The sequence below is a fragment of the Triticum urartu genome, chromosome 1A, assembly GCF_056163025.1.
Source record: "Triticum urartu cultivar PI428250 chromosome 1A, HENAU_Tu73, whole genome shotgun sequence".
Lineage (NCBI taxonomy): Eukaryota > Viridiplantae > Streptophyta > Magnoliopsida > Poales > Poaceae > Triticum > Triticum urartu.
In genome coordinates, this window is record NC_141873.1 from 543,578,834 (window position 1) to 543,648,694 (window position 69,861).

The 69,861-nt window shown below is 46.9% G+C and overlaps 4 protein-coding genes, 1 long non-coding RNA gene and 3 pseudogenes across 8 annotated transcripts in view; 4 read left to right on the forward strand and 4 right to left on the reverse strand.

Moving 5' to 3' along the window:
- Positions 1 to 14,575: 14,575 nt before the first annotated feature.
- LOC147992434 (uncharacterized) lies at positions 14,576 to 16,971 on the forward strand (annotated as a pseudogene).
- A 1,432-nt stretch (positions 16,972 to 18,403) lies between these two features.
- On the reverse strand, positions 18,404 to 19,620 carry LOC147992435 (uncharacterized; annotated as a pseudogene).
- A 2,140-nt stretch (positions 19,621 to 21,760) lies between these two features.
- Positions 21,761 to 27,203, forward strand: LOC125533183 (putative disease resistance protein RGA4). Its single transcript, XM_087540485.1, has 4 exons — positions 21,761 to 22,210; positions 23,606 to 25,255; positions 25,355 to 25,611; positions 25,684 to 27,203. The coding sequence occupies exons 1-4, from the start codon at positions 21,780 to 21,782 to the stop codon at positions 26,640 to 26,642; spliced, it is 3,297 nt and encodes a 1,098-aa protein (XP_087396611.1). The 5' UTR covers positions 21,761 to 21,779; the 3' UTR covers positions 26,643 to 27,203.
- An 817-nt stretch (positions 27,204 to 28,020) lies between these two features.
- Positions 28,021 to 29,459, reverse strand: LOC147992436 (uncharacterized). Its single transcript, XR_015615342.1, has 3 exons — positions 29,258 to 29,459; positions 29,086 to 29,170; positions 28,021 to 28,754 (listed from the first exon to the last, which is right to left on the reverse strand). It is a non-coding gene; the product is annotated as an uncharacterized LOC147992436 (long non-coding RNA).
- Positions 29,460 to 34,892: 5,433 nt separating this feature from the next.
- On the forward strand, positions 34,893 to 36,492 carry LOC125539762 (homeobox-leucine zipper protein HOX7-like). The gene is made up of 4 exons (XM_048703273.2): positions 34,893 to 35,196; positions 35,347 to 35,591; positions 35,676 to 35,755; positions 35,859 to 36,492. The coding sequence occupies exons 1-4, from the start codon at positions 34,944 to 34,946 to the stop codon at positions 36,199 to 36,201; spliced, it is 921 nt and encodes a 306-aa protein (XP_048559230.1). The 5' UTR covers positions 34,893 to 34,943; the 3' UTR covers positions 36,202 to 36,492.
- Positions 36,493 to 39,832: 3,340 nt separating this feature from the next.
- Positions 39,833 to 42,493, reverse strand: LOC125527579 (lipid phosphate phosphatase 2-like). 2 transcript variants are annotated; one of them, XM_048692099.2, is made up of 8 exons: positions 41,968 to 42,493; positions 41,529 to 41,839; positions 41,328 to 41,415; positions 41,098 to 41,207; positions 40,923 to 41,016; positions 40,616 to 40,804; positions 40,455 to 40,514; positions 39,833 to 40,238 (listed from the first exon to the last, which is right to left on the reverse strand). In XM_048692099.2, the coding sequence occupies exons 2-8, from the start codon at positions 41,772 to 41,774 to the stop codon at positions 40,051 to 40,053; spliced, it is 975 nt and encodes a 324-aa protein (XP_048548056.1). In that variant the 5' UTR covers positions 41,775 to 41,839; positions 41,968 to 42,493; the 3' UTR covers positions 39,833 to 40,050. The 2 variants fall into 2 exon arrangements, with proteins under 2 accessions (XP_048548056.1, XP_087386372.1); XM_087530246.1 differs by lacking the exon at positions 41,968 to 42,493 and having other exon boundaries at positions 41,529 to 41,867.
- An 11,806-nt stretch (positions 42,494 to 54,299) lies between these two features.
- Positions 54,300 to 56,863, forward strand: LOC125533081 (uncharacterized; annotated as a pseudogene).
- An 11,398-nt stretch (positions 56,864 to 68,261) lies between these two features.
- The window catches only part of LOC125527599 (phospholipase D alpha 1-like), a 3,049-nt gene continuing 1,449 nt past the window's right edge, over positions 68,262 to 69,861 (reverse strand). For all 3 annotated transcript variants that reach the window (XM_048692125.2, XM_048692121.2, XM_048692118.2), the window contains exons 3-4: positions 69,012 to 69,861; positions 68,262 to 68,935 (exon numbers count right to left, since the gene is read on the reverse strand). The exon at positions 69,012 to 69,861 is cut by the window's right edge. In XM_048692125.2, coding sequence (XP_048548082.1) covers positions 68,496 to 68,935; positions 69,012 to 69,861 — 1,290 coding nt within the window. In that variant the 3' untranslated portion in view covers positions 68,262 to 68,495. The remainder of the gene's footprint in view (positions 68,936 to 69,011) is intronic.

Consider the following 69,861-nt stretch of genomic DNA (forward strand, 5'->3'; position numbering starts at 1 on the left):
AAATAGTTAGTTATATAGCATTGTTAGAAATGTTATAGAAATGTTAGAATTGTTAGAAATTTTTTCTGTTTTTTAGTTATAGAAAATAGTTATAAAAAAGTTAGAATTGTTAGAAATTTTTCTGTTTTTTAGTTATAGAAATAGTTATAAAAAAGTTAGAAATTTTTCTTTTTTTTAGTTATAGAAATATTAGAAATGTTATACAAATGTTAGTTATATATATAGAAATGTTATAATTTTTTTTCTTCTGTTTTTTAGTTATAGAAATATTAGAAATGTTATAGAAATGTTAGTTATATAGAAATGTTAGAAATTTTAGTTATCAAAATCCAATCATTAAAAAAATGTTAATTTTTGCGGGCATATAGCTAGTATTTGTTCTCGACGATGCCCGGCCCGCATCCTCGCCGTCGACCCGTCCGCGACGACGTCCGGCTGACCCATGTCCGGGACTGGGCTCCGCCGGGCTGGCACTGGGAGGTGCTGCCTGGAGGGGCACGCCGCTTGATGAGGAACCCGGCCCCAGTCGTCGACCCTGATCTCGTTTGGTGGCGTTCGCGTGGGCCAGTTTCGGTGCGGAGGGAGCCGGCCCCGCCGGAGGTGGTACGTCGCCGTGTCAGGGAGGAGGACGAGCACGTCCATCGCTACATGGTTGCGTTAGAGGGCGGCAGGTTCTCCAATACCTAGCAGTTTCTTCAAGGATCTCACTTCAGCTATGATCCTGTGAGGGTTCCTTCTCTTTGGGTGTCCACCGCCCGCGCCGCATGATCCGACGATGTATTCGAGATTATATATTATTCGAGACAATGTATTCGAGATTATATCTATTATTCAAGATGATGTATTCGAGATTATATATTATTCGAGACGACGTATTCGAGATTATATTCGATGATGCTTATTATGTACTATGATTGATTCAGTTTTTCCTTATTAATTGATTGCATCCATGCATTGTAATTTGAATATATTTCTTTTAGATTAGTTAAACAAAACCTATGGCGGACAATACCGGCAGAGAGGGAGAAGAGGCCATGTTCAATATCATACGCAATCCTCGCGGGCCAGATGATGATCAGAATGAAGAAGATTATGACGGCTCCGAATATCTAAACAACACCGGGGAGGGTGATATGATATTCGATCGCGACGACCGAATTGATGAAGTCATGAACTATGAACATGATGAAGAAAATGTTGATCTTGAAACAACAAAGACCGGCGAGGTATATATATTTATATAAGCAGGCATCTGGTGATCATCACATGTTTTAAATGACTTGAAGATATATTAACGAATTGATCTTTCTTCTTTCAGCCATCCGGGTCGAGCAAATCTTCAGGCAACAGGACGAAACGAGGCCCAAACAAAAAGTTGAAGGAGGGCGTAAAGTACAATATCGAGGCAATCAAACCTAATGGCGAACCATTAGCGCCTAAGAAGATTGCGGACAAGTTCATTCGTCAGTGCGGAGTTCTTGTGAAGGACCAACTCCCGATCTCCCTTCAAGAATGGAGAGAGCCAGCAAAGCCACGTCCAGGAGTTACTTTTGTCGACGACAGACAAAAACATTTGCTTTGGGAAACGCTCATGGAACATTTCACCCTACCAGATCATTTCACAAATGCAGATGTGGAGAAAGTCAAGGACGCTGCTCTTAGGAAGATGGCGGTTGCATTCAAGAACCACAAGATTCATGAATGGGCCAAGTACGTCAAGGGAGGAAGGAAGACTCCAGTATTCGAGGGAACACTAGAGAAGCAAAGTGCTCATTGGGACGATTTCGTGAAATTCAAGGATTCAGAATTATCTAAGGAACGGTCCAGAATAAACAAGGCCAATGCCGCAAAAAGGATAAGTTCCATAAGCTGGGGCCAGGTGGCTATGCGGTGGGAATGCCTAAGTGGGATAAGTCTGAGAAAGAGATGCTGGATGCATGTGTCACTCCAGAAACATTGAGCTGGCCCCCCAGGTGCAGGACTTGGTTCTATGCGCATGGAGGGGAGTTGGACCCGAAGACATGCAAAGTTTCGAAGAAGGCATGTATGGACGGAGCCGAAGATAAGCTACTTGTTGCAATAGAAGAGGCTCGATCGGGGTTGTTAGAGCCCAACAGAGAGAACGACGAGCTTACGCGTGCCCTGGGAAATCATGAACACCCGGGAAGAACACGAGGCATGGGCGCTATTCCGTGGTATGAGGGGTTTTCGGACTGGAACGCCGACTATAGAACCCGTGCGAGAAAGAAGATTGCGGAGGAGAAGAAGAGGAAGATGGAGGAGGAGCAGAGGAAGCTAGACTATGAACGCCTTCAAGGCCTAGAATCAGCGCATGCAGACTTGGCAATCAAATTCCAGCGGCAGCAGGAGCAGATCGACTCACTTAGCCAGCAAAGGGGGTCTCAGCAGCTAGCGGATGATCCACCAATGGATAGCACCGTCCCATCCATGCCGAGAAGCAGCGTGGGTTCCGCCCCGGGCAACGCATTGCTGGATAGCTACCTAGTGGATGACATCATGGAGAACACTAACTGCGAGCTACACTTCAAAATGAAGAACATATCCATGAAGGTGGCGGACGCCCTTGCTTTTACAAATCGCCCCGAGGCAACCTTCCATTGCAACCCGACTCCAGCGGGCTATGCTCGTGTCTTGGTTGATGAGGTGGTGGACCAATATTCGGGGCTAGAGCTTGACATTCCTGGAGGTGACGATGAGCACACACTAGGAGAGGCCAACCATCGTATCATCCTATCGAGAAAGGATTGCATCATCTTTCGAAGGCCACTGACACCACGTCATCCGACTCCTCGTCGAAGTCCGCCACCGAGTCAGCAGACTCCCACTCCTCCAAGTCCACCAACGCGTCAGGCCACTCCTTCTCCAAGTCCGGCACAGCTTCAGGCCACTCCTCCTCCAAGTCCGGCAAAGCGTCAGGCCACTCCTCCTCCAAGTCCGGCACAGCTTCAGGCCACTCCTCCTCCAAGTCCGGCACAGCTTCAGGCCACTCCTCCTCCTCCAACTCAGCCACGTCAGCCGTCTTCGCCGCCTCAGCAATCACGGAAGAGAGCCGCCTCAGCTATGGTGCGTAGCGGTACAAGTCGAGGTAGGACTGCAGGTACAGGCGGAGGCAAGCGATTTCAATATGGTCCAAGCCTCGCGCCTCTTCCGCAGAGGCCTTACGACAAATCCGAGGAGGAAAACGTAGCCATATCGAAGGCCGAGGTGGAAGCCCATTTTGCACCGAAACCGCCACCGCCGCCAAGGGAGAAAGTTCCTGTGGAAAAGATTGACCACTTCATTCGTATGGCTAGACCACCAGCTCCCAAGCCTGTTGACACAGACTATGAGCGCCACCTCAGGAAGTTAAATCGAGCACGTCTACGGAAAGAGGCGAGCTCGAGCTCGAGCAAATCAGCTGGCAAAAGGAGCGGTAAAACCGTTCCCCAGCTGGGAGAACAGGCGGCGCAATCAATCCCCCCGCTTGTTGTGCCAACAACACATGAGAGTAGGCGCGCCCAATATTATTGTGGGCAAACCGTTAACGTTCCCGGGGTGGGCGATGTGGTAATAACCGAGGAGCATATTGCGTAGGCTGAATCGATCGGGATCACTGTTGGACAACTCCTCGATATCGAGCCCATGTCTCCGACTAGAGAGGAGGAAATAAAACGGAAATATGCCCGGGGCCAACCTTTGGTCGAGCCAGAGGAGGTCAATAAGCTCCCAACGAGAATGTATGAATTGCATCAATGGTACATGGACATTACCAAGATTTCCAATCGAGAGTCCCTCATGGTGAATGTCAACAAGGAGCATTACTACCATGAGAAAGCTGTGACCGTTGAGTATTCAGAACTATTTCAGCTATACAATAAAGACACACTCGACAAATCTATCATCAGTTGCTATTGTCTGTAAGTGATTTCTTTCTGTAATTTAAGTTTCAAGCTAGCTGTAGTGATCATTTTGATCAATCATTACCTGTAATTATCCTCACTATATTCTTTTCTGTGGTATTATGTAGGATGAAGATTTATGAAATCAAAAAAGGTGGACGCTATGGCATTGGGTTCGTTGACCCAAATACCATTAATGAATACACATGGAAAATAGATCCATATCACGAAAAAAGTGTAGAGGAAAGCATGCTACAGTTCTTCAAGGAACTCAAATATAATGAAGATATACTACTTCCTTACAACTTCCAGTGAGTCACACTGTCTTGTACTACAAATTCTGTTTTTCCCTACTAGCTATAGCTACATGTTTTTGCTTACATATGCCCGCTTAATTAAGACATGCAAACGTGTGTGCATGCAGATTTCACTGGATCGTGTTAATCATTAAAGTTGATGAAGGAACAGTTGAAGTACTAGACTCACTACTTAAGAAAGCAAGTGACTACACCATCGTGAAGGGGATAGTCAATAGGTAATTTCAATCATTATTAACTATATCTTGGCCTATTTAATTAGTTCGTCATTTCCTGATAACAACTATTTAATAACCCATTTATTCATTTTCTTTGTCGGCGGGCAGGGCTTGGGCAAAGTTCATCAGGGTCACTCCAGGCCCATGGAAACAAAATCTAAAATGGTATCGACCCAAGGTAAGTAATTAAGTAGTACTAGCTAGCTGCCATCTCTTTAATTATCATGCTTGATTAATTATTATCTGATCAAATTCCATTCTCGTAAAGACCCTGAAGCAGGCGCCGGGGAATGATCGATGTGCATACTACGTTTGCGAGAACATTCGCATGATGGCGTCCGAAAGGAGCAAATCTCAAAGACAAGAGTGGGTACGATATCGATTGTCAGAACACTATTCACAATTTTTACACCATTATCGATATCTAGTCACACAACTAATACACATGAATATTGATCTCCTTCTTAACAGTTCAAAGAGGTGTGGGACAAGCTCCTAGCACAGGACCGCATAGAAACAATTCAAGAGGAAATAGCGGGATTTTTGCTCGACCAGGTCATAGATCCCAAAGGAGAATACTATTACCCGCTACCGCCCCCATGAACCACTTCCAATTGTTATCGTGCTCCGAAGGCACCAATTAGCTAGGCTAATGCCACTGGCTCCGAAGGCACCAATTAGGAGAAATTGTATATATATATATATACATGTGTGTATATATGTGTGAATTAATTAATGGTGGTTGTGAGACATTCGATGATATATATATATATTGTGATCGGTTCTACTAGAAATTCTATTTATATATATGCATAACGTGTACAATATGTAGTATTGTAAAATACCAGCAAACGAAAAATAATTAAATGGAAAACGCAAAATTAAATGAAAAAGAAATCATAAACCCAACCCCCCCCCCCCAACATTTTAATACCGGTTGGTGACACCAACCGGTACTAAAGGGCTCCCTGCCCCCGAAGCTGGCTCGTGCCACGTGGTTGCCTTTTAGCACCGTTTCGTGCTGAACCGGTACTAAAGGGGGGGGGCTTTAGTGCCTACATTTTAGCGCCGGTTACCAAACTGGCACTAAAGGGCCCTATGAACCTGTGCTATTGCCCGGTTCTGCACTAGTGTGACTGGAGACGTGTCTCGGTCATGTCTACATTGTTCTCGAACCTGTAGGGTCCGCACGCTTAACGTTACGATGACAGTTTCATTATGAGTTTATATATTTTGATGTACCGAAGATTGTTCGGAGTCCCGGATGTGATCACGGACATGACGAGGAGTCTCGAAATGGTTGAGACATAAAGATTGATATATTGGACGGCTATATTCGGACACCGGAAGTGTTCCGGAGAAGTTTCGGATAAAATCAGAGTACCGGGGGGTTACCGGAACCCCCCAAGGGTTAATGGGCCTCATGGGCCCAAAGTGGAGAAGAGGAGGGGCGGCCAGGGCAGGCCGCGCGCCCCCACCCCCTCTAGTCCGAATTGGACAAGGAGGGGGGGCGGCGCCCCCCCTTTCCTTCATCTCCTCTCTCCCTTCCTTCCCCCTCTCCTAGTTGGACAAGGAAAGGGAGGGAGTCCTACTCCCGGTAGGAGTAGGACTCCTCCCTGACGCGCCTCCTCCTGGTCGGCCGCCCCTCCCCCTTGCTCCTTTATATACGGGGGCAGGGGGGCACCTCTAGACACAGAAGTTGATCTTCGTGATCGTTCTCTTAGCCGTGTGCGGTGCCCCCCTCCACCATAATCCTCGATAGTATTGTAGCGGTGCTTAGGCGAAGCCCTACGATGGTAGAACATCAAGATCGTCACCACGCCGTCGTGCTGACGGAACTCTTCCCCGACACTTTGCTGGATCGGAGTCCGGGGATCGTCATCGAGCTGAACGTGTGCTAGAACTCGGAGGTGCCGTAGTTTCGGTGCTTGATCGGTCGGGCCGTGAGGACGTACGACTACATCAACCGCGTTGTCATAACGCTTCCGCTGTCGGTCTACGAGGGTACGTAGACAACACTCTCCCCTCTCGTTGCTATGCATCACCATGATCTTGCGTGTGCGTAGGAAATTTTTCGAAATTACTACGTTCCCCAACACAAGATACGTAATGAGATATGCCAATTTTCTGAAAGAATGAGTTTAATTTCTCATACTCTCCACACCAGTCGGATTGGAGAGCAAGAATTTTACAACCAAATTGGCGCTCAACAAGAGCTTGAAAGTTGAGAAAAACTTGAAACACATCGGATCGCTTCTTAAGAAGATAAATCCAGGAAAATTTGCTATAGTCGTCAATGAAACTCACATAATACGTGTGTCTACCAACAGAGGAGGGGGCAGGCCTCCACACATCAGAGAAAACAAGTTGCAAAGGCTTGGTAGAAATGCTGGCAGAAACTGGATAGGGTAATTGATGGCTTTTAGCCTTTTGACATGAATCACAAATTGTTTCAACATCACGCTCTCCAACATATGGGAGCTTATTTTTCCTAAGCAAACGCTCAACTAAAGAAAAAGATGCATGTCCTAGACGATCGTGCCATCGTGTTGAAGACACTTTGGTGGCACTAAAAACTTGTTTAATGAGTCTTCTAATCTTCGGGATCAAAGGGTAAAGCCCACGAACACATCTACCTCGATAGACCACCTTCTTCGTTGCCTGATCCTTGATCAAAAAGAAGTAAGGGTGAAACTCAAGAAAGACATGATTGTCAATAGCAATGCGATGGACTGAAAGAAGACTTTTTGAAGCACTAGGGACATGCAAAAAAATTCTAAGATGGATATTCCGATGAGGGGTTTTAACAATTGAGTGACAAATGTGACTAATTTGCATACCTTCTTCACTTGCCGTGTGGATGTGATCTTTGCCATGGTATTTCTCGCGCATGGTCACCTTCTCCAGCTCACCGGTGATGTGGTTCGTGGCGCTGCTGTCGACGTACCTGTTGGTGTCGACGTCGTAGGAGCCATCAGCAGCTCCGGCCACCTTCTCATTCTGAGATGAGTCATCTTCATCTTCCTCGAAGCGATACCAGCAGTCTTTTGCCGAGTGACCCGGCTTGCCACAGATTTGGCACCTGATCGTGTCAGGACGCGATCTGTTGTTGGAGCTGCTATTGCGCCGACCTCTGTTGTTGGAGGAGGAAGGCCGGCCGCCGCGTGTGTTGTTGTTGGCACTGCTGCTGTTGCCGCTGCTGGTGCCCCTGCCCTTGCCGTTCCATGGTGGCCCACGATAACGAGAGCCCCCGCCTCGGCCACGGGTGGCAATGTTGGCAGATGACTTGAATCCGCCTCCCACGCCTTGGAAAAGAGCCACCCTCTGATCAAAGTTGCTCATATGCCCGAACAACTCGTCGAGGGTGACCGGAGTGGTCCTGGCGTCGAGAGCATACACGAGCGGCTAGTACTCCATGTCAAGCGCACTGAGGATATAAGAGATGAGCTCATCATCCTTGTTGGTGAGTCCCCGCATATGTGCGAAGAAGGTAGCCACCGACTGCGTCCCCTTTTGCGCGTTGGTGAGGGCAGCACGGATGTTGTTGATGCGGGACAGCGACGTCGATGAGAACATGCTCGCCAATGCCGTCCAGAGCTCTCGTGCATGCACGATGGAGATCACCTGTACTAGCACTTCTTTTGATAGGTTATTCAGAAGATACCCAAGTACCTGGTGGTCCTCTCGGAACCAGACGGCATGGAGAGGATTGGGGATGGTTTCCTCCTTTCCATCCTTGTCCTTGTGACGACGAACTCGGCTAGCTCCGCCATGCTTCCATCAACGTACCCGAAGACTCCAGCTCCTCTCAACCGCGGCGTGATCTGGGTGCGCCATAGGACGTAGTTGGTGCTGGTGAGGCGCTCAGTGATCTGGCCGACGAGAGGGGAGGAAGCGGCGGCGGATGAGGCCATGGCAGGAGGCTGCGGTGGAGAGGAGGGCTAGATGGGAAGAGTCAGACTCTGTATACCATGTGGAGGAACGTCGTACCCATCCAGGGCGACGGCTATGTGTTTATATAGCCAAGGCGCGACTCCTGGTATAGCGTACAAGATCGTTCAGATTACAAGAGACTTGGAGAGAAAGAGATAGAAGTAGATAAGAGGAGATTACAACCATATGGAAACTAACTAGAGATCCTAGTCTATCTTCAGTTTGGACTCCTCCATTGATAGTTATCTCCATCACCTGAACGCTGTCACGTAGACTTGAGGAGGTGCAACATATTTCATTCAACATTGTTGAGCACTAGTAAGATTGCATGTGCAATGAATGTATCGACTGGTGCGCAAAAAAAGCAGTCTGATTATGGAAAATACTGATGTGTACAAATAATCATTAAGCGAGATAATCATTTATTTGCAAATTGCTTGCAAGCAGAAGCACAGTATTACCTTGTAAAAATGCAATCATTGTAGATATATCACGGCAAAGTATAACTTGTACATTTTAAAGCACAGTATGTAATCATTATACCATGGATAGCATAAGGATGACAAAATCACTAAATTTTACTCCCTCTATTTCTAAATATAAGTCTTTTTAGAGTTTCAAATGGACTACCACGTACGGATGTATATAGACATATTTTAGAGTGTAGGTTCACTTATTTTGCTCTATATGTAGTCACTTGTTAAAATCTCTAGAAAGACCTATATTTAGGAACGGAGGGAGTACACTTTTATTACAACAAATCAGGAGCCATGAATACTAGTGATAGCAGAGGACATAGTGTAATAAATTGAAGCAACTTGTGCCACCATTTTTCACTGTCCCATATGTTGAATCACGCTGATCAAGGACATAGTGTTGGGCTATTGGCTCTCATCTCCATGGGTACAACATACACTAGTGCAGAACCAGGCAATAGCACCGGTTCGTAAGGGGCTTTAGTGCCGGTTCGGTAACCGGCACTAAATTGTAGGCACTAAAGTCCCCCCCCCTTTAGTACCGGTTCAGCACGAAGCGGTGCTAAAGGGCAAACACGTGGCACGAGCCAGCTCCGTGGGCGCGTAGGACATTAGTACCGGTTGGTAACACCAACCGGTACTAAATGTTTTGGTGTGTTTTGGTTTTATTTTTTATTTTTACTTTAATTTTGTGTTTTCAATTTAATTTAGTGATTGTTTTACATTATAATGAGTTGTTAAATCATTAGGTGATTAGTTTGACTGGATGTGCGTGTGGATCCTAGCTAAGTCATCAAGTATATGTCATATCCATATTATATATACTTGATCACCTACTTAAGTGATCGAGGTAATATGGATATGGCATGCATATACTTGATCACTTAGCTAGAATCCATCCAGTTGAAACTAATATGCAATTTATTTCATAAATGATATAATAACTCATCATCATCATCATCATATTAATTAATATAAAAACTTTTGCATCATATATATCATCACCAACGGTTTTTCATAGCAAAGATATCATCGAGTTCAACATGTTAATGATATTATAAGCGTTCATAACACCACAAAAGCAAATCACTCTTTGAGATTAAGTTCAGGACGAAGAACACGGACATGAGAGGACAAGTACTAAGAGCATGAACTAGCTAATTAATCACTCCTGCTGCTCTCTCTCAGGTAAAATAGCATAGAACATGTATAGCTTTGCTGATTCATCATATTGGAGCATGCAGATGAACCTGTCTCCTAATTATGGGTTGCGCTTCTGATTGCTGCCCCCTAGTACTTCTCTGTGATCGTTCACAATTTTGCTCCAGTCTTTTACTATTAAGCATTCCTCGCTATTAGAAATTCTGAATGCACTAAAGTGCATTGTAGAATACCTTGGCCGTAAGCTAACAATATTCATGGTACCTTTAGTCTCGATCCAATCAGGCACAACAATCATCGGGAGTCCCTGTTGAAGAACATCGTATAGTAACATACTTAGCAATGAAGTTTAGCTTGAAAAAATAATGTATGCAAAACATGCACTGAGGAGAAATAGTAGAAATCTTACCATCTTTCCTAAATATATGTGACCGTAGTTCAGTACGAACACTATTGGTCGCACGTTTTGAGTACTAACATTTCTAAGTGCAGGAAAGAAATTTGTCTTGACAGCATCAAGATTCTCAAGCCATGAAACATAATGACTTGTCTCCTCGCAGTTTAGTTTAGCCCCGGGACAGTGGACGATCCTGTCTACCAAGCGCCGGACATGTTTGCTTGATTGGAAGTAAGCTGTCAATATAAATTGAGATCTATTAATTATTCAACTGGTTCAAATAATCTCATATCGAAGACATAAATATGGTTGAGAAACTCACATAATGGTAGAACTGGAGGCGTCTGCACATCGACCCAGATGTCTCTATTACCTTCAATATCATCTTCCGGACGAATATCAAAGGTGATAACCATATCAGGCTCAAATGCATAAGCCTTGCATAGTGCTTGCCAAGTTTTGCATTCAAAATAGGTGTATATGTCTGCATTGTATAATTTGACGTTGAAGGTATAACCATGCTCGTTCTTCAAGTAAACTCTTTTTACCTCCATAGTTTCGTTAGGACTGAAACCTATCTTATCCAAGACAAAAATTCTTGCATGGCAGGGGATACGCTAGTAGAATAGCGAAAAATTAAAATTAAAAGGTAAAGCAAATGAAGCATAAGTCATGCTTAATTACGAAAAAAGACTTGTCGTTGTGACTTACTGTATCCACTTCGAAGTTCTCATCCAGCTTGATGCTGAAGCGTCTATCATCAACTAGAAAATTTCTGCCGCACAGGCCGCGCTGGTCTTCGCAGTATTCGCACATAATGAAATCGTGTTTGTCGTCAGACGACATTCCTATGTTCATAGGTGAAACATTAAACACTTATTAGTTCTATTAATTCAACTAATTCTGTTAATTCAACTAGTTCAACTAATTAATTGAACTAATTCAACTAAGCACTTACGAAGAATATACCTAATTAATTGAACTAATTCAACTAACTAGTTCAACTAATTAATTCAACTAAACTAGTTCTATTAATTTTCTTACTAAAAATAAGGTAGCTAGTTCTATATAATAAAATGTTAATTAGATAATGAAATCTCATATAACTAAATTAAATATATATCTAACATATAATTTATATCTAATATCTAACATATATGTTCATATATAGGTGAAACATTAAACACTTACTAGTAATATTAATTCAACTAAATAAACTAGTTCTATTAATTCAACTAAGCATTTACTAAAAATAAACATTAAACACTTACTAGTAACATTTTGATTAGATCATCAAACACTTACTAAAAATAAACTTGTCCTATTAATTCAACTAGTTCAAATCTCATATATATACCTAATTAATATCTAGCTATACTAATTCAACTAGTTCAACTTGTTCTAATTCATGTAAAATATATTTGACATTAATATTTAACATCTTTTCCATATAATTCATCTAACATTAACATTCTAACATTATTATCTACGTAATTTATCTAACATTAATCTAAACAACAGAAAAATAGAAAATAAGTAAAAACAATGTGTGTGTGTGGTGTGGTGTCTCTGTGTGTGTGTGTGTACGACCGGGGGGCGGCGACGTATGGGCGGCGGCGGGGGCCGACGGGGACGGGCGCGGCGGGCGAGAGGCGGCGGCGACGTACGGGCGCGGCGGGCGAGAGGCGGCGACGACGTACGAGCGCGGCGGGGGCGACGGGCCGGGCGGTGACGGCGACGACGGGTGGCGGGGGCGACGGCGGTGACGGCGACGACGGGTGGCGTGGGTGACGGCGGTGACGGCGACGACGGGCGGGGGGGGGGGGGGGCGGCGAGGGCGGCGCGCGATGGGGCGACGGGCGCGGCGAAGAATTGGATCGAGAAGAACTACTGGTGGTCGATGAAACTGATTTTTTCGTAGGTTCCATATATATAGGAGGGGTCTTTAGTGCCGGTTGGAGCCACCAACCGGTACTAAAGACCAATTTTCGCCAGGCCAAGGGGCGGGAAACGGCCCCTTTAGTACCGGTTCGTGCCACCAACCGGTACTAAAGGTTGTGCGCTGCCACCGGCGGTGCACAATGTTTAGTCCCACCTCGCCGAGCGAAGGGCAGCCGCACTGGTTTATAAACCCAGCCGCGGCTGCTCCTTCGAGCTTCTCTATATAGCAGGCTTCTGGGCCTAATTAACTAGGCGCGCTGCCCTATGAGCCTGCTGGCCCTTCTCGGCCTGCATTTGCACACCCTAAGTCTGGCAGGCCCACTTGGCAGCTCGCCAACAAATTTTTTATATAGTTTTTTCTTTTCTGCATTATTTATTTTCTTCTATTTATTTTTTAGTAGTTTTTATATAGTTTTTTTCTTTTCTGCATTATTTATTTTCTTCTATTTATTTTTGAGTAATTTTTTTGTATAGTTTTTTTATTTTCTGCATTATTTCTTTTCTTCTATTTATTTTCTTCTATTTCCAGTTTGTACACGAAGTGCGTCCAGTTTTTGCCGTGACCCTCTCTACTCTTTCGCACATGCTATGCGGGTGAAATGATGATACCAGGCCAATGGGCGGGAAACGGCCCCTTTAGTACCGGTTCGTGCCACGAACCGGTACTAAAGACCACCCCTTTAGTACCGGTTGGAGCCACCAACCGGTACTAATGGTTGTGCGCTGCCACCGGCGGTGGACAATGTTTAGTCCCACCTTGCCGAGCGAAGGGCAGCCGCACTGGTTTATAAACCCAGCCGCGGCTGCTCCTTCGAGTTTCTCTATATAGCAGACTTCTGGGCCTAATTAACTAGGGCGCCCTGCCCTGTGAGCCTGCTGGCCCTTCTTGGCCTGCATTTGCACACCCTAGGTCTGGCAGGCCCACTGGGCAGGGCGCCAACAAATTTTTTATATAGTTTTCTCTTTTCTGCATTATTTATTTTCTTCTATTTATTTTTGAGTAATTTTTTATATAGTTTTTTTTCTTTTCTGCATTATTTATTTTCTTCTATTTATTTTTGAGTAATTTTTTTGTATAGTTTTTTTTCTTTTCTGCATTATTTCTTTTCTTCTATTTATTTTCTTCTATTTCCAGTTTGTACACGAAATGCGTCCAGTTTTTGCCGTGACCCTCTGTACTCTTTCACACATGCTATGCGGGTGAAATGATGATACCATGCCAAGTTTCAACATTTTCAGAATTCATTTTGTAGTGATTTTCAATTTCACGGTCATTTAGCTCTCTAAACAATTAGGTAAATGACCGAAAAACAACAAATGATGTCAGAACATGTTGGAAATTGATGACGTCGCTTTGAATGCTGCATACTGAACACAAAAGAAGTCCGGAGTTCAAATAAGTTTAAAAAACATTGAAGTGGCCGTGTAACAGATGAGTTCTCGTCCGAAACCCTGATACTTCGAAAGAGTTTGTCCAGTTTGTACACGAAGTGCATCCAGTTTTTGCCGTGACCCTCTCTACTCTTTCGCGCATGCTATGCAGGTGATATGATGATACCATGCCAAGTTTCAACATTTTCAGGATTCATTTTGTAGTGATTTTCAATTTCACGGTCATTTAGCTCTCTAAACAATTAGGTAAATGACCGAAAAACAACAAATGATGTCAGAACATGTTGGAAATTGATGACGTCGCTTTGAATGCTGCATACTGAACACAAAAGAAGTCCGGAGTTCAAATAAGTTATTAAAAATAAAAAAGAGATGCAATGCTGGTTAATTTGCTTCAAGCCTTTCGGAATAGTGTAGACTGCACTGCACATAGCTCAGTGCAATCTATGCTATTCCGCAAGGCTTGAAGCTAATCAACATGCAGGTCAGCATGGCAACTCTTCATCATTGTCTGTGCACTCACGGCTTATAAACCGCTCATACTGCCTCTCTCTTGGCGAGGTGGGACTAAAAATCAGTTTACTAAAAAACTCTAGTACCGGTTCATGGCATGAACCGGTACTAAAGGTCTTCGTGGGGACCCCAGCCTGACCATAGCCTGACACAGCCTCATTAGTACCGGTTCTTGGCATGAACCGGTACTAAAGGTTGCCCACGAACCGGTACTAATGATGCCCGCCCGCCTAGCCGTTGGAACCGGCACTAATGGTCACGTTAGTGCCAGCTCAAATTCAAACCGACACTAATGTGCTTCACATTTGACCCTTTTTCTACTAGTGATATGGGAGGGCGGGCGGATCACCCGGCAGTACTGACTGATGGCGACCCGAGGCATCTGTTGCTCCTTGATTCTCAGTTTCTGGGTCAAGATTGTGATGATGGAACTCATGAGGCCACAGCCCTGAAGCAGAACAGGTAACATTTCACTTCAGTTATACTGTGGCCTCTGTTCGGAAATACAGTGACGAGGTTTTAATTTGAACTAAAACCACGTCACTTATTTCCCAACAGAGTTTGCTAAAAGGACTTCATTTGTACCACCTGACACCAGCAGAACAAAGAGCAATGGTATTATGTACTCCTGAATTACACTATGTATCACCTGAATTGCTAGTAACACCTGACACCGTTCATCCTGAATTAAATTATGTATCATTGTATCATGTATGCACTAGCAATTCAGGACCAACTACCGTATTGGCTAGCAGGATGTGGGAAGAACTGCAGGTAGCAGAACGAATCAGCCACCAGCCCACACGATCGACAGTCTGTCAGCGCAATCTTCAGGAGATACAACTACTGTACTTGTCTTTTCGAAAAAAAACTATTGTACTTGTTGTTGGATAATCAGGAACTGTATTGACAGGAGGGCCAAAGGCCAGTACATATACATGTGTAGGGTAAAGTGCAAGAGACCCCTTATACAATGGGGATAAACCGAAAAGGGCTATACACATCTAACACCCCCCCTCAAACTCATGGTGGATCAACAACACTGAGTTTGGAGAGAAGAAAACTATGTTGCGATCGCGTCTGAGCCTTTGAGAAGAAGTCCGCCAATTGTAACTCAGAGGGCACATAGTGAAGAGCGAGAGTCTGATCCTGCACAGCAGCACACACAAAGTGGGCATCCACACCGATGTGCTTGGTGAGCTTATGCTTCACCGGGTCACACGCAATGCTGATAGCACCAGTAATATCTGACAATAAGGCAGTCGAGGTGGTAGCAGACACACCGAAATCCTCAAGTAGCCACCGTAACCAGATCACCTCAGTCGTTAGCATAGCCATGGCTCGCAACTCAGCCTCTGTACTCGAGCGAGAAACTGCAGTCTGTTTCTTTGTCTTCCAGGCAACAAGAGAGCCACCAAGGAAGACACAATAAGCAGACAGCGAGCGTCGATCAGAGGGATCACTAGCCCAGGTAGCATCAGAGTAGGCCTGGAGCTCAAGAGAGCTGGAGCTGGGAAAGAAAAGGCGCTGAGAAATTGTGCCACGAAGATATCGTAGAACACGGAGGAGATGACTATAGTGGACAGAGGTGGGGGCTGAAACAAACTGACTCAGAATGTGGACAGGATAGGAGATGTCAGGACGCGTAACAGCAAGATAGACAAGACTGCCAACAAGGTGACGATAGCGAGTGGGATTAGGGAGAGGGTCACCATCAGAGGCACGAAGCTGAACATTGAGCTCCATGGGAGTCACAACTGTGCGCTCATCACCGAGAGCAGCGCGAGCAAGAAGATCCTGAATGTATTTTTCTTGGGAGATGTAGAAGCCATCAGAGGTCGGGGAGATCTCAATCCCAAGAAAATAGTGAAGTGGACCAAGATCAGTCATGAGAAACTGGTCGCGAAGGCGAGCCTTAACAAAGGCAATGTAATCAGAGTCGTCACCAGTGATGATCATGTCATCAACATAGAGAAGGAGAAGAGTCCGACCACGAGGAGACGTGTGAACAAACAACGCGGGATCATGATCACTGGGCAAGAAACCAGCGGCAATCACCACAGAGGTGAAGCGCTCAAACCAGGCGCGAGGGGCCTGTTTGAGACCATATAGGGAGCGACAAAGTCTACAGACCATACCATCAGGAGCATAGTACCCCGGTGGTGGCTGCATATAAACCTCCTCACGCAACTCGCCATTGAGGAAGGCGTTCTGAACATCAAGTTGAGAGATAGACCACTGACGAACAGAAGCCACAGCAAGAAGAGTGCAGACAGTGGTCATGTGGGCCACAGGAGCGAATGTCTCATCATAATCGCGCCCCTGCTCCTGCTGAAAACCACGGGCCACAAGACGAGCTTTGTAGCGCTCAAGAGAACCATCGGAGCGAGTCTTAATCTTGTAGACCCACTTGCAGGTGATGGGACGGACACCGGAAGGAAGGGGAACTAGATCCCATGTGCCCGAGCGCTCAAGAGCAGCAAGCTCTTCGGCCATCGCAAGCTGCCATTCAGGCTGAGTCATGGCAGTCCGATAGGAAGTGGGCTCAGCAATAACAGAGAGACCGTACCGATCAGGGGAGTAGCGATCAGGCGGGGGGCGAGGCCGAATACGAAGGTTGTGAACCGGGGGAGGGGTGAGTGGAGGTGCACCAGAGGGGGAAGGTGCATCAGAAGAAACATCCTCGGTACGAGGGCGGCGAGTATAGTGGAGAGGAAAAGGTGAGAGAGGGCGACAGACTAGAGAGGATGGGGAAGAGGTGGAGGAGGACGATGGAGAAGATGGTGTCGGCGGTGAATGAGAGTGAATGAGAGGTGTCGAAGGGAGAGGTGAAACAGGTGGCACATAGCAGGGTGTATCGGGAAGGAGAAGAAAAGAAATGTCATCCACAGAGAAGCTCGAAGAAGAAGAGCGTGGGTAGTAAGAACGAGACTCGTCAAAAGTCACATCACGCGAGATGCGCAAGCGACGGCCAATGGGATCCCAACAACGATAGCCCTTGTGCTCATCACTGTAGCCAAGAAAAAGACACTCAATCGACTGAGCAGTCAGTTTGGTACGTTCTCGCGGGGCAAGAAGGACATAGCACACACATCCAAACATACGGAGAAATGAGTAGTCAGGAGAGCGACCAGTGAGACACTCCATAGGAATACCACCCTGCAGAGCAGTCGAGGGCTGGATGTTGATGAGATAGGTGGATGCAGAAACAGCCTCAGCCCAAAAGTGGGGTGGAAGAGAAGCAGCAATTATCATCGCACGAGCTGTCTCAAGCAGATGGCGATGCTTGCGTTCGGCAACGCCATTCTAAGCATGAGCACCAGGACAGGAGAACTGGGCAAGAGTGCCCTGTTTCGCGAGAAAACCACGCAACAGCTGGGAGATATACTCTCCAGCAGAGTCAGCACGAAAAGTACGGATAGGCGTGGAAAACTGGGTATGAACCATGGCAGCAAAACGTTTGTATATAGAGAGAACCTCGCTACGAGATTTCATAAAGTAGAGCCAAGTGTAGCGAGAGAAATCATCAATAAACAAGACATAGTAGCGATGACCACCTTTCGAATCAAAGGGAGCGGGACCCCAGACATCAGAATGAAGTAAGTCAAAAGGGCGCTGAGATACCGACTCACTGGTAGGATAAGGTAACTGAGTCTGTTTGCCAAGTATACAACCATTACAATGTAAAGAAACATCTCCGGATATAGACCCTAAGAGGCCCTGACGCACTAATGATGACAAGCGAGAGCCACATATGTGACCAAGACGATGATGCCACTGCTGGAAGGACGCAGACGAAGAGGCAGCAAGAGCATGAGAGCTGGCAGAAGTGGTGGCAGCGGAAGGAACACATAGCCAGTCAACCTCCCAAAGGCCCTCTGACTCACGGCGCCGAGGGCCAGCACCAACCAAAGCCTTGGTGCGACGGTCCTGAATGGAGCAAGAGTCGGTATCAAGAATGACACGACAACCAGAATCAGTAAGTTGGGCAGTGGAAAAAAGATTCATGGTAAGGCGAGGAACATGTGAAACACTAGGAACAGAAAAGGATGGAGTGGAAAGAATACCACGACTAGTAACAGAAAGAGGTGTGCCATCGGCGGTAAGAATATTAACAGGCGAATCAAGAGGTTGGAGAGAAGACAGGACAGAAGAATCAGAAGACATATGAAAAGAAGCTCCAGAATCCAGAACCCACGAAGATGTACCTGACTGTGTAGATGCCTGCGGTGATGGGGAGGTAGATGCAGTCACAGCAGCAGCGGAACCAGTCGCCGAGGAGCCAGAGGAAGCAAGTAGACGCTTGAGGCGTACAATATCCTGGTCAGTGAGTGACGGAGTCGAGGAAGACGCTGGAGTCCCACTGGAAGAGGAACGCCTCTGGTCTCGCTTCTTCTGGCGACAGTCAGACTCTGGGTGTCCTGACCAAGAGCAGTAACCACAGAAGGTGTCTCGGCGCGACGTACCCTTCTCAGCATAAGAAGGGTGACTCACCCCCCCCCCTGAAGGAGTAGGCAGGAGCGGTGGAGCAGTGAGGCGAGCAGATGACACAGGAGCTCGGGCAGCCAAGACGGAATGAACCACAAGTAACCCAGCAGAGCGAAGGCGGGTCTCCTCAGCATGAAGCTCACCAAGTACCTCCGAGATAGGAACACTACCGCGAGCAAGCAGGTGAGCACGTCGAGGCTCGAACTCAGAGCGGAGACGAGATAAGAACTCATGAACCCTCTGAAACTCCAAATCGGACCGTGTAGTTTGACAGCAACGGCAAGTTCCGCAAACAACTGTCCGAAGAGAGTCAAGCTGACGCCAGATGGCAGAGCACTGTGAATAGAACTCATCAACAGAGGAATCACCTTGCTGAAGTGCGTGCTCCTGACGCACCACAGATAGGTAGAGAGCATCATCGGATGGCTGATAGCGCTGACAGAGATAAGACCACATCGCTGCAATTGTGCCAAGGCCCATGAACTCCGAAGCAAACTGAGGGAGGACACTCGCAGTGAGAACAGCAGCAGCACGAGCATCATCATTGCACCACTGAGTATAAGCAGACAGATCATCGCGGTACACAGAAAGAGCATCGGAATAAGCTGATACCTGCTGGTCATAAGCATCAACGGCATCATCATCGAGAGCCTTGGCTACATCCCGGTCAGCCTGAGAAGCATCAGCAGCAAGTACCGGTGGCACCGGTGGGATGGGGGCCACTGGCGCAACAGGGCATGGCGGAGAAGGAACCTCACCAGAGAGAACACCCCACAGAAGAAGACCACGCATATGGATGCGCATAAAGCCCACAAACTCAGCATAGTTGGTGCCATCGAAGATCACCGAACACCTAGGAACAGCGACATAGCCCGAAGAAGACATAGCGAGTATTGTCTTTTCTTTCTCTCTTTTTTTTGTCAACGGATGCAGACTCGATCTGGATCGAGAGGGGCGGGCAGGAGCGCTCGAGACAACGCTAGGCAGAGGCGGAGGATCGATCTGGCGCTAGGCAGAGGCGGAGGATCGATCTGGATCGATCCAAACCAGATCGAGTGCCTCGAACGGCACAGCACCTGCAGCTTCAGCGGGACAGCGCCCGCGGCTGGACAGGGCGACCAGCGCCGAGCGGGACAGCGGCCGCAGAACTGGGCTGGCCGAGCGCGACGGCGGCCGGACGGGGCTGGCCAGACGCGGCAGCGGCCACAACAGCCGGTCGGGGCGACTGGACAAGATGGCGCCGGACGGAGCAGCAGCCAAGCCGGGCGGCTGCCGGACGAATCGACCGGGCAAGACAGCGGCCGGACGGGACAGCACCTGGAGGAGCAGCAAAGCGGGGCTGGAAAGACAACGGCCAGACGGCCGGAGACGAGCATGCTAGGAACGAGGGGCACGGAGTTGCGTCGTGCGGAAGGAAGGGGCTAGCCTGACATCTGATACCATGTTGGATAATCAGCAACTATATTGACAGGAGGGCCAAAGGCAGTACATATACATGTGTAAGATAAAGTGCAAGAGACCCCTTATACAATGGGGATAAACCGAAAAGGGCTATACACATCTAACACTTGTAACAGCTGGTTCTGATGGCACCGGGAACTTGCCGAGGATCCCACTAACTAGCGATGTTATCAGTTAGTTATCTTCACACTTAATAGCAAGACACTGTTGGAAGTGCAAACTCCGTCGTAGATTTAACTAAATGAATGAAAGCCTGTATGTGATGACCTCCAATAATGCAGTGGCTTTGAGGTGTGTCCTGGACGTCTGAAGAATTCTTGTAGCCAAACAAATACTGGTGTCTAGGCTTCTGCAGCATATGCATCTCGCCGCGTGGATTGGTCATCTGTGTTCTTGGGTGCAGCCAAATCGGTGGCCTTCGTTTCACCTTGCTAAGCATTCGATCCCCTTGGCCTCGATCATCGAAAGGTGACGTTTTTGCCCATTTCTGTTGCTACTGGAGTGGCATCCTCTACTTCTTTTGCCACTCTTACTGGTGTTCTATCCATGAACCACTCTTGTAGCACCTGTGAGGTTTCAGTAACTAAAGAAAACAGTTTGTCAGTACTCAGCTTGCTGTGTATTCAATTCATTTGTCTTAGTGACCGTGTCCAGCTTGGAAAAAAACTAGGATATGCAACAAGGAGCAGCTAGCATCACAAACTTAAGATACGATGATATCTACTCCCTCCATTCCTAAATATAAGTCTTTGTAGAGATTTCACTGTGAACAACATACGGATGTATATAGATGCATTTTAGAGTGTAGATTCATTCATTTTGCTCTGTATGTAGTCACTTGTTGAATCTATACAAATACTTATATTTAGGAATTGAGGGATCATATATGTATGTCACCTCATTGTTGCCGCAGGCGGACAAAGTTGTGAGGCCGGCCGTGACCATGGTTGGTTTCTCCGCCTAGAATTGGCTTTTTCCAAAACATTGTTATTGTTAGGCTCCGTCTCCCTCACACCCATCCAAGATTTCTCTCCTCTTTCTAGTTCCTGCTGCTGCGCATTTGACGCTGAATCGCTCTTCGACGGCAAGCAGCACGGGTCGAGGTGAGCCTTGAACCTTGCTTTCTTCTACGACTTCATTTCTCTATCCTCGTTCCCCGTAACCTTCTGTATTTTCCCATGTTTTGTTCAACATAGAACCCAGCCCACTATTTTAGCTCTAAAGTTGAAGAAAAGATATCACTTGCATAAATCATAATTAAAATGAGTTTCATGTGTGAATGAATCTCACTTGAATATTCCGTTGTATGTTTTACGTACGTGATTTCTGGTCAGGGGTTAACACTTAACAGTTGCAAAGAAGTATTTAAAATTTATCAACTAATTCTCATTTCATGACATTTCTCTAACTTATCAGTTGAAACTAACTTCATGGGATTTTTTTATGGAAACATATTTGAGAAAATAATCACTACAATAGTTGGTTTGTTGTATACAAATAGTCAGCTTGTTATATAATCTGACTAGAACAATTACTTCCTCAATGCTAATTGCATCGACCGCTTGCTCGCAGAACGGATATAGATGTCTATTCCAGCCAGCATGAGCTTATCCGCTGTTGGGGTCGTTGGTGCCGTCAACGAATGTGTCACTTTGTTTCAATGGGCCAAATCTGCCATTCCCTCTCTTTACTCCCGATGGAGTGGCTCACAGGAGCAGATTCTCCAGGACCATGTGTTGCAGTTGGAGAGTGGCCTACAACGCCTCAGGGACACCCTTCCTGCAATGTACGACCTCGTTAATAAAGCAGAGTGGAGAAGCCACGAACCTGTTGTGGCCAAGCTCCTTCCTAATCTCAAGGATGCAGTAGCTGAGGCCGAGGATCTTCTTGATGAATTTGGATGGTACGAGAAGAAGGTACAAGTGGAGGGCAATGCAAGCCAATCTTCTTTCATTGACTTCTTTCATACCGTCGTACAAGGCAGCTTCAACAAACTGAATGATGTACAATTGAGGTTGAAGGACGAGAGCTAGGTCAAGCTCGATCAAGATTAAAAAAAACGCCCCGCGTCGCCTAGCCCTGGGCGACTCGGGCGCGACCGTTCTCGTAGCGCCGCCGCCGCTCCTTTCTCGTCTCGCCGCCGCGCCGCCGCTGGAGGACGCCTCCTGGCGAAGCCCGCGCGGCCGACGGCGGCGGCGGGGCGCCTTCCCGCGGCGGCCTCCGGTCTGTAGGGCGGCAGCTCCGGGCGGCACGTCGGCGTGCGTCGGGACTCGTCCGGGATCCCGACGACCGGTGGCTGTTCTCGGTGTCCTCACGTGGGGCGCAGCAGCGATCACCGGCGGCATGGCAGCGAGGCTGTGTCGGGGCGTGAGGCATGTGCGACGTGATGATCAGATCTGATTGCTTGTGTGGCGGCTGGGCTGCTACTTGGCATTGGGCCTGACCACGTCTCGGTGGAGTTAGGCCAAGAAACTATGGGTGCTGCTGCCATGCGTGATGCAGCGCCATGGTTCTTGGCTGCCGGACAATTCTGCTTTCCGTGCTTCAGATCCGGCCATGTCGGCTCCTAGGTCGATGGCTTGGACAAAACTCTCTTCGGCGAGGTGGCAATCAACGATGATGATGATGTGCTGCACCGTACGTGTTGGTCCATAGTGATCACTCTGGCTTTGTGTGGCGTCTATCTACGGATTGCGAAGACCACCGAAAGATCTTCGCGAGGATTTCTCCTTTCTGATCTGGTGGTTGCCTTTGACCGTGAGATGCAATATATGGACGACGGCTTGACGCAGAGGGTAAGGTTGTGCAGTGGCGGAGGTCGGCTTTCTAGCCCAGCACATGCAGCTGCTTGGATTGTGGAAAAGTGGTGACGACAACATATGATTGACTCAAATGGTGGTGCTTCTCAAGTACCTGGTCTTGAGCTCCGGGGTGAAAACCTAGGTCTGGCACAAGTTGGTCATACATGGCAAGGGCGATGCTTTGTGTCGTTACCTTGTTGAAGGCATTGCTCGGATTTGCTCAGACTGGTTCTTCAGGGTGAAAACTTAGAATCTGACCTTTGATGGCTGGATCCGATGACGGTGCCGTAGAGCGTCGCTCCCTTCATGAAGGCGTTGCTGTTGAAGAACCTCATTGTCATTATGGTGTCATGAGATGGTTGGTGCGGATACAGTTGTTGTTGTATTTTGTCGATCGCAGATTTGTTCGATTTGTTTTTTTTCTCGTTTAGGCATAGCTTTGGTCTTATATGACTTTGCTATTTGCCAGCGGGTTTTCCTGTGTGTGTTGGTGTTGGCTGTGTGCATCTTAGCTATGCAGAGGCCGGGTGTGTGCTCACTGTGTTTGTATTTACTTGATGCTTCGTTTTGAGTCAATAAAATCCATCCTTTGTCGAAAAACAATTGAGGTTGAACCATCTTTCAAGTCAGCTAGAAAATATGGGGCTTCGTGGAGTTACACGATGCTTTGACAAATTAGTCAGGCCAGAGACCACATCCTTGCCAAATGAAACAAAAATATTTGGTCGTGACAAGGAACTAAAGCAGCTATTGGGATTTCTCAATGTACCTACAATTTCAAAACGCAAGAGAGCAACTAAAACTAGTTCAATCAATGCATCAGCAAGCAACCATGTTAGTAATGAATCAAGAGCATTGGATCTTCCTGTTTTGCCAATTGTTGGAATTGGTGGTGTTGGAAAGACTACATTGGCCCAACATATTTGTAGCCATCAACAAGTGAAATCTCACTTTGAACTGATAATTTGGATTTGTGTTTTAGATGACTTTGATGTGAAGAGGTTAACTAAAGAAGTAATACAATCATGTACTGGAAATGAGGCAACCAGTGATAATTTGGATTCTCTTCAGCGTGCTCTCTCTAACCATGTGAACAACAAAAGGTTATTGATAGTTCTTGATGACACGTGGGATGATGCCTTGAAGGAAAATGGGCAGTGTTGGAAGAGGTTTTGTGCACCTTTTAGAAGTGCCCTAGATGGAAGTACAATGTTGGTCACCACTAGATGTCCAAATGTTTCCCAGGGGGTACGCACAATGGAGCCGATTATAGTTGAAGGTCTGAAGGACGACATCTTTTGGAATTTCTTCAAATTGTGTGCGTTTGGATCAGAGGGTTCTAACAGTGATCCTGAGTTAGAGCACATTGGTAAATGTATACTTCCTAAGCTGAAGGGTTCACCTTTGGCCGCAAAAACTCTAGGGCGCATGTTAAGCATGGACCTTCAAGCATCGCATTGGAATTCCATACGTGAGAGTGAACTGTGGGAGTTGAAACAAGAGGAGACTGACATTTTGCCTGCACTTCGGTTGAGCTACATGTATTTACCGTTCTATTTGAAGCAATGCTTTGCATTTTGTGCTGTGTACCCCAAAGATTACAAATTTGATAAGACACTCTTAGTTGAAATTTGGGCGGCAGAAGGCCTTGTGGATCCTCAAGGTGGTATTCCGATTCAAGATATTGGTTATCAGTATTTTGAAGACCTTGTCACACGATCCTTCTTCCAAAAAATCAGCAGTAGATATGTCATTCATGACTTGCTACATGATATGGCACAAATGGTTTCAAAGCAGGATTGTTGCATCTTAAGAAATAAGAGTGACTTGGATAAGGTTCCCCAAAATGTCCGTCATCTCTATGTACTCCCTAGCAGTGAGTTTGATGATTCCAGCTTGTTGAGGCTATGCAAGTACACAAAGTTGCGTACCATAATTTGCAAGAAGGATTTAAAGAAGAAAGCAGGCTTTGTAATGAGCAAATGGTGTACTAAACTTCCGCGTATGCGCGTCATTTCTTGTGTCTCCACAGATGAGTTACCAGATAATATTGGCAACTGGAAGCATCTTCGGTACATTGAGATCGTCAAAGCTCGTCCTTTGAAGAAAATTCCTTCAACATTTTGTTGGCTTTATCATTTGCGGATTTTATATGCCAAGAATTGCAGGCTAGAGAGCTTGCCCGATGGCTTTATTAAGTTGATTAGTTTACGGAAGTTCGAATCAGTTGGATTAACATATTATGATGGGCGTCGTATGTGTCTTGGTCACACCAATAAGTGCAGAGAATTTACGTTACTAAAGAATCTGAACCGGTTTCGTGGGCACTTGCAGCTTATTGATGTTCGCGTGCTAAGTAAGGATCATGCCGCAGAAGCAGACCTGAAGAATAAGAAATATCTTCATGGGTTGAAACTGGATATGGGGAAGCCTGAGGATCATGCCATATATTACCATGGGCTTTATATCCCCAACAATGATATAGAAGTGGTTGAAGTTCTGCAGCCTCCTCTCAGTCTGAAGTCTCTCGTCCTAAAATATTATGACAGTATCTCGCTCCCAAGTTGGTTTCAACCAAAAAACCTGACAAGCTTAAAATCACTTACTTTTGAATGTTGTTTTCAACTTGGGAGCATATCACCTCCCTTTATCTCACGTGGAATAAACATAAATGCGATACCTGCAGTTGCTATATTCTTGTGCCTGGAAGAGGTAACCATTGATGGGTGCGACAATATATCAAGCATCGAGCATTTTCTGCATCCCGATTATGTACCAGCCATCAAGAAAATAAGAATTAAAAAGTGCAACATGTTAGCATCAGTAGCAACTGAGAAGTTTGGGGATTTTCATTTCCTTGAAGAACTGGAGGTGCACCATTGTCCAAAATTCTGCTCCCAAAGATTGGTATCGTCGTCCCTTAAGAAACTCGGCCTGCATAGTTCTGGTCTCTTTTGGACTATTGACTGCTGCTCCCTCACCTACTTTCATTTGGAATGGGAGTTTGTCACATCCATTGATCTAGAAATGTGGAGTCTTCCATCTCTACGGGAGTTAATCATTAGATGCAAAGCTCTTGCATCTATTGGAGGCAGCCTTACAGCATTCTCATCCCTTAGGATCCTAACAGTTATATACTGTGATAAATTGTCCACGCTTGATGACCTCCTAACACAAGAATATCTACCTGCTATTGAGGAAATTAACATCAGACATTGTCACGAGTTACTTTCTCTTCCAGCTGAAAGGTTTGGGAGTTTTTCTAATCTAAAACATATGGAGGTTTTACAGTGCCCAAGTCTCAGCTGGCAACAAGGATTAGCACTGCCATCATCTCTTCAAAGGCTCAGCTTAATGCGATGTGGGGATGCCTCTCCATATGTTCTTAACTGCCTACGGAACCTCACCTCCCTTGTCTCACTGAACATGGGTGGATGCACCGGTATAACATCCATTCCAAGTGACATTTGGCTCGGTAATCTTGCATCACTTGAGAAATTGGTGATCAAGGATTGTCCAAACCTAGTTTCAATTGGTGGAGCAAAGGCAGTTGCAAAAATAAAGACTGTGGAGATATCCATGTGCCCGAAGTTAAAGGAAGCGGAGCAGATCAACAAAATATCCCGCCTAAGGTATTTTTTCTAACACTCATTTGCTGTCCAGCTTTACTTCCCTTTTGTTCAAAGTTCCCAATAGTCCCAGTTTGCTTTTACTGACTATGTTTTGTTCTTCAAGAGACTGGAGGCACCGAAGAGAAATAGCTAAATTAATTGGAAAATGAGGACAACAAGATTTCGTGCCTCTGTCTCATCGTCTATCTATCTGCCCATGGCTGATTTATACCGTTTTGCAGTTGCATACCATCAACAATTTCCCATATTTGTACTGATAACTATCAGTTCCCAGTTTGCACCATCGTAGCAAACTCGTTGTAATCTATGAAGCGACAGAGAATCGCCGTACATCTGTAGGACATGATGTATCCGTATGCATTTGTGTTTTGGTTCATCTTAACTCTGGGAAATGTTTACCTGCCTCCATGAGTGCTGCATCTGCCCGTTTGTGATCTTTCCCCTTCTGTAGTTTTTCTTCTTAGCTCTGTGGTTTGTGCTTGTGTTGTCTTTCTTCTTTGGTTTCCCCTTTCTCTCTGGTTCTGGCTTGTAAGAAGACATGAGTCATCTGTCTCAACATTTTCTCCTGTTATGAATTGGCGCCCGCTTTGGTCGGGTCCAAGGAAAATAAGATTGATTTAACTACTCTGAACAATGAACACGTAGGCAAATAGTTTCTAGTTTCAGAAGTAAAGAAACATTAGCTAGTTTGCCATAGCATTTTGCAGGTCTAGATTTCGATGCCTCTGATGATTATTCCTAACTGCAACAAAGTTAAACTAAATGCCCTTTCTTAGGTTTGATGACTGGTGGAAGGCTGCACTATCAGCCACTTCGAAAAGGAATTATTTCAGGTACAGTATATGCATGTGATGCTGATTGTTGGTGCTAATGCTGCTTGGGTGACTTAAGAACCTGAACTAGAGAAGCCTCCTTGGGTCTGTGAAGCGAGGAAGAACAATTTGGCTTGCTGGGTTCAGACTTCAGAGACTAGTAGCCTCTTGTGTTTGTTTCCTTGCATGTTCGTGCCGTTGCAAATTCAAACATTGTCATCCTTGCCTCCACCACCCCACGTCCAGCATCCTTGCCAAGAACGCATCGGCCGCCGTACAGCTCCGGCAACAAGAAGTCACATGCGGCCACTGCCCGTCTGTCCCCTCGGCCCTCCAGCACCACCTGCAGGAAAAGGAGCAGGGGCGTCCTGCAGGCAGAAGAGGCCATCTTCATCATCTCCTCTTGGTGCCAACCAGCAGATTCAGGTGGGAGGAGGAACAGCTCGAGGGAAACAGCAGTAGCCACTGGCGGTGGTGGTGGGGAATCAATAGAATTTGTCAGTGTATGAGCAATCATATAAGATGATAAGCATATGCTCTTCCTATCTCATCTTCTTTGATGAAAGCCTTTTCTCTCCCTGACAGGAATTCTTCTCTTCAACTATCACAAGAATGATATACGTATATACCAACCAACGTTTGCTAGTTGCTGCATACGTATTATATTTGATCGGACTTGGGAAAAGAACACAAAATTGAGCTGGCTACTACATAACATCCAAACAACTAACAGTGGAAATATTTTGTTTACGCAGATAGACCGAGTCTCAAAGCACAGGACTACTTGATTGATGCCACATAAAACATATATGCTCGCTACGCTCACCTCGAGATCTGCATCCTCGCATGTATTCCCGGCTGCATTTCACTTTTTGTTGTTGTAAACACACCTGGCGTTACGCATTAATTTCCAGTAGGTGCCGTCATGTTCTTCTTGGTCCAGATGAACTCTTGACGGTTCAGGCCGGTTCACACCCGGCTGGATTTTCCATCGGCATTTGGCAATGCCCCAAAAATATGCCCCGGCAATAGAATCCCATTCCAAAACTAGCATGTTGCTGCAGCATCAACAACTCAAATGGTTCTTTACAAGTATATCAGGAACTTGCTTGCAGTCAAGCAGGAAGCCAGTAGCTCTTTGTATCGTCTCTTGGAACCTGCAGATGAGCAAGTCAAGCTCACATCTGTTCTACTACACTAGCGTCCTTCAAAGCACCGCTGGATATAAGCTCTGTCAATGCTATTTCATCGGCTCGGCCGATCTCACATGGCACATTGGCCTTTGCTTTATATCCTCAGCCACGATGTACTACCTGAGAGAAACAAGATAAGCCGTCAGATTCACAAAGAAATGGAGATTGATGTGACGATGAATTCTTTAAATTCACAGGCAGTCAACATGATCTTCCGTAGAATCATCGTACAACTAAACTGCAATCTGTATATAGCAAGGTTTGACAAGTCAGTGATGCTGGGATTTCAATAGCAAGGTTATTTTAAGGGTTCTCTGACTTTATTTAAATCATATATCGCCACTATTGCAAGAAAAATTGTACCTCTCTTGAGGGAAAGAACAGTACATGCTCCACTAGGACTGATGATAAATACATAGAGGAAAGCTAAATACATGTTACGAATAATCACCTCAGCAAGCTCACTTTTCGTCAACAACTCATGTAGTTGTTTTAAAGGGTCCCTTCTTGTGAATTTTTATCAGCATACTCTCCTTCTGAACAAAAAAAGAGCACATGGGTTTTCAGAACTAGCTTTTGTGCAAAATTTTGGAGTGGTTTCGGTTTTATTGTATTTCACTTACAATAGACAGAGTGAAACCTTGGCAAGTGGCAATAACTTGCATCGAGCAAAACAGAAGACACTGCTGCACCCACCCATCAAGTTTAACTACAGGGTGAACTAGCAGTGCATCCATCTACAAAAACGCAAGTGCATCCAAATAGATTCCCAGTGAATCCCCTTTATTGCCTCATGCCTTTGCTACGTGTGGGTTAGGTCATAACCTGCAATGAATAAAATAGATAGCATGATTTTATAATGTGCGAAATATCAACAGCCAAGCATGGCCAAATAGTTGATCCAACACCTGCCGTTACCTCTGGATTCAATAAAATAAATAAGGCTGAGACAACTAGCATTAAGCATTAGAAGGAAAATAAAACTGAAGGACAGCAAATACAGCACTAATCTTCAACATAAAATAAATAAGGCTGAGACAACAAAGCTATTTTCTGAATACCATGTTCAGATTCTGAATCCAATTGTTTCACTGCAGGATAACCATAATTGCTAATATTTGAACTTGCAGGATAACCGCTATATGTTCAGGAAAAATACAGGGTTATGTATGCATCACTTGGAAGTGGATTGCTTAGCTTCTCCTGCTTGTAAAGTGGAAGCATTTTATGCTTTGTGCTACATGCAGCTTTCCTTTTACATGTCCATGACTGGCTATTGGCCCATAACCAAATTTATCATGTTTTCTCTGCCCAAAGGGTGTTGCCACTTTGCTTGTTTGATTAGAATATTGAAATGCATTGTGATTAATTAATGGTTCATTGCACGGCAGGGCATTTCAACGGAACATGAACCAGAGACTAGCAGTTTTCACACACTGATTACTGTCAGATGGCCAAGCTATTGCTCAAGTGGTTCCAAGATAAAATTCATGAAGCCTCGCTTTTCTAGCTTATCATCCCCGTAGTTTCCACATGTAACCCCCTCAACACATTTTTTCAATCGGTGCTTCAAAGCCATTCTTCTAACAGCCTTGGAACCGCCCTCTGCTAATGGCATTAAAAGAAAAGAAGATCAAAGAAGTAGATTCAAGATACAGTACACCCTGACCCTACTCTATTGCTACTTGATGATAGTTGTGCAGAGAAAAAACTCCTATAAATCGGCGCAGAACGTTGTAAATCGATGATGTGGGACCAAAAGCGATCCAGCACAGCTGGTCTTACCCGTAGCAGAGCTGGCCTGCGTCCCGTCCCGCTCCGGCGCGCATCCCCTCGCTGCTGCACGAGTCTCTGGCGTGAGGAACGACGGCGACGAGACGAAGCGCGACCCCCACGCCCTCCTCCTCCTCTCACGGTGGCCGCCGGTGGTGCTCTTCTCCGCTGCTCACTGAACTCGAACGGATCCCACGCACTCCGCGCGTGATTCTCGACATTCTTTTACCGTGGATTGATCGAATCTTGCTGGCGGAAGGACGCAGGTACTCGCCGTCACCGGGCTGGTGAGCCGGGATCTACGTCGAGAAGAATGCCTACGACCTGCATCACGTCACACTAAGCACGCAGGTTATTCCTGCACTGCAACTAGCGTTCTGCCGCAGCCTGCAGGCTACAACCGCGTCAGTTTATTCAGATCATTGCTCTGCTCGCTTCTCAGTTCTGAAAGATGGAAAATTACCGCATCGATATGGTGGGAATTATTGTTGCGTTAGCTAGATTCTTGCACTAGGTAGGTAAGTGGAGAGGAGAAACAATATGTTCTTTAGCGGATGCAAACCTGTTCATGCTTGAATTGGACCAAGAGTTTATGTTCTTTAGTGGAGAGGAGAAACATGTCTCGTTTGGGGGACGCAGCTTTGGGCTAGCTAGTACTGTCAGTGCTTGCTCTGCGCTTGCCATTATACTGGCGGCAGGAAAGAACATGAGTATGCATATCAAAGTGCTGCGGAGTGAGGCGCGTTGGTGGTCGACGCGCTGATTGATGTGTACTGTAAGTGTCCCAGGCTCTCACTCTGCTTTGGAGATATTTATCGGTAGCTGAATAAAAGCTCTGGATGGTTCCACTTCTGCGCTTTATCAGGACTTCTGCCAATATTCTCAAAGGAGACATGTTTATTTTCTTTGACCCATTCTTCAATGGGTCTGTGCAGCTGGAACAGAATTAACATGTCATATATGAATATGATTCTACCCCCCAGCAATTTCAGACTGATTTCCCTTTTTAACTGCTCTGTAAAGCGGATTACAAAGGTTTTTGGCGGGTAGGCTTCAGGATCTAATCACTTTGCTGGTGGCTACTGATCAATCTGGTTTCATCATCTTTGTCGAAAAAGCCTGGTTTCATCAAGAAAAGATCCATAGCCGACAACCTCCTGTGTGCGATGGACCTTATACAAACTTGCAGGAAAAGACAGAAGAAAGCCTTGGTCCTCAAACTTGACTTCACCAAAGTGTTTGACGCCGTATCATGGGAGGCTTTATTTGCCATCCTGAGAACATGAGGATCTTATAAGCAGGTGGGTTTTGTGGATGATTTCTCTGCTAACGACTTCCAAAACTGTTGTTCTTTTAAATGGGGTCTCGGGCAACTGGATTGACATTCACAGTCTCTTTTCATTTGTAGCGGAGGCAAGTTTAAAGAGGAGCTACGGTGGATTTTGCATAGTTCGAAGAGAAAGAGATGGAACAGTTTTTAGAACTGGGTAAAAAAAATCCATTAAGGGCCTTGTTTCCATTTTCATGTATCCTGAGCTAGTCAGTGGAGCTTTCTGCTTGTTTTTTCGTTGTTTACCTCTTTGGGGCTAGCTCAGACCCCTGTTGTAGGTTTTATTCTGCTTCTTTCTTTTCCTTGTACATTTATATTTGAAAAACAATAAAAATACACACAGCAAAGTCGTGTTGTTTCCGGTCAAAAAAACTTATGGAGGTTTATTGTTTTCATTTGTTCACTGTATTTTATGAATTTTTAATAACTTTTCATACTTCCCGGTAGCTGTACGTTGCTCCAATACATAGTAAAATATCACAGGATAGATGTCACAACCTTTCTCCTAATGATTCATTGAATGATCCTTTTCTTACCGACAAATTGTTGTAACTGGGAGGCTTGTTTCATAATATAACTGCAGAAGGTTTCTAGCACACAACGATGTGCCATCGAATCATTTATATTCTGATCCGTAGCTGTTTTCATACCCCAAATGCAGTTTTATAACACTTCGCTATCAGAAATTTACTTAGCAACACCAAAATATTATCAGGAACTTCTCAACAAAAAATTTAAAACCTAAAGATCCATTGACGTGCCCGGATTTTGAAAAGTAAGTACTGTTCCAGGGTTTAGTGTTGTTGCTTCAGTCCACGAACCACGATTCCTTAAAAAGCAAGCTATTGGTTAGCGAGTTATAGATGATATATTAGTTGACTTCTGTTGTCAGAGAATATTTTAAATTAGTTAACCATAACAAGGATTTATGAAAGCTTATATTCCACAAAGACATTATTTTGCATAAAACTCATCCGCCCTTTCAACTGAGTCAAAGTGTTCCCCAAAATCAAACAGTCATATCGTGTCTATCTGCAAAGAAATCTAATCAGTTTTGTAATTAAATATTCTGTGAGAACAAAAGGGTGACCTCAGCTCATTCACTTTTCCTGTACATTATTAGTTTCAAATCTACAAGTTGTCAAGAGGCAGTTTGCCCTTTGTATATATGTACCTTTGGCCATGCCGAACAGCCTTCCCTGTACTTTATCTGCCCAAATATATATTCAAACAATATTTTACACATATTACTGGTCTAGTTGTCAAACTAGATTATGGCTGAAATTTTAGTGAAAGCAATGTGTAGGTGTATGTTAAGGTCTGAAAGTGAAAGTCCTCAACTTTTCTGTTGCAACTACGACAAAGGACAAAGAACCGTTCTTTGTCTCTATAATCTCTGATCCTTGTCACTGGAGACGGGCACGCCCATGGATAAGAAATGAGAGTTCATGTGCATAGGGGCTGCTTGATCAGCATGATCCAGAATCTTGTCCGACTGGAGTCAAAACTGGAAGATTCGAGCCCACGACCCCGCGCTCAATATAATACTTATGCATGGGGGCAAATTCAATGGGGCTCATCACTCTTATACTGTCTGAACGAGTGGTCATGTTAGAGCTTCATAGTTCATACTGATGAAACTTGCCCAAGGCTTGTAGCCATTTTGATTAGACACTTCAGATCAAAATAAGAAGCTCAGATGGAAATGGTTGCGCTTCCACACAAAACCCTGCTGGCAAGGTCTCCCTTTGCAGATTAATGAGATTGAAAGGGATGCAGCTTCTGATCTTCACCTTGGAAGCAGTTCTACACCTGTGCCTCTGCAGCTCCCCGTCTGCTGCAATCTGTACCTGTCAAGTTCAGAGGGAAAAAAGGATGGTCGCAGAATTCTAGGTAAATGATTCACCTGCAAGGTGTAATCTGCCACACAATATAGAAGATCAACAAGGACTGCAAACACAACTTCTTCTTGTGGGGGATCACCAGAGCATCTTGTCTCATCGCCCTCGGGTTGTAGGCGGTTGGAGTTTGCTTGTATCCTGTACTAACTTGTGTGTTCTCCTGCATATCCGTGGAAAAAGATATTTTCCAAGTCTCTCATCCAACCTTAGCCACTCTAGAAATGTTGACAACTGCTACACGATCTGTCATCCAACCGTAGCCACTCTAGAAATGTAGACATCTGCTACACAATTGGACTTGCTACCTAGTGTAGTGGTTCTTACAACTTCTGAAAAAGTGGTTTGTTACATGTTATCCACACATTAGACTCCAGATAGTCACATCATGGCTACTTATTTGTGGAGTATCTAGACCACCTCAGCTTGAAGATGATCGCAGCTCAGATTTTGACATATGGACATCACGATACCAACTACTCCTATTTCCATAGGCAGCCGTAGCAGTCAGTGTGATAAATTCAGTGAGCATTCTGCCTTGCTATACGGGTTTTGTTACAGTAAGAATTGTCTCTTACCGATAAGCTTATCATTTCTTAAGGAGAGATAACTTTCCAAGCAATCTTGTGACAAAGCATATTCTATGTTATTTTTGCAAAGCACAATTATTGATCAAATTAATGATAATCCTCTATTAGTTGAATAAATTGTTTGGCTTTCAACCATGCCTTTTCTTGGAAGGGCAAAACCGGTAATTTTGTTAAGAAAAGACAAAGTGTGTTCTAGATACTAGTTGCATAAATTATTTGGTTTTCAACCATGCCTTTTCTTGGAAGGACAAGAATGGTTGTTTCCTTGAGAAAAGAAAACGTCTTATATCTTCCTAATGTGTGGGAGAAATGCAAATGTCATAATAGCTCGTAATAATGCTTCTCTGAGAATCTCTTATTTTTTTAATGTCAAAGTGATAGTTTTGTGGACCTCGGTTGAAATATGAATCTCCAGTTAACCCTCTCCATAAGAGTAGTTTCAAAGTTCAAATAGATTGCACACTTAGCCTAGCATTATAAATAATATTTTTTTAAATTATTGGAATAGAAGGAAACATGATATAATATTGGAGGTTGATGGGACAAGCAATAGATAACAATCCAATCCAAACGTGTTCTCTGATACTTAACATGTTTGAGTTTATTTTATCAAACCCGATGATTACTTGCTTGATTGGCCGACCACTACTATATATGTGGTACTTGCTATTTGTTCCCTCTTTGCCTCATCACTCCAAGACCCCTCCCTTTCCTTGACATGGAGCTTGAGCTTAGTCTAGGCGATCTTCCAGCTCCAGTGAAGGCCAGCACCATGCCTGCGTCGGCGACATGCCAAGGAGAAGACCACGACGACCTTGCGCTAGGGCTACGAGTAACGGCTACCCAAAGAGCTGACCAAGATAACCAGAGGATAAGCATAGAAACTGCGGAGGGAGAAGAAGATAGCGACGAAGCATGCCGCGAACTGCCTGTCAGAGCAAGCCCTTTTCGCCAAGCCTCTTCACAAACAGGTGAGTTGAAGAGAATCCTGCGGAACAAGCTGTTGAATTGATCGGTTTTCGGTTCCCATCCCAGTAGGTCTATCCATATGTTGCTATGTGCTCGTAGCTTCTGTGTCTGTAAAAGTCTTTGTATGCTGATGAGTCTTTTTATCTGTACAGCGAGTGCGAATTCACGCGGGTTTGATGTGAACGCTGCTGTTCCGGTGGATGGCAGAGCATCGATAGCGAGGTCTTTGCCACCGCCGTCCATGCATATGGAGGTTCCTGTGGCACAGGGAGTTGATGAGGAAGGTTCAGAGGACGAAGACAATGGAGGTGGAAGGGTGAGGAAGAAACTGAGGCTGTCCAAGGAACAGTCTGCGTTTCTAGAGGGTAGCTTCAAAGAGCACAGCACGCTAACCCTGGTATGCACCTTCTGCCTGCATATTTTCTTAATCGATCAAAATAAGTGGATGATATAGCTGGATATTCATTCGGCATATATACAGGAACAGAAGAGCTGTTTAGCCAACCGGCTGAGCCTTCGACCGCGCCAAGTTGAGGTCTGGTTCCAAAACAGAAGAGCCAGGTATGTAACAAAATTTATATAGCAGTAATTTATATACCATTTTTTGATGTCACCATTTTCCAAAACAGAAGAGCGAGGAAATCTAACACCATGTTTATCACAGGACGAAGCTGAAGCAGACGGAGGCGGACTGCGAGCGCCTGAAGCGCTGCTGCGACGCGCTGGCACGGGAGAACCGTAAGCTCCAGCGGGAGGTGGCGGAGCTGCGCGCCTCCCGTGCCCCGTACCCGCTCTACAATCTGAATCACCACCTGTCTGGGTTCAGCACGGTGCTCCCAGCGGGCTCATCATGTGACGCCACCACCCGTTCCACCGTCTCCGCCGCGTCATCTCCGGGACTGTCGCCGATGTCCACCTTGTTTCCCGGCAGGCCTCACTTTGGCCCCTTCACCGTCGTCAGCCACCCGGTGCCCCCCCTACGCCGCCAGCCGTCAGCGACATTGTGACGTGGCTGGCTTAGCCTGGCCGGCCCGTTCATGTTGCCTTAGTTATGTAAATAGTCTCTTTTTTTTGTCACCAGTGATGTACACATGTATGCATCATACTTTGTAAACTCTATATAGTTTAGCCAGTTTTATAACGGTAGATGAGCTCGCTTATAGTAGGTGTGGAATTTGCTATTACGTGGCTGACTTTGGAAAGTTGATTTGGCTTTGTAAAATATGATCAATGATGTGGTTTGTAGAGGTGTCATCCTGGCAATTGTCAGGAGACCTCTAATTTCCATTTGTGTACCAGTCACAGTGTAGCACATGCCATTTCATGGTTAAACATTAACTGTGACCCAATGACTCTGCATGCTGGCTGAAAATGACAATGAAATTGGTGATGCTGACCTCTGCAAATTACAATCATTGAGGCTGTATCACTGTCACTACGTATGCGTATGTGTAGGAGAATTTGCCAGTTATGAAACTTCTCTTGGTGGTTGCGTGATTGCCGGCAAAAAGAAACAAACGAGAGGGAGCATGCAACGTGTAGCAACACTGGCCAAATAATCAAACTGCTGTATGGAATTCTGGGTTCCCGCCGGACGCCGTCAGCATCAAGTTGAATATGCGCTGCACAACTGTCACCTAAGTGTACACTACGTTAGAATTATGTCGATTATCTATATAGGGATATAGTTTGGACTCGGAATATGCAGAGGGTTAGGTGTTTAGTTCGAACATATGAAAGTCAGGACTATTAATGAAGTGCACCGTCGCATGGCCAAAAGAGACTAAACGAAGCTGTTGGCTAGACAGGAGATCACGAAGGGGATGGTCCGGGCGACTGTGCCAAGGGTATCCGGACAGGCCATGGGGCATTGAGATGTGTCTGATGGCCACGGCCAACTTGTCGTCGATTCGTATTATGTGATTTAGTTCATGGAAGGAGCACCCATAGTCATGCTCCTAGGGAATGTATTGATATTGGTTAACATACACGTATCATCTCCCTGTTCTTAGAAAAAACATATCATCTCTCTCATCTACTTTTAGTAATGATCTATTTGCATCTTTTGTAACACACTTTTCAATGTCAAGCATTGTAAGATAAGATAAGCTTGGCGATTACGCACGTCGAGACAAGGGGAGAGACACAGGAAGTTGACAGGGCCAGGTCTGGCTTACACCTGTTGAAGTGGACGACCAGCTACAACACTAGAGTAGCATATATTCGCACTCGAAGCTTTGATTGGGTGCTCACATGCCGACGACCACGGCGACACGTGTGCGCGCTCGCTGTCGCAAATGATCCATCCAACGTCGACGCAAACACTTACGCGATCTGAAATCTGAACATCCAATCAATGAATAGTAGATGTTCTGCAGAAAATTATTGAAGACTTTGCTTCTAGAGGTTTGCCACAACACCCTATTCTGAATAGCATGCCTTGTCCGGTGCTCCAGCCTGATTGTATTGAAAGGAGAATCTTTTCTTGAAGGGTATTGAAAGGAGAATTTAACGAAGCCAGGCTTCTGAAGGAGGTTTTGGATGCTTTTGCAAACACCAGGGGGCTGCCCATCAATATTGATGATACTGATATAGTTGCCATATCTAAGTGTCTACAGATCAAATAAACAATTCTGAGTTTCAAGAGATCAAGTAAAAACAATTCTACCCATAAGCAACGATGATGCTGTGGTTAGCTTTACATAAATAGACATGTGACGTCTTTTAGATCTACTAAATCACCATTGTCTTCATCTTCCTGGCCCACATCCTTCACTTGCAGTTTGTTCTTATGGATATTTAGGAATGATAGGTGTTGCATCAAATTGTAGCTTTCAGAAAACATCAAAGCAATCCAAAACCTCCTTGAAACTGAGATAGATATGGGGAATCATGTAATACATAACCAGATGGAGTCTCGAGGAGCCTATGTAACATTCTCCGTGGCAGGGCTAAACCAGAAATATTTTTCTTGAGTTTGCCACTAAGCAAGGCTGAACCATATAAAGTTGTCCTTTCTCTAGCTCGAGGTCAGACCCTCCTTTGTATCCCATGGAAACCTACAGCCATTCATGTCTGGTATGTCTCCATAATCGAGCAAAAATTCATGTCTGGGTTATGCTTTGGTTTCCAGTTTGTTGTTGCTTTGAACTGATAGTAGTTACGCCCTCTGTTCCAGTTTGATTTAAACTTTCAAAACGTCTTATATTTAGGAATGGAGGTTGTACTACTTGAGAAATTGTTTTTCTGTACTGTAATACTCAGAGGGGTTATTTCAGTCTTATAGCTCTGAACTAATGCTACTCTAGCAATTATTGCTCTCCTGCTACCTCAGTACTCCCTCCGTCTCATAATGTAAGATGTTTTTTCGACACTCCATTAGTACTCACATATAAGATTCATTGGCCTGAATTAGTTAATTGGTTATTGTTTATTGTTCATACAATTGATTGCTCTGAATTGTTATTGTTTTATGACCTTGTAAAGGTGCCGTTCCAAGCTCCATTAAATGTTGAATGTTCACAAATAAACCAACAGTTACAGTTTTATTTTGCTTCGAAAGCGGGCTAGCCTATTTGCAGCGGTCCAAAATAAATAAGTAGACCAATACGCCAAAATGTTACAAACAGATTTGGTCCTTGAATCTGTCTATCATCATCCTATTTGCAATGCACCTGTTTGTGGTAAAACCTGTAGGTAGCCGTACTGCCATGATTTTGTCCAAAATTGTCATGAATATATTGGTCATCATTTTATGATATATGGAGAATGATGTTCTCTGATTTGCAAAGTTAAATTCTACAGAAGGACACATTCATACTATAGAATATTAGTTAAGCTTTAGCATATGGATGTCATTCTTTTTGTACCATATGTGTATATCAAATTTGAATGCGATTTGTTTACTAGTAAGTAGCTGTTGCCCGCATTTCACATTTCCTTCAGAAAAAAGAGGAGGAAATGACCAGCTGAGAATCACAAATCTGGGACCTCGGACACTACAGTGTTTCATATATCAGGCAGTATATTTAGAATGGTGAAAAACTTTGAGTTGTTCATCAGATGAATCATTAGTTGAAAAATCAGATAGGTTTTCATTTATGGTTTTGCAATTTCTGGTTGCACACACCTTCCATTGATTTATTTAATCTTTTCGCTTACATTCGAGGCTTTTTACAGTAATGCCTTCAGACCATATACAAATATCCCTGCCGCTGTTTTTCTTTTTCATTCGCCAAATGCTCAAATATGTGTACATGTATCGTTTGTCATACTTTTGACCACCTTAGCTCAAACATGTGGACCCCGCCAGTCATAATAGGTTGTCAAAACACGGCAGCGATCAGACCATGCCCCTAAATCAGTCGGGTTTTTTGTTAAATTCCACAATAGCAGTGGCTATGTGATGTTTTTTCAGGGTGGCTATGTGTTGTATTTGCCACAAAAATGCTTTTTATGTACTCATCGCATCCCCTCAATTGGTTGCATAAGCTTTTTCGAAAAGATATGAGCACTAGTTAACTCCCTCTTCGTTCCCTTTTGGGGCAGCTAGTCAATTCCTAACATGTTAGGTTATGTACAAAATACTTATTTTATTTTGATGCAAGTGATAGCAAAAGTATATACTGCATTTGCATGAACAGAAAATGCACTTGTTTAGGACTAGATCAATGGATTGATTCTGAAAACTCAAGGACTAGATCTACTTCGGTCCGACCACGAACCAAATCGCGCAATTTTATTTGTCTTTACAAGAAACATATACAGAACAAGAGTTCTACTAGTACCTACCTACCTACAAGCTGATGTCTCTGATGGTGCGTGCCTGCCCCCATCCCCATGGTGGTCGTATTCAGTTACCAAGCTCTGCCGCTGCCAGCCTCCATGTTATCCAACGCTCGGCCATTGGTTCTCATCTCCATGGAGGTAACATATTGTACCACGGACAGATCATGCGGCAGCACCGACTGATGGGCATCTGTTGTTCCTTGGTTCTCAGTTTCCGGGTTAGGATTGTGATGTTGGAATGCATGAGGCCACAGCCCTGAAACAGAACAGGTAACATTTCACTTCAGTTATACTGTAGTTGTGAAAAGGGGCTTCATTTCTGTGCATCTGACAATGGCGGAACAAAGAGCAGTGGCATTGTGTATGCACTAACAATCCAGAACAAATGTACTCATGTGGATGTGGTGGTTGCTTTATATATAAAGCGAGGAGAAAACCTATTTCGTTAATCCAGAGTAAATTATAAATGTACCGTGTTTGCTAGCCGGATGCGGGAAGAACTGCAGATAGCAGAACGAAGCAACAACCAGCCCTGCAGAGATACACCCACATGATCAGCAGTCTGTCAGTGCGATCTTCAAGAGATGGAGACACTACTGAACTTATAACGGCTCTGATGGAGTTGGAACGTACCAAGGATTCCACCGGCAAACACGTCCTGCCAGTGGTGCCAGTAGTCTGCGACCCGCGACACGCCGACCATGGCAGCGAAGAGCAGCGGCAGGATCACGATGCAGAGCTTGGCAATGTGTCCGCCCCGGTCAAACACCCTGATCTTGCCGGCAAGGTACCACGACAGGAAGCCCAGCCCGGCAAAGGACCCTGCATTCCATACCAGATGAACATGAGAAATGATCTAGAAAGATAACCAGTTCATGCTACAGTGCAACTCAAACAAGTTCAGATGGTCTTCAGAATTGCAGATGGTGGCCAAGCTTACATGAGGTGTGGCCACTGGGGAAGCTCTTGTGCCCTTCTTTGATGACTTTCGCGTCTCCGTGGCATATGACTTGTCGAGTGACCGCCTCGTAGTTCTGAAATGGCAACTGGATTCAGCATGGCAGATGTTGAAGAAATGGAAAGCTCTGACGAAGCAATTGCGGAAGAGAGCTCACCGGCACCCCGTCAGGAAAGCATCGATAGTAGAAGTTGGGGCGGGGTCGGCCGACGCCGTCCTTGATCGCGTCGGTGAGGACGCCGGTGATGAGCACGGAGAACAGCAGGCCTGCAAATTTCACCACACATCTTTCAGAGCTGATGACAAGAGCAGTGTTCTGAATGAACTGACGCAGTTGCAGTCTGCTGCAGCACAACAATTAATGGTAGCACTGCAAGGATAACCTGCCTAGTATGGCGTGATGCAGGTCGTAGGCATTCTTCTTCTTGACATAGATGGTGGCGAAGATGAGCATCGGCAGGATGACGGCGTATATCTGCAACCATCCACCGGAGCCGACGACGAGCAAGGTTCGTCAGCGGAGGAAAAAGAACAAATTTTGCAGAGATAAGGAAGATATGGTAGGTGGGGGTGGATGGGGGTACCTACCGGGACGGCCCAGACGGGGATGGTGTTGGGCTTCATGGGGTAGCGGAGGTCGTCCATCATGAACTCGGCGACGAAGCGGTGGAAGGGCGTGATGAGGTTGAGCACGACCTCGATGGCGGCGAGGAGGAGCAGCACGATCCAGTCGTACATGTGCCGCCGCGCCATCTTGGCCCCGTGGGTCCTCAGGTACGGGGGCGGCACCCCCAGCTGGATGGGCGCCGCCGCCGCCGGTCCCGGTGGCGGCATCTTGGTCTCCGGCGCGGGCAGGAGGGGGGATTCGATAGATTCGCCGGGAGGATCCTCTTGCGAGCCTGCGGGTTCCATCCGGGGTTAGCGGGGAGGACGGGGAATTCGTGGACAGGGCATGTGCGGGGAGGGAGGGAGACAGACGGAGACCGCAAGTGCGTAGATGACAGGTGCAGTGACGACAGGTACTCACGGGAGGGCGAACGAAGAGCGGAGATTCCTCCTGCCGGAGCCGGCGGTCCGGAGTCAACGGCGGCGTCAGGGACGAGCAGAGCACCACCACCACCGCCTCCTCCTCCTTCCCTGCAGGGACAGCGGCCGCGAGCTTGACGGCGGCGAGCCGCGCGGTCTCTGTTTCTTGCTTGCCTCGGCGCCTCTGTTTCTTGGATTCTTTGCGTTTCTCCGCCCTCTGGGGCTCCGGTCCGGTGCGGCGGCTCCCGATGTCGAACGCCCGCCGCCGATTTCTGCGTATCTGTTTCTCGAATTGATCTCGATGGATGATGCTTCCTCGCGTCTTCCGCGTGTGCTTTTCTCGCCTGAGAATGAGAGGATGGCCAACTGGGAGCGGCTGGCACGGGGGAGGTGTGCTAGGCTAGGCTAGGCTAGGGCGGCTGGCCCATCCATGGAGACTGGACTGGTTCGGGTTGTTGGAATCGAGCGCGTCGTGGGCTGACTTGCCGCTGCTCGTGAGCTGTGACGACGACGATTTCGGTGGTGGTTCGCCGGCCAGGCGCGACCCGTCAACGTAAGCAAACAATATCTTCTGCGGGAGATAAAATCATAAAAATGCTTTCGTTATCTGAGATTTATTATGCGTCGACAGACACTTCATCTTCAAGGCCAAGTCAGCTTCAGAAACTTCGCCGGTGAGCAATCAAGTAGAGGGTCGACACGCCGTCGAGAGGAAACAAGAGAATATCAAATTTCAAGTGAGCGCAGACAACATTCATACGTGCGAAACGGTTAACCCACTGCGTTTTGACATGTTTAGGGCATATGTACAATGATTGATAAAATAGTCTTATCTTAAGTTTTGCATGTAAATTAGAAATAACAAAAAAATATGTCTACAATGGGTCATCTCTTAGTCTTATCTTTAATAATTAGTTGTTCCTAAAAATATGATGAGACAAATTGTGCTAAGAGATCATATCTTGTCTTCTTTTAAATAAGATAAGACAAGTCTTCTCTTATAATTTCTCTCTCCTCCATCTCATCATTTATCCTACGTGGCACTCTTAAGATAGAATCATTGTACATGCCCTTATATATTATACTACGCACTTGCTTTTCAACACGGTAGTTGTTTTTGAAGAGTATATTCATATGATCGAGTCGCTTTAGGATCTGCTAGTTTAATAAAAGAGTAAAGGTTAGTTCTTTTGACAGCTTAAAAAATAGGGCGACGCTACACGTCCGCCGGCGAAAATTCAAAAAGGATCTGCCACCTTTCTAACCATTGGATTGATACATTAATTACCGTCCGATCTACCAATGTAACGTAAGCAGCCACCCTTTGCAACAAGAGTGGTGTTTCTGCAACAGTCTGCTTGTTGCAATTACTCAAGCCTGCATTTTTTATTTTTTGCAACAGATATTTTTTTAGAAGATCCACCGCCTCATGAGTCGTTCGATTGCGTGATACGAGTTGTTCAATTATCTTGTCTAATTTCCCGCAACGATGCTCTTGTTGCAAGATCTGCTCTACTCTGATTTCCTGCAACAAGATCTTTGTTGTGAAACCTCATCTTCTATAATTTCCTGCAACAAGACCCATATTGTAAAACCTCTTCTTCTCTAATTTTCTGCAACAAGGTCTTTGCAAAAAATGCAATAACGTCTTTCACCGCGTCTAATTTTCTGCAACATCTTCCGCCGGGTCTAATTTTCTGCAACAAGATCTTGTTGCAAAATTTGCAACAACAACTTCTGTCGCGTCTAATTTTTTGCAACAAGACCCTTGTTGCAGAAATTGCAACAAGACCTCCTCCGCGTCTAATTTTCTACAGCAAGACCTGTGTTGCAAAAATTGCAACAAATTTGTTGTTGCATATGAGCTCGAGGAGGCGAGAGCCATGAACGTCGGCACTCCTCCAGGACGGCGGCGACATCGAACGGCGAGCGACGACAGATGCAGCTCCAGAGGCGGGCGGTCTGGTCCGGCGGCTTCTAGCGCAGGCGTAGCCGGCAGGCAGCACCATGGTGGCCGGCTTCCAGCATCTACGGACCAGCCATGGGTTGCTGCACCAGTCACCGGCCATGGAGCGCTTCTCGTCATGGACGAGATCAATACTTCACTGAAGAGACGCATGGTGTGGAGGCATGCTGTGACTACAGAGCTAGATGTAGAGGATGAATGAGGGGAAAAAAGGAAACGAGTGGCTTACAGTGAAGATAAGAAGGAAAAAAGATACACGGTGATGGCCACATGGGACGTGTGGCGTGCGTATGAGGCGGCGGATGGAGCGGTAGAATCCGCCGGGTGATAGTTAGCGTTTCCCTAAAAAATAAGCCGTCCTCTTCTCAGCTTTTTCCATAAGCCGCCTCTATTGTTCATTGAGGCTTCTAAGTTAGTTATGGAATAACTAATTTAGAAATCTCAACAAACTTAGAGGGTGGCTTATTTTTTTAAACTGGTGAGAGGCAGCTTAGTTTTTAAGCCGCCCAAAAGAACTAGCCCTAAAATGTACTGAACCATCACTTTCGTGTCACAACTCTTGGAAAACCACCACTTTACAAAAAGTGACACTTGCACCGAACCAACGAATTGATGGTGGTAAAAACACTAATGGTAAAATGCTAATTGGAAGGTTTGAGCCTTTTTTTTTTGCTAACTCAACCCGACGGGTTGGTCCAGCCGATTGGTGACGTCATCAAACCACTTAGCATTTACTATTGATGTTTTTTGCCACTGTTAATTCTTCTGTTCGGTGCAAAGTTCCACTTTTTGTAAAGTGGTGGTTTTCCGACAGTTGTGACATGAAAGTTGCAACGGGCATCTGCACATTCCACTGTGGTTAATTATTTTTGCTCTTTTCATAGGGTGGTCAATAATTTCTGCCTTGATTTCCTGAGATATCGAGGGAATATTCGTCATGCCTTCTCGATGTTATTGGTGGGCACTACACTATAAATAACACATGTTCACGGGCAATGTGACATGAGGTGATCCACAATGATGTTAATATGAGTGCAGTATTGTTTCACATCGTAGTGTTTTCGTCTTCCTCAACATGCATCTATGCACCTTTGTTGTAAGGTCCTTGAACCCTCCCGGGTTGCAAGTGGGTATGCATTCTTTTGTAGATCCTTTCAACACTTTTGACGTGTACATATAATATGGTACCGATATTTGTTCTACAGAGAGCTTGATATCCATGTAAGGTAATATTGTACTTTTTTGTGTACTATTTTCATAGCGCCATAATAATAGGCTTATCTGAGATTTTACTGTCATTATAATGAGAGATTTAAAGTTGATTTTACTCATGACCGACGAGTATGCTTCTTCATAGCCTAGCTTTGGATTTTTGAGTAAAACCTTGTATAACAAGGTATGCTTCATACCATACAACAACATTGTTTTGATTTCTTTTCACCTCCGAACAAATTTCCATTTGTACCACACATATAATTGATAAATTGGAGCTAGTTTGTTGTCGCTCTATGTTATGATTATTGCATAATTGATTTCATCCATGCAGCACCCATTATCAACTTTCATACCTACGCTTTTTATCATTGTTGCTCTCTTTACAACTACTATTACTGTAATCTTTTACTTCACTGCAACACCGTTCCTCCTACTATTTCACTACTACTGTTATCATATCAGTTTGTTACAAAAAAAATTGTGCCAAGCAAGTTATCTATCCAGTTGTGATTAAATTGACAACTCAATTTTTAAGGCGTATAAACATCCTTTGACTCCCTTTATGTTGAATCAACAAACTTGGGTTAAAAGACTTCCCTCCAAGATTGTTGTGGTCTCATGTACTTGTGAGTCATCACCATAGCATGACAACTTCCTGACTTCAACATCGAGTCGTCCCCGAACAGGATCTACTCGCCGGCGTCACATGGGCTTTGTCAATGATGTGCTCGTGGGGCGGTGAGAGGAAGAGAAGATGAGTGACGGCTAGGGTTTCATGGTCGTATGCATAGCCACCTCTGGCGCGAGCTTTGACAAATATATTAATGTATTAGAAAACATAAATCTAGAACAAAGACAAAAAAGTTAAGAATAAACATGCACACATCAATTGACTTAGACTTAACTAAAACCAAATATAAACCGACTGTAATCTATCCACGATCTTAGAAAAACATACCACATACATATAAGGCAAATGGTTGGGTTGTCGAGATGAGCTTTTAATGATTTTCTGAGCTAGATCATTGTGTTCACTGACGCCCTAAGACGGCACGACAACTATGCAGTGCAAGAGCTCCTATTTAGCGAGCTATGCGCTGAACAAGGAGGGAACACGCACCTCATGCTCCTCCCGCACGTGTGTTTGGGCCCGCTCATGAGCATGGCGAGACACCCCTATTTTTTGATTTCGTTTTTTTTTCTTTTTTGCTTTTCCTTGTTTAAATTAATTCAGTATTCCCAAAAAGTTTTACATTGTGAAAAAATTGCAATAAAGAAAATGTTTGTGAAAAAATATTAGGGAAATCATAAAAGGTTCACGGATTAAAATACTGTTCATGACTTAGAAAAACTTTTTGCGTGTTTAAAATAGTTTCACGATTTTGGAAAAATTGTTTGGGAAATCAGAAAATGTTCATGATTTTTTAGAAAATGTTAATGTATTCAAAAAATGATCGCGTATTCAATAAATGTTCATGAATTTGAAAACTTTGTGTAAATTCATAAAATGTTCAGGAATTGTTTAATTTTTCACAAAATTAAAAACAATCATCAATCCAAAAATGTTCATTAACTCGAAAAACTCTCATGCATATAAAAATATTTTCTTAAATAATTTTCGTCAATTTATTTTTTTTTCTTCTAAATTTTTAGAAAATATTTACATATTCAAAACAAACATTAATAATTTCAAAGAATGTTCAAAAATTTGTAAAACATGTTTGCAAATTCGAAAATGTTTACAGTTTCGAAAAATGTTCTTGAATTTGCAGAAAATGTTCGTGAATATGAAAGATTATCACAAAATGAAAATAAATTGGAAAAACTAAAATGTCGTAAAATGAAAATAAAATATAAAAATAAACATGGAAAACGAAAAATATAAAATTACAAAAGAAGAAAAAACAAATAAACAAATGGATCAGGAAAGGTTGTAAAACCTGCTGAAAACCGGTGGGATTTTTTTTTTCAAATGGACTCGCTATCTAGCGCAGTACGCGCCAAATAGGATCCGGCATTTCCGTGACCAGTAGCAGTTCCGTGTCAGCCATATCCCATGTTGGATGGGAGATTTATGTCTGGTATATTATTCTCAGACTGTGGTCGGGCTACAAGAGAGACGGACAACTTCGACAAACTACGTCAAATAGAAGGTACCGATTCCTTATAATATTTTAATTCTTAGGCACATTGACATGGTTGTGACTAGGACAAATATATTATATTTAATTTTATTGTTTTGGATAATCGTGACTAGCAAATTTTTTGTTTGAAAAATACTGAAAAATCACATGAGTATATTCTATTAGGAGATTTTAGCATGTGAGCTATATTAAAAAGGACAAAATCAGCATTAGTATGTCGTTTGAATGCCGCATATATGGTCATAACATAATCAAGACTCATGGTTATACTTACGAACGAAGCATGACTTAGATGATTAACTTCCATTTCTTTTGCAGATTATTTGGTCCTTAGATTTCTTCGTGGAACCAACCTCTATGCGACAAGGTGTGGATACGTGCATTCATAGGACTGGGTGTGTTATGCGCATCTGTGTGCGTTTCTGGAAAAAAACTCAAAGTTATATTTACCATGAAAATAAGTCTACAAGTTTCTTTTGAAGTATTTGGATATATATTAATATAATCATGTCTTAGAGCATCTACAGCCGGATACACCAAATCCAACCCTCAAACGCCGCGAGCGGGCGCGTCCACTGTCAGTGACCAGTCATATGCCTCAAATAATATCTTCCACAACCGGATACCTCAATTAAGAAACCTCAAATCTATACAATTACTTGCAATGTGAAACCTAATTTAAGCGGGGCTCGTCCGCCTCCACCGTGCCCATGTCTGGCGGCCGGCTGCACCGTCAAAGCGTTTCCCCGGTCACGGCGACACAGAGTAGGACATGTGGCATAGACCGGCTCAAGGAACTCAAGGCGCCGCCGTCTCCCATGCCGTACTCTTCCTCGTCGAAGTCCGGAGCCTTGACGATGCCGGTCGATGTGAGGTCCACGACGGATCCGTCATGGTCGAAGGCCACATCCACCATGACACGGCTGTGACACTCGGTGTTGCAGCCCATCCAACGCGACGGAGAGTGCGACTCCGCCTCGCTGATGTCTACTGTGAGGGTTATCGCGGCCTCCCGCACCCTCTGCCTCGAATGACAGGCACACCGCGCCATACACTCAACGGACGGGCCACGGATGGCCTCATCATCCGCGCACCAACAAAGGGGTTGCGCATTCGCAGACAGAGCGGACCGCCTCAGGCGAGGCAGCGTCGACCTGCCTCGTGTCGGATCCACACACCCTTTGGGTCGACGCGATGGATTTGCAGCGGTTTGAGTCTGACCGTTATCGGGCATTCACCTCGAGGGGGCGGCGGAGCGCAATGCGGACAATCATCTCCTCCTCGGGCTCGACTGGAATGAGGTCAGGTTCATGGATCGACCGATGGAGGACTCGGATACATTGCCCGCCATGCTGGAGAAGGCCGGAGATCGCGCCGACAGGAGCTTGGGTGGAGGAGTGGATTGTAAGGGAGTAGAGTGGAGTGGCTAGGGTTTGATCCGAGGAATGGATGAAGACGATTATATGTGGAGTCGGGGTGGGCCAGCTCCGATGTGGCAGACGTGTCGGGTCTCCTCATATCTGCTTCAGGTTTGGGCTGGATATGAGGGGTACCGACCAACCCAGACGTCTGAGGCCGGTTTAAGGCGTCCGCCTGGGTCGGTCTTTTTTACGTGTTAGTGAACAGGCCATCCGGCTTTGAAGGGCCTGCTGTAGATGCTTTTATTCGAGATTTCCCTTGTGGCAGAATCATATAATGAGTAAATAATGGAAACATTCCTTTTTACGGTTCGCCCTAACAAAATTTGTACGACATGAGAACTCTTGAAAAACTACCTGATGGAAAGTGACACCGAATCGTAGCCAATGACGCATCTCAGCGACTAGCAGCAGCAAGTCAAAACAGAATCAAGGAGGCGGAAGTTTGGATTATCTACCGGGCTGCACTACGCGTACGTCGGCTGAAAATTAAGAAACATCAGCCGCCTTACCAGCCGTGTGATCCGCAGGTGACGGATGGCGTATTTACCTCGGGTGCAGAGGCTGAAACGCTCTAATCGGATCAGCCCGACGCGCACTACTTGGATTGGCCGGCTCACTACAGAATTGATTAACGAATTTCTTGCGGAACACCTAGAGCAGGAAAAAAAAATCGTCTTTCACCTTTTTGCAACATACACAATGTTGCGGAAGGATTTCTGCAGCAGAGATTGTGTTGTAAAAATTTTATTTTTTGGTCTTTGTCATTTTCAACATCGGTAATATTACGAAATACTTTTGCAATATAGGTAATGTTGCGGAAATTTTTGCAACAAAGGTCATGTTGCAGAATATTTTTGCACAGAGATTGTGTTGGAGAAAAGATCGCCTTTCACCCTTTTGCAACATTGCCGATGTTGCGGAAGGATTTTTGCAACAGATTGTGTTGCGGAATATTTTTTTTGTCTTCACGATTTTTAACTTTGGTGATGTTATGGAATTTTTTACGATATAGGTAATGTTACAGAAATTTTTGCAACAAAGGTCATGTTGCAGATTTTTTTTTGCAACAGAGATTGTGTTGGAGAAAAATCGCCTTTCACCCTTTTGCAACATTGACGATGTTGCGGAAGGATTTTTGCAACAGAGATTGCGTTGCGGAATTTTTTTTTGTCTTCATGATTTTCAACTTCGATAATGTTATGGAATTTTTTGCAATATAGGTAATGTTGCGGAAATTTTTGCAATGAAGTTGATGTCTCAAAACATCAGAGCACAACTGTCGTTCGCCACTGTTTGCAGCATCGTCAATGTTAGCCTCCGCCACCGGGTACCATTTCCCTTTTACTATGCCCCTTTGCAACGACATGTCGCATCATATCATCAGCATTACGGTTGCAACATGATCGGCATTGTGATCACAACATCAACGGCATAGCGATTGCAGGAGCATCGCCAATATCGTCTCGCCGTTGTTGCAGCATCATGGGCCGGCTCGCCGAACAACCATCCACGCGCTCACAGCATCAATCACTCTTGCCGGCCATGGCAGCAGCAACGTGTGGTCGGCCATGGGGAAGAAGCCGAAGCTACTTCTCTACTCAAGTTCACTTGGTGTCCTACTAGCTTACTAGTATTAGCTGACTAGTATCGTGCGAAGCGCTGAATTTCAAAGACACAGTGGTGTAAGCGCTGCGTACAGGACCATGTAACTGAAAAGGTACTATCCCCGTGTGAACGGACGCCCAACATAAAAATTGTGATCGGACGGTGTAGCGCGTGGTGGATGCATGCGTAAAGTCGGCCGGTTGTTTGGAAGCTTTGCCGCTACGCGTCTTCCGGCGGATGTATTAGAAACATCGGCCGCATGGAGCACTGTTGGATGAGCACCCTGACAGCCGTTTGATCTAACCATCGCACGCACGTGACCACCTCTCTACTTCCTGCAACAACCGCTCAGTTTCAGAAACAGAATCCCTTCTTCGTCGTCCTTCCACAGCTCCGCCCAGCGCGGCGGCAGTCGCCGCCACCGCAAAATCCTTGCCGCCGATGCGCCGGAGAACTAGTGCTTGTCGTGCTCGAAGGAGTTGTTGCTCCTCCGTACCAGCCCCGCGAGCAGCTGCTAGCTCCCATCGAGCACGACGGTGGTAACCTCTCACGCCCGACGCTTCTTTTGCGTTTTCTGCAACCGGAGCTATGTTTCTGAAACATGCCTCATGTTGCAGTGTCTGACCACCCACTCTCTAACGTCGAGCGCTTCTGCGGCGCTGCAACTCGGGCTATGTTTATAAAACAAGACCCTTGTTGCAGAAAAGAAAACCTTCACAACCAAAACTTTTCTTTTCTTTCTGAAACAAAAGATATGTTACGGAAATCTTTTGAAACAAGACCCCAGTTACAGAAAAAAAAACCTTCACCACCAATTTTTTTCTTTCTTTCTAAAATTAGTCTTATGTTGCATAAATCTACTGAAACAAGACCCTTGTTGTAACAAAACGACTCCTCGCGCGGGACTGCCTTATGACCAGCATGGCTGCTTGACCAGGATTGATCTAACGGCTACACAAGTGGCGGACGCTCGCGCACGCATCAACTGGTTGAAGCTAAGCTTTTCCCTTCAAACAGGGCCGGCCCTAGCATCTTAGGGCATCTCCAGCCGTTGCCCCCCCCCCCAGGACGCATAAAAATCGCCCCCTGGGGGCGAGCCGGCGATACACTTGGCGCTGGGGGCGGTTTTGTGCCCAGTCGTCGCCCCCAGGCGCCGAAATTGGCCCACTTTGCAGCCCAATTTTAGCGAATAAAGGGCCCATATGGGCGAGAATAGGCCCATATTCGGCGTGGTTTCGCCGTGTCTTAGCGTTCAATTATCAACACAATTATTTCTTATCACATATTTCATCACAGAAAAATCAAATACTTCAACAAAATAGTACAACAACAAATAGTTCAATACAAATTATATAGTTCAACAAATAAAAACTCGTATTTCATCACACGGCGTCCCCCTTGAGCCTCCATAGGTGCTCAATCAGATCTTTCTACAGTTGATGATGCACCTGTGGGTCTCGGATCTCCTGACGCATACTGAGATAGGCAGTCCAAGTTACCGGTAGCTGGTGATCAACTTCGGCTAGAGGACCCTGCCTGTAGTATGGTTCAGTGTCAAACACTGGGTCTTCTTGCTCGCTCTCGATGATCATGTTGTGCAAGATGACACAGCAAGTCATAATCTCCCACATTTGATCTTTGGACCAGGTCTGAGCGGGGTACCGAACAACAACAAATCGAGATTGGAGCACACCAAATGCCCGCTCGACATCCTTCTTGCAAGCCTCCTGAAGCTTCGCAAACTAGGCGTTCTTGCCTCCTGCCACAGGGTTTGAGATCGTCTTCACAAATGTCGACCATCTCGGATAGATGCCGTCAGCTAGATACCCCTTGTTGTATTGGTGCCCATTGATCTCGAAATTCACCGAAGGAGAATGGCCCTCAACGAGCTTGGCAAAAACAGGAGAGCACTGCAGCACATTGATGTCATTGTGAGTTCCTGGCATACCAAAGAAGGAGTGCCAAATTCAGAGGTCCTGTGTGGCTACCGCCTCAAGCACCACACTGCAACCGCCTTTGGCGCCTTGGTACATCCCCTGCCAACCAAATGGGCAGTTCTTCCATTTCCAATGCATGCAGTCGATGCTTCCAAGCATCCCAGGAAATCCTCTTACTGCATTCTGGGCTAGGATCTGAGCAGTGTCTTCCGCATTGGGTGTTCTCAAGTATTGTGGCCCAAACACTGCCACCACTGCTCGATAGAACTTGTAGAAACACTCTATGCTGGTGGACTCGGCCATGCGCCCATAGTCGTCGAGTGAATCACTGGGAGCTCCATATGCAAGCATCCTCATCGCTGTCGTGCACTTCTAGATGGAGGTGAATCCAAGAGCGCCAGTGCAATCCATCTTGCACTTGAAGTAGTTGTCGAACTCCCGGATGGAATTCACAATCCTGAGGAAGAGCTTTCGGCTCATCCGATAACGGCGCCGAAATGTTCTCTCGCCATGAAGTGGAGCATCGGCGAAGTAGTCGGAGTAGAGCATGCAGTAGCCTTGGAGACGATGCCGGTTCTTTGCTTTCACCCGCCCTGGCGCCGAGCCACCTCGCCGCGGCTTTTTATTGCTCGCCAGCAGCTGGGCGAGGGCGGCGAGCACCATGAGATGCTCTTCTTCCTGGACGTCGGCCGCGGCTTCCTCCTCCAGCAGCGTGGCGAGCTCTTCCTCCTCATCCGAGTCCATCGCCGAGACAGGCAAAACGCCGAACAACTTGCGCTCGGTGGGCGTGTACCCGTCGTTAAACCGCACCTCCGCGGCCGGAAACGCCCAACTGCTGTGGGAGGGGCTGCCGCGGCGAAGCGCTGCTATTTTCCGGCGGGGAATGGCTATCTACCGGAGTAGGGCGGCGGCCGTCGCCGGGATATAGCTAGTGGTGGCCGAGGGCGCGAGGGGTGCGAGGCGAGTCGGGGGAAGAAAACCTTGACTTTTCCCCTATCGGTGTGGGCCAGGCGTGCTTTTCCCTAGCGCCGGAGCCCCCAACTGCTCCCCAGCGCGCCGGGTTCGGCCTGTGACCGCCTGGCGGAAAAAATGTCCGAACCGGCGATTTTCGGCGTCCTGGGGGTGCGACTGGGCCGTTTTTTCGGCGCCGGCGCCGAAAAAGTGGCCTGGGGGGCCTGTTGGGGGCGCGGCTGGAGATGCCCTTAGAAGCCCTTGTGCGAGTTTCATATAATGGGCCCTTATAATATACTTAATTTTTTTTCCAGTGAAGGACTTAGCACCGTTTCCAAATTCAACTAATTAATTTACAACTTAGATCCTTTATTTTTCTCACAACCGATGATAATTGCTTTTTTGGAACATTATGACAAACAAAAAAAAGGAGAGAGCACCTGAATTCCAAAATCTTGGTTTTGGAGTAAATTAGAAGAAATTTTATGCTCCATCCATCCAATAATAAAAATTCATGCAAGGACACAACCTGCATAATTTACATGACTGCAATTTGAACAAAAATAGAGCAATCAAGTAGGTTAAACATCAGCAATGGCTTATCATGAATTTTGATTATTACGTCAACTCATCATAACAGAAATAAACAGGCAAAGATCAAAGAATTGAGATCTAAAAATTACCTGGAGGAGCAATGGCTTGATTGCTTCGCTTGAACAGTGCCTGGACTTCACGTCTGCATCGCCTGCCCTCAGACACTGACCACAGCTCTGTCGATGGACGGCCATGGTGTAGGTTGCTACTCTCGCGTTCTTCCCAGGGGCCAGGACAAGGATGTGTCACCGGCTGGCCAACGTCCGTCGGGGTCCTTTGGGGCAGCGAGGAACCAAAGAAATTCTGATTTTGAGACAGTTTACAGGATGCGAGGAACCAAAGAAATTCATTGATTAACTTTGGGAATTGGGGCGCCTCTTAGGAATTTGGGGGCAATTAATTGGGAAAGAAGACGGAGAACGGAAACGAACGAGGGCGTGATTCAAGGAGCCAGCGAAGGAATCAGTTCGTGCGTGAATTTTTTCTTTCGTAATGGGCCAGACCTGTTTCTCTTGTGTAGTAGTCTATTTTTCTAGAGATATATAGGCCCCTGCTGAGGCTGGGCCCTAGGCCGTCGCACTCCTCGGCATGGCCCAGGGCCGGCCCTGCCTTCAATCAATCAATCAATCAACCAGCCTCCAGATTCCCACCATGGACATGGATTCACCGCCGCCCAAGCTAAGCATGGACCGAGGCGAGGACAGAATCAACACGCTGCCCGAAGATCTCCTGCTCGAAATCCTCGAGCGCCTGAACCTACGCGAGGCGGTCCGCGCCGGCGCAGTCTCGACACGGTGGCGGCGCCTCTCGCACCAGCTCTCCCGCCTGCACCTCAACCTCGGCCACATCCCCCGCGCCACCCTGGAGAAGATGATGGACGCCTTCACAGGCGCAGTGCAGAGCTTGCCGGCCAGGAGCAAGTGCGAGCGCGACGGCAAGACTTATCGTGCTATCAAGACACTCGGCCTTGGCTTCTACCTGTCGGCTCCTCACCTGAGCTCCATAGGCACCGCAGTCGAGGACGTCGTCAGTCGCGGCGAGATCAAACGCCTTGGGTTCGGCATATGCTCGCCATGTCGGGGCACTGACCCGCTACTGATGGCCGAGTCGAGCAGGAGCTCGTGTCCTTCTCCCGTGCCTACCCTGTTGCCTTCAGCTGGCTCACGAGCCTTACCCTCGGTCGCATTGTGTTTGGACACTCCGACGTCACCGACCTCGTTAGCGCTTGCGATAGGCTCAAGATACTCAGCTTGAAATCCTGCAGGATGGTTGAGCATGCCGTGCTGAAGATTGACGCACCGTGTTCCGGGATCCAGGAGCTCGAGTTCCTCCGCTTTAGGTGCGTGTGGATCGAGCTCGTCTCTACCCTCAAGCTTAGGCAAGTGCTGTGCCAACGTTGGCGCTTCAAAAACCCTCTGGTGCGCATTGGCTATGTTCCTGAGCTTCGTAGCGTAGGCCTCGCTTCTCGTGCCAAGGCGTGGCAGGCGCCATTCGCGCTCCGGGAGTGCCTGCCAAGGTGTGCCGTGAGCCTGTGCAAACAGAGTTTCAATTTTTGCTCCCAAATGGTAAAGTTAATTTCTGTGCACAGCATGAACTTCTTCTGTATCCACTTATCAGAGATCATGTTTTTTTTACCAATTTCAGTTCTGTATGTGTGTTGCTCTTGCTGCAGATTTGGATTCATTCCGAACATCCCAAGCACCTCACTGCTATATTTAGAAACCTGACGGATGTGGGGCTTTTCTCTATTACTCCTGTGTGTGGTCTGATGTGGACCCTGTTTCCTGCAGAATTTTACGGTATGGATTTTACTTCATCAGTTTTTTTAATTTAATCCACATCGCAGTCTGGATGTGACACATTCTATGGCATTTTAATTTCTGGAATATTCAGCACCAACAACATGTCCCATATCAGGAAGTTGGTTTGGTTTTCACTCTAATGTATCACACATCTTCTATATCTAAATAGCTAGCCCCCACTAACATATTTCTCTCAACATGCAAGCATGCCACATCATCAAGCAACATGCATGGCAAAAGGCCCACCACAACATACATTCATGCACATGAAAATGTCCACCTCAACATGCATATATTAGATATTTTACAATACATTAATCAAACACAATAAAGCATATGGATTTGCAATTTTAGTTTTCGTAGTATCACTATTCACGTCCCATAGAAATCACATATCATGGAAATGTATTGCAAATATTCCCGCAACAACGTGGGGGGTATCATCTAGTATTTGAAGTAGTGCATGTAGGACGCATTGTCATTGGGATATAGGGGACACACGACTTGTGTAGGAATGATCGTGCAATGCATTTTTGGTTCGGGTGAGTCTAACCCGTGCTGAGGATGGCTCTCCTCTCTCCCTCCCCTCCCCCCTTCCCGTCCTCCGCCTCCCCGTCCTCTCCCCGTCCCCATGGCTTGGGGCTCCCCGCGCCCCTCCTCCTGCCGTTGCCGCCCCTTCCCCTTGCCGCCCCTCCTTCCTCGCCCTATGTGGCGTCTCTCTCTCTGGCCGCCCCTGGATCTGGAGCTCGGAACAAATTTTGGGCCTTGTCATCGGATGTGGCGAATGCGGAGCCCGGGCTGGAGGCTAGCTCTCCCTCTCTCCCCCTGGTTTCTCTTCCGGCGGCTCCTCTTGTGGCGGGCTCGTCGGCGGTTGGCAGGGTTCGGAAGTTCGCGCCGGGCGGTCGGGGCCGTCCGACGGTCTGTGCTGAGGTGGGGATCTCTGGTTGGTTCCAGGTGCGGCGCGGTCGGAGATGGAAGCGCTCGGAGGCGCTTTCCTCGCCGGGCCGTGTGGTTCTTGGAGGTGCTTCTCCTCGGTCGGGTCGCTCTGCTCGCTCTTCCTGCTCCCCGCCGTCCTCGCCGTTGGTGGCTTCGGCAGGGCCGGCGCCGCGCTCGGGGCTGGCGTCGTCGGCCGCCTCTTCTCCCTCCTTAACCCTAGATTCGTCTCCGGTGCGGGAGGCTCGTGGGCCCTCCGCTCCACCTCAGTTGGGTCGTTCTGGGCCGATCGTTTTAGCTGGGCCACCTGCGCTGTCGTCTTTTTCTGAATTCCCCCTGTCTATTTTGGGCCCTGGGTCTGGCACGGCTCTCGTGCCTTCTTCTGTTCTGGTCAGCCCGGCCCACGCTTCCCCCCCAGCCGGCCTGGCTTCCTCTGGGTATTTATGGATCCGTAAGGGCTCGCCCCCCCCCCCCATTTCTAGGTTTTCCTGCCTCCCACTCTGACCTGCGCCGCTATCATTTTCGCATCCCCTCCTTCCGCAGATCCCCTCCTCCTCCACCTCTCTCCCTCCCCTTCGCGGCTGTTGTCGCCATGGATCGCTCACGCGGGTCGTCTAGCGAGGCGGTCTCTGGCTTGAAGCGGCGGCAGGAGGATGCGGGCGACGGGGCTGTCGATCTGGAGCTCGAGGCTTCCCTCCGCTCCAAGCTTGAGGCTGAGCAGGTGGCTCGGCAGCAGGTGGCCCGTGAGCGCGAAGCTTGGGCGGCGGGGCCTGAGTGGCTCCAGGGCGACGTGCGGGCTGGGGCGGCGGCGCCGGCCACGGCGGGCTCTGGATCTGAGGCTCCCGGATCGGGCAGATCTGGGGCCGATCCATGGGAGGTCGCGGCGGCTGCCGGCGGCTCTGGCCCTGCGGTCCGTCCTCCTCCTCCTCCCCCGCTTGGCCCTGCCCCCATGGCCCGTGGCGGCGGCCGTGGCCCTGTTTCGTCATCTGGGTTCGGTTGTCGCGCGCTGGGTCGTGGGGGTGGTGGTTCTGGCGCCCCTGGGCATTGGTTTCCGTCGTCCGGCCCTGGCTCGTCCTCTGGCGCCTTGGGTGATGGCATCCTCCCCCTCCTCCTCCTCCCCTTCCGGCCCGCCCTTCTCCCCCGCCTAGCCAACCACCAAACCCTAACCTCACGTGCTTCGCTTGTCACCAACCTGGGCATTTCCAATTGCGTTGTTTCAATCCCCCTTTCTGCCTGATCTGCCGCGAGGACGGCCACCTAACTGTGAACTGTCAAAATCGCCGCAAACCCGCCTCTTTTGTGCACTATGGTCAAGGCCTACCTGGCTGCTCCTTCTTCGCGCTCGACAGCGAGATCCCTCAGGTTACTGTGGCTCCTGCTTTCTCTAATGCGGCCATCATCACGGTCAAAGACCACAAAATCTCCTCCCAAACCCTCCAGGACGAACTCAAGTTATGGGATGAAGGAAGTTGGGATTGGCAGACCCGGTAGTTGTCTGATTTTGATTTTGCAGTGGTCTTCCCTTCTAAGAGCAGCCTCAAGATGATTTCTTCATGCACGAGTTTCACTCTCCCTCTTAACCAATTGGTAGTCTCGATGAAAGAGGCTGCTAATGGGGCGAAACCTATTTCCCCCCTTTCTGAGATCTGGGTTCTGGTAGATGACATCCCTCCTACCCTCCGCTCTACTGAGTTCGTCATGGCTTTTGGTGCTCTCATCGGCAAGCCAATCTTGGTGGATCAAGACTCATTGGCTGTTCTTGGTCCCGTGCACCTCAAAATCTGGGTTGTTGATCCCTTATGCGTCCATGGTAGTGTTAATGTATTCCCTGTTGCAGATGGATTCAGGCTTCGGGTCCGTGTGGAGGGGGATGCCTCTTCCCACTCCCCATCACCCCCCTCCTCCTTCTGCTGATCGTCATGGTGGTGATGCTGACAACGCTGGCAACTTGAGTGGGGGCTCGCACCCTCACTTTACTACCTCTGAATGGGATGGCATGGGTTCAGAAAGTCGCGAGCTCTTCAAGGAGAATGCCCCAAAGAACAGGGATGGAGGGAAGGATCAGATGGATGTTTGTGCTCCTGCTCAGGCTGCCCCAGTTGCCCCTCCTGCTGGTACCCCTATGTCAGGGGTCTGCTCCAACCTTCTGGTCCGGCCGGGCTCCCCGTCGCTCTTTTGTATTGAAGATCTCCCTGCCTCCCCGCGCCGCGTTGCGTCGGGCCCCTCCTCCAAGCGCAAATCCTCTGCCCGCAAATTCTCTGCTCGGAGTCGGGCCTCTTCGGGAACCAAGCTCTTGGCGGCGGGTCCGTGCCGCCGTCTTGACGATGTTATGGGCGACGTGGCGGGGCAGTCTTCTCCGGCTATGGTGCGGTAATCTCCGATCCGGTCCCCTTCATCTACGGCTCGCAAGAGTGGCCGGATCCGTGACAGTGGCTTGAGGGTGGTCGACAAAGCGGCAAGGCGTGCTACGGCTCGTGACCTCCCTGCTTCAGGTATCCTTCCTACCCCTTCCCAGTTGGTCCATAACACTTCCTCACCTACTAGGCTTGTTTTACCTTCATTCTCGAATGAACACTTGACTAAGGTACTCGCGGATGCGGGTATTGCTCCTGATCATAATTTTGGCTCTCCTTCCTCTCTGATTGCCCTCATTAGGGCCAATGAAGTGGCTCAGGCGGCCTTGGCTAAGGCTAAAGAGGCCGCCGCAACACCTCCCGCCCCTCCAGTTGTGGCTGCTGGGGCTTCGCAGGAGGGGGCATTGATGGTGGGGCTAGTCCCCTGGTGAAAAAGGGTGCTTCTAAATGTGCTAAATCCTGCTTGGCACCCTGCAGGTCAAGTTTGCGCATAAAAAACCTTTCTTATAAATGAAAGCCCTCTTCTGGAACATCAGAGGTTTCGGCGCTCGGGGACGCTGAGACCAAATTAAAGATATTGTCAGGGGGGACAATATTGACTTGATTGGTCTGATCAAAACTTTTAAATCCTCCTTCTCCCCTTATGAGCTTTCTTCTATTGCGGGGGCGGATCGTTTTGACTGGAACTTCCTTCCCTCCTCGGGCCACTCTGGTGGCATTTTGTTAGGGTCGAAACGGGATGTTTTTGACTTGGTCGCTTTTGATCATGGTATCTTCTGGGCCAGCACTGTGCTTTTTCATCGCCAGCTCAATTCTCTTTGGGAATTTATGGTGGTTTATGGTCCGGCCGATCATTCCCTTTCCTCCATTTTCCTGGATGAAATCTCAAACAAAGTTGAAGCTTGCTCCCTCCCTTTGGTGATTGGTGGCGATTTTAATTTGCTTCGTTCTCCTGCGGATAAGAACACAGATAATTTTTCTTGGGCGTTGGCTGACGCTTTTAATGACTTCATCAGCTCCTGTGCCCTTCGTGAGATTCCTAGGGTGGGATCCAGATACACTTGGACTAACCACCAACCCTCCCCTATTCGCTCCGTCCTGGACCGTGTCCTTGTTTGTTCGAATTGGGATTCGCTATTCCCACTAGCTACGCTTAAATCTAAGGCCATTGTCGGCTTGGACCATGCCCCTCTTATTCTTGATGCTGGGAACCGCTCTGTATCTTCCCCCTCTAGATTTCAGTTTGACGCTTCTTGGCTCCTTATTGAGGGTTTTTGTGATCTCCTTAGCTCTAAAATTAGTGCCTTCCTTTCTGCTCCTCATCGTTCCTATGGGCCCATGGATGATTGGCATAACTGCTCGGCCTTGCTTCGCAAATTTCTTCAGGGATGGTCCCGGAATCATTCGGCCCAGGAGCGCAGAGATAAGGCCCTTCTCCTGGCCCAGATTGAGGCCCTTGATTCTCGGGCTGACGTTTCTGGCCTCTCCGACTCTGACTGGTCCCTTCGGTTCTCCCTTGAGCGCTCGTTGATGCATCTTCACCGTCTTAATGAAATTTACTGGCGCCAAAGGGGTTCGTCCAACTAGCTACTTAAAGGTGACTTCCCCACTATTTATTTCTTTGTGATTGTGAATGGGAGACGGCGCAGATGCCTGATTGATAGCCTGATTATTGATGGGGTGCGGACCTCTGACCAAGGCGCTATCCTTAACCATGTGGTCTCTTTATTTTCTTCCCTCCTCTCTGCCTAACCTGACCAGGGGTTCAGGCTGTCACCTAACTTCTAGGACCAGGGGACTTTGGTTTCCTCGGAAGAAAACTCAGATCTGATGAACCCCTACTCTGAAGAGGAGATCTTCTTAGCGATTAATAAAGCGAATCCTAACTCTGCCACTGGCTCGGATGGGCTCTCTATCCCCTTCTTTAAAAAGTTTTGGCCTATTCTTAAAAACCTTATCTGTGAAGCTATTCAAGGCTACTGTCTGGGGACAGTAGATATTTCTAGGCTTAATTATGCGCTTATCTCTCTTATCCCTAAGATTAAGGGTGCTGATTTAATATCTCAGTTTAGACCTATCGCGCTCATTAATAATTTTGCCAAATATCCTACCAAATGTCTGGCTACTCGCCTTACCCCGGTGGCCCATCGAACCCTTTCTCCTACTCAGTCAGCTTTTATCAAGGGTCGCTTCATCCTGGATGGAGTTCTCTGTCTCCACGAAATCATCCATGACATTCACAGATCTGGGAACAAGGCAGTAATTCTCAAACTAGATTTTGAAAAGGCCTACGATTCGGTAAGCTAGGGCTTCCTTAAACAAGTCCTCCTAGCAAAAGGCTTTCATAGTGGGGTGGTTCACCGTATCATGAAGTTGGTCATGGGGGGTCATACTGCTATTAATGTTAATGGGAATATTAGTAACTTCTTTAAGAACTCTAGGGGTCTCCGGCAAGGTGACCCGGCCTCACCCATCCTCTTTAACTTTGTTGCGGACGCCCTCTCTAACATCTTACCTAAAGCTGCAGAGGTCGGCCATATCTCTCCTGTTAGTTCTCACCTCATTCTGGAAGGTATCACGCACCTTCAGTACGCAGACGATACTATCATCTTGGTGGAATTGAATGATCACTGCATCGCCCATCTCAAATTTCTTCTCCTCTGTTTCGAAGCTCTCTCGGGGCTTAAGATTAACTTTTCTAAAAGCGAAGTTATTGTCACTGGTGTTTCAGGCACTGAGGCCTTAAGGGTGGCTCGCTTACTAAACTGCTCTCTGGGTTCTTTCCCTATTAAGTATTCGGGCCTGCCTATTACTTCTGACAAGCTTTATGCCAAGGATTTTGCTCCTGCGGTGGCCAAGGTTGGTAATCGTGTGATGCCCTGGAGGGGCAAATACAACACTCAGGCGGGCAAAGTGGCCTTAATTAATGCCTGTCTCTCCTCTCTCCCTATGTTCTTGATGGGATTCTACCTCCTCTCGATGGGTACTCATGCTGGCTTTGACAAACATAGAGGGGCCTTTTATTGGAACGCGACTGATAACAAGCGCAAGTATCGATTGGTTAAATGTGATCTCATTTGTAAGCCCAAAAGCCTTGGGGGGGCTGGGCATCATTAACACTCTTGTTATGAACAAATGTCTGATCATCAAATGGTGGTGGAAGATAATGACCATCCCCCAGGACAAGCCCCTGTGGTTCAGCATCCTAAAGGCGAAGTACTTTCCCTCCACTAGTCCTATGTTTGCCCATGCCTCGGGGGCATCTCAGTTTTGGCGTGATCTCGTTAAACTCCGGCCTACTTTTCAAGGCCTTGTCAAGTTTGTTGTTCGCAATGGTAAGTCCACCAGGTTCTGGCTTGATTGGTGGTGCGGTTCCTCCTCGCTGGCCTCTACTTTCCCTGTTCTTTTCTCTTATTGTCCGGACCCTGAGATCTCAATCTTTGAGCTTGCGTCGAATAATTGGGACTTACATCTACGTCGTTCTCTCTCTCCCGAAGAGTTGGAAGACTGGCAGCGCCTTGCTGCCCTCTTCCCTTCGCTCTCGGAGGAGGATGACACGGTTGTTTGGCCCCACTCTCCCTCAGCTCGCTTCTCGGTTAAATCTCTTTATAGAAAGCTCATTGCTGGGTCCGCCACCTCCAAGTTTAAGTGGATTTGGAGGGCTCACATCCCCCCTAAGATTAAGGTATTTCTCTGGCAAGCCTCTTGTGGGCGTTTGCCTACGGGTGACCAAATTCGCAAATGTAATGGTCCGGGTTCTGATTGCTGTGCACTTTGTGGTATGAGAGAAGATACGCCTCATATTTTCTTCAACTGTGTTTTGGCTAAGTTGTTTTGGTGTTGCATCAGATCCTGGATGCATGTTTCCTGGGCTCCTACCTCCTTCGCTGAATTGCGCATCTTGGCCAACTCTTTGGTTGGGGCCCAAAGGAGAATGTTTTGGGTTGGCCTCGCTGCCATGTGCTGGTCCTTGTGGACGACAAGGAATAAATTTACTATCGAACATGTTTTCCCTGCTAAGACTGTTGATTGCTTATTTAAGACTTGTATATTTCTGCAGCAGTGGAGATTATTGACTAAGGAGGAGGACAGGGATGCTTTCGGCGCCATGTTGGCCAAGATCCGAAATTCTGCTATCTCCATCTCTCCAGTCCAAGCAGGCTCGTAGGCGTTGCTGCGCTGCCTCGTTATCTTTTCTTCCTCCGGCCTGCATGCCGTGTACTGGCCTGGGAGCCATGTACTTAGACTTCTCCTGTGTCTTCTGGGTTGATACTCTGTGATCGTGTGCTGGTCGTTTGGATCTATGTTAACTCTACCTGGTGGCTTTATCTATAAAGTCGGGCTATGGCCTTTTATTTAATAAAAAATGCAATTTTGGTTCCGATGCACCATATTTGATGCAGATTATGTCCTTTTTCCTACTTTCTATTGTTAGTTTAAATCAATTTGATTGGTATTGCATCCTTTTATTTTTGTGGGTTTTTTTTTTATTTTTTTGTCTTTTTTCCATGCTACATGTAACTAACGCACCCACCGACAACGCACACACATTCTATGGCATGTTAATTTCTTAAATATTGAGCACCAACAACATATCCCATATCAGGAAGTTGGTCTGGTTTTCACTCTAATCTATCACAAATATTTAAATTAGTGCATGCAGGATGCATTGTCATTGGGATATAGGGGACACATGAGTTGTCTACAAATGATGGTGCAATGATTTTTCCGTCCCGATACACCATAAGTGATGCACATAGCCTCTTTATGATAATATAAACGGATTGGCTAACTCACATCTAGATGTGAATTAATTATGTCACATCTAACTTTTCTACCACAGGATCTAAAAGCTCCAAGATTCGTGCTCCACGCTAGTTTTAGTTTGCGTTTTCTCGTCGCTAGTCTTTTTGCACAGGCCACAGTGGTTGTTCGTTATGGGTTTTTTTTGCTGTTGTGTGCTGCTCCTTGTCTACGTGGGCTGTAGGCCTTTTTTTGCCCTCCTTCGTGTTTGTTAGACTGGGTTTGTCCCTTATTTTTTTGTAGGCAGGATATTCATCTTTTGTCTGTTTTTATCTTTTTTGCTCTATATATCACCAGAAGTCAAGATTCATGTTTTTTAGCACGATGAAGGAAGTGTTGTTGACCCTGCACGAGTGCTCTCTCTACATTCTCGTCCATGCATTCTTGTAATTTATCTGTTTATACTTTTTTGCAGGGATTTAGGGGTTTGTGTTTTCTCTTCCTTTTGAGTTGTCAGTGTTTTATGTACTGCATTTTCACGTCCGTCGGGCTTCAGTTTATTCAGTCAATTTTTTGTTTCTTAGTTTTTTTCAGGAATGATATCACTGGGTATAAATTTTTCTAGCAAATTGTTAATCCGTGTTGACTGCCATGCAGAAAAAAAATCTGTGTTGACTATCATCTAACTTTTCTCCTGCCAGATCAAAAGCTTCAGGATTGGTACTTTTTTGTCTACTTCTCATGCGTTGTTGTTGCCATCGGGCGTCGCATGTGTGCCGCAACTGGGTTGTTATTGTGTTTGGGGTTTAGTCTTTGTTATTTGTAGGCCATATGGTTTTCACGATTTTTGTTGAGATTTAGTGATGTCTCATCTAAGCCTATAACCGTCAGATTTGTGGCTTTAATATTCACACAAACTTGATCATGCGTGCCCGTCTCAGCTCGTTCTTCTTTGTCGTGCGTCCTCTTGTCCCATTTTCTTATGTGTCGGCCTATTATTCTCGCATTTCTTTTGACATGGGCCGATATATGTCGTCATTTAGGAGGTGTCCCATTACTATTTTGTTCGTTTTCATTGTGTGTTTCTTGTGGCCTGGTGGAGAATTTGTAGATTTGACCCTCGACTCATAAATGGACTCATAGTTGTTCCAGTTGCAAGTCCACCCTCCCCTCACAACTAGGCATGCGTTTTGTGTTTCATCCCAGTTGCAAGTCACCTCTCGACTCGCAACTCGGTTCATAGTTTGTTATTGTCCTAGTTGGAAGTCCACCATCGACTCGCAAATGGTATCGTAGTTTTACGTAGTTGTCCCAGTTGCAAGTCCACTCTTGACTCGCAACTAGGCTTGTAGTTTGTTGCGTCCCAGTTGCAAGTTCACCCTTGACTCGCAACTAGGTTTGTAGTTTCGTAGTTGTCCCAGTTACATGTCCACCCTCGACTCGCAACCGAGCACATAGTTTTGTTGTTGTCCCAGTTGCAAGTCCATCCTCAACTCGCAACTCGTATCGTAGTTTCATGGTTTCCCATTTTGCATGTCCACCCTAGACCTGCAACTAGGCCCGTAGTTTGTTTCGTTTTCTTGTAGACTGCTTCAGTTGCAACTCAACCATCGACTTGTAACCGTGCCCCAGTTGCAAGTCAATCATCGACTCGCAACTGGGATGTGTTGTATTTGTTGTTGTTGTTGTAAGTAGTAGTAGTAGTAGTAGCAGCAGTAGTAGTAGTAGTAGTAGTAGTTGTTGTTGTTGTTGTTGTTGTGTGTGTGTGTGTGTGTGTGTGTGTGTGCGTGTTTGTGTGTTTGTGTGGAGGGTCCCCAGTTGCATGAAGCCCATCGACTCGCAACTAGGGGGTGAGTGTTTGTTGAGGACCCCCAGTTGCAAGTTGACCATCGACTCACAACTAGGGGTGCGTGTGTGTGTGTGTGTTTTGTCGTGGCCCCCAGTTGCGAGCCGCCCATCGACTCGGAACTCAGGATGTGTGTGTGTGTTGTGTGTGTGTGTGTGTGTGTGTTTATCGAGGGTGCCCAGTTGCATGTCGATAACCGACTCGGAAGTAGGGGAGGTGTGTGTGTGTGTGTGTGTGGAGGGTCCCCAGTTGCATGAAGCCCATCGACTCGCAACTAGGGGGTGAGTGTTTGTTGAGGACCCCCAGTTGCAAGTTGACCATCGACTCGCAACTAGGGGGGTGTGTGTGTGTGTGTTTTGTCATGGCCCCCAGTTGCGAGCCGCCCATCGACTCGCAACTCAGGATGTGTGTGTGTGTTGTGTGTGTGTGTGTGTGTCGAGGGTGCCCAGTTGCATGTTCATAACCGACTCGGAACTAGGGGAGGTGTGTGTGTGTGTGTATCGAGCGTCCCCAGTTGCATGAAGCCCATCGACTCACAACTAGGGGTATGTGTTTGTTGAGGACCCCCAGTTGCAAGCCGCCCATCGACTCGCAACTAAGTATGTGTGTGTGTGTTGCATGTCGACAACTGGCCGCAACTAGGGGTGTGTGTGTATCTTGTTGTCAAGGGTCCCCAGTTGCATGTCAACCACCAAATCGTAACTAGGGTGTGTGTGTTTGTTGAGGACCCCCAGTTGCAAGTTGACCATCGACTCGCAACTAAGGTGTGTGTGTGTTTTGCCGTGGCCCCCAGTTGCAAGCCGTCCATCGACTCGCATCTAAGGATGTGTGTGTTTGTCAAGGTCCCCTATTGCGTGTCAACCATCGAGTCGCATCTAAGGATGTGTGTGTGTGTGTGTGGAGGGTGCCTAGTTGCATGTCGATAACCGACTCACAACTAGGGGTGTGTGTGTCTTGTTGTCAAGGGTTCCCAGTTGCATGTCAACCATCAAATCGCAACTAAGGGTGTGTGTTTGTTGAGGACCCCCAGTTGCAAGTTGACAATCGACTCGCAACTAGTATGTGTGTGTGTGTGTGTTTTGCCGTGGCCCCCAGTTGCAAGCCGCCTATCGACTTGCAACTAAGGATGTGTGCGTTTGTCAAGGGTTTCCAGTTGCATGTCAACCATCGACTCGTAACTAGTGTGTGTGTGTCTTTTTTTCAAGCATCCCCAGTTGCATGTCAACCATCGACTCACAACTAGGGGTTGTGTGTTTGTTGAGGACCTCCAATTGCAAGTTGACCATTGACTCGCAACTGGGGGCGCGCGTGTGTGTGTTTTGTCACGGCCCCTGTTGCAAGCCGCCCATCGATTATCAACTAAGGATGTGTGTGTGTCTACCATCGACTCGCAACTAGGGGTGTGTGTGTTTCTTTTTGTCAAGGGTTCCCAGTTGCATATCAACCATCAACTCACAACTTGGGGGAGGGGGTGTTTGTTGAGGACCCCCAGTTGCAAGTTGACCATCAACTTGCAACTAGGGGGGTGCGTGTGTGTGTGTGTGTGTTCATGGCCCCCAGTTGCAAGCCGCCCATCGACTCGCAACTCAGGATGTGTATGTGTGTGTGTTTCGAGGGTGCCCAGTTGCATGTCTACCACCGACTTGCAACTAGGGGTGTGTGTTTCTTTTTGTCAAGGGTTCCCAGTTGCATATCAACCATCGACTCAGAACTAGGGGGTTGTGTTTGTTGAGGACCCCAGCTGCAAGTTGACCATCAACTTGCAACTAGGGGGTGCGTGTGTGTGTGTGTGTGTGTTTTGTCATGGCCCCCAGTTGCAAGCCGCCCATCGACTCGCAACTCAGGATGTGTGTGTGTGTGTGGAGGGTGCCTAGTTGCATGTCTATCATCGACTCACAACTAGGTGTGTGTGTGTGTGTTTCTTTTTGTCAAGGGTCCCCGGTTGCATGTCAACCATCGATTCACAACTAGGGGGGTTGTGTTTGTTGAGGACCCTTAGTTGCAAGTTGACCATCAACTTGCAACAGGGGGGGGGGGGGTGCGTGTGTGTGTTTTGTCGTGACCCATCTGCAAGCCGCCCATCGACTCGCAACTCAGGATGTGTGTGTGTGTGTGTTGAGGGTGCCCAGTTGCATGTCGATAACCGACTCACAACTAGAGGATTTGTGTGTGTGTCTTTTTTTCAAGAGTCCCCAGACATGTCTTTTTAATAAAATTCACCTTGTTTGAAATTTTTCACCATGTTATGAAAAAAATGTTCTTCGTATTTTTGAAAAATGTTCACGTGTATAAAAAGTTCACCATGTAATTAAAAATATTCATCATATTTTAAAAAAATGTTCAGCTGGTTCTGAATGCCAAACATGACCTTATGTCAGTCAACATGAAGCTACAATTTAACCAGCCCAATGTGTGTTGATACTCTGAAAACAAGACGCGCAACCCTGCAATACGGTGCAATGGATGGACCTACATACAAATCCCTGCATTATGCTACCTACTTAATTAATTTGGAAGCACGTACGTATGCAGACGTTTCTAGTATACATTGCCGCTTAAACATGCGCCTGAGAGTTTCATGTAAATACGTGAGCTGCTCAACACATAGGAGGAATATATAGCTGTGATTTCACATGAACCCCAGAAGCATATATTTGTGTGTCATACTTTACCTAGGATTCATTTCATGCAAATTCATCCAAAAAAAATCTACGGTGCTCAACAGGCTAAACTTAAACACTAGTATTGGGAATTTGAACGATGTCTAATTAAAAGTCAGTCAAATGTCAAATAGACAGTCCCAACATTTATTATGATTTTACTTACATGTACAAACAACCCTGTTTTTTACAGCACTAGCTAGGAATACCCATTCACACGTTTATACAGCTTCCACCTACACAAGTCCATCCATCCTCCACACAACGAATTTACGACAGACAACCCATACACACATCACCTGATCACTGCATGCGTGTCCATCTCAACGAGTCATCATCACCATAGATGATCTCATCTTCATGTTGTGAGGATAGGGGGGAGGTAGGTGGACTTGTTGCCGAGCACCCTGGCCTTGGTGTCGGGGAAGAAGGCCGTCGTCTCCAGCAGCTCTCCGCCTTCGCCCACGCCGATGGGGTAAGCCAGGAGGTGGCCCGGCAGGTCTCCCTGAGGCGGCGTGTCGCTCGCGAACATGTCCCAGTGCTGCCGCGCCACCTCGTTCACCCTGCGCACGCACGCCAGGCTCGATGGCTGGAGGAGGTCGACGGTTGCCGCGGCCTGGCCCAGGTGCTCCTGCCACAGGGCAAGTCGTAGGCCGTGCACCTGCCCCCTCGCCGGCCGGTTGGTGGACGCGAGGTAGCCCGGCTGGTACGCGCCCATGGCGATCTCCGAGTCCCGTCCGCCGTCCATGGAGCGCTGGTTGATGTTGGCCGACCCCACGATGACGTACTCGTCGTCGACTGCAAACAAAATGTCAGCAAGACATAGTACCATCAACTTCTTTGACATGGCACTAAGGTCTAAGGCATGGGTTACCTATCATGGTCTTGGCGTGGACGTAGATCATGAAACGCCTGGCCTGCTGTGCCCTGACGTAGTCGGTGTCAGGGTCGGCCCTCTCCGGCGGCACGTACTCGCCGGGGCCGGGCGCCTCCCTGTTGCCGAGGCAGAAGAAGGTGAGGTAGTCGGTGGGCCTGGCCTGGATGCCCTTGGCCTGAATGGCGAGCGCGACGTCCTTGTACATCATCTCCATGGTCCGGCGCTGCCAGTCGAGGATGGCCTGCACGGAGCCGCTCTCGGGCACGCCCTCGGGCCACATGGGCACCACCACGTAGACGGCGAAGCGCTCGCCGGCCTCGATCTTGCTCACGATCTTGAGCGACAGCTCCTTGGGGATGAGGTGCAGCGCGTTGATGTCCTCCACGGCGACGCCGTCGTCGCGGCTCCACGCGTAGGAGCTCCCCAGGAAGTACTGGTTCTCGATGTAGATGAAGTCGCGGGCGCGGCGGATGGCGTGGATGTAGGCGTCCTGGATGCTGCGCTCGATCACGTGGTCCTTGCCCGTCTCGAGGCCGATCAAGGCCGCCTCCTCGGGCTTCTCCGGGAACCCCGCCGCCGCGCCGCCGTCGATGGACCGGAACACCTGCACGTTCCACGAGTCGGCGTCCTGGACCGCCTCGCCGGCCGCCCAGCCCCGGTCGAGGGTGACGAGGTGGTTGTCGCCGTCGCCCTGCTTGCGCCAGCGCTGCTCGAAGTTGTCGAGCACGTCCCACGCCGCCGGGCCCTCGACGCGGCAGTGGATGTCGTGCCACGGCTCCCTCGGCCCGCCCTTGCTGATGGACGCTCCGGGGAAGTTGGGCTGGTGGAAGTCGTCGCGGTGCGTGGT

Excerpts from the sequence above, each read along its gene's own strand:
- LOC125527579 (XM_087530246.1), bottom strand. The coding sequence starts at position 41,852 with ATGGAACCCGCAGGCTCGCAAGAGGATCCTCCCGGCGAATCTATCGAA. Across the intron at positions 40,805-40,922 it reads CCCCAGTGGCCACACCTCAT|GGTCCTTTGCCGGGCTGGGC; the intron begins GTAAGCTTGGCC and ends TATGGAATGCAG. Across the intron at positions 40,515-40,615 it reads GTTTGCCGGTGGAATCCTTG|GGCTGGTTGTTGCTTCGTTC; the intron begins GTACGTTCCAAC and ends GTATCTCTGCAG.
- LOC125533183 (XM_087540485.1), top strand. The coding sequence starts at position 21,780 with ATGTCTATTCCAGCCAGCATGAGCTTATCCGCTGTTGGGGTCGTTGGT. Across the intron at positions 25,256-25,354 it reads TATTATGATGGGCGTCGTAT|TAAGGATCATGCCGCAGAAG; the intron begins GTGTCTTGGTCA and ends TCGCGTGCTAAG. Across the intron at positions 25,612-25,683 it reads AAAATCACTTACTTTTGAAT|TTGCTATATTCTTGTGCCTG; the intron begins GTTGTTTTCAAC and ends CGATACCTGCAG.
- LOC125539762 (XM_048703273.2), top strand. The coding sequence starts at position 34,944 with ATGGAGCTTGAGCTTAGTCTAGGCGATCTTCCAGCTCCAGTGAAGGCC. Across the intron at positions 35,197-35,346 it reads CCAAGCCTCTTCACAAACAG|CGAGTGCGAATTCACGCGGG; the intron begins GTGAGTTGAAGA and ends TTATCTGTACAG. Across the intron at positions 35,592-35,675 it reads AGCACAGCACGCTAACCCTG|GAACAGAAGAGCTGTTTAGC; the intron begins GTATGCACCTTC and ends GCATATATACAG.